At 54.0% G+C, this 72,089-nt stretch overlaps 1 protein-coding gene across 1 annotated transcript; it reads left to right on the forward strand.

Moving 5' to 3' along the window:
- The first annotated feature begins 1,784 nt into the window (after positions 1-1,784).
- LOC147091052 (uncharacterized) lies at positions 1,785-32,740 on the forward strand. The gene is made up of 9 exons (XM_085977503.1): positions 1,785-2,107; positions 2,361-2,409; positions 5,162-5,230; positions 6,315-6,386; positions 8,709-8,827; positions 12,355-12,427; positions 12,679-12,844; positions 30,904-31,101; positions 32,601-32,740. Exons 2-9 carry the CDS (start codon positions 2,392-2,394, stop codon positions 32,735-32,737), a joined length of 852 nt encoding a protein of 283 aa, XP_085833629.1. The 5' UTR covers positions 1,785-2,107; positions 2,361-2,391; the 3' UTR covers positions 32,738-32,740.
- Positions 32,741-72,089: the final 39,349 nt, after the last annotated feature.

Consider the following 72,089-nt stretch of genomic DNA (forward strand, 5'->3'; position numbering starts at 1 on the left):
GTTTTTCCAGCGTTTTCTGTTGTTATTTCGGATTTCCAGCATCCGCAGTAAGTATTTTGCTATCGTGGCAATAGATTCGCTCTCTCTACCCTATCCATTCCCTTAATAGCTGGAAAGCTTCGATCAGGGCACCCCCTTAACCCTCTAAGTTCTAGGGAATACAACCCTAGTTTGTGTAATCTCTGCTCGTAACTCAACCCTTGGAGTCCGGGTAATGTAGGAAATGTGGCAGCCAACTTGCGCACAGCAAGCTCCCACAAGCAGCAGTGCGATAATGACCGGATCATCTGTTTTTTTTTTAGTGATGTCGATTAAGGGATAAATATCCCTCGGAGGTCGAACTCCAAACCATCGTCAACACCTTCACCGAAGCGTACGAGAGCATGGGCCTTACTCTAATCATCCGTAAGACAAAGGTCCTCTACCAACCTGCCCCCGCCACACAGTACTGCCCCCCGATTATCAAAATCCACGACAAGGCCTTGGACAATGTGGACCACTTTCCATACCTCGGGAGCCTACTGTCAACAAGGGCAGACGTCGACGACGAAGTCCAACACCGCCTTCAGTGTGCCAGTGCAGCCTTCGGTCGCCTGAGGAAGAGAGTGTTTGAAGACCAGGACCTCAAGCCCGGCACTAAACACCATAGAGCACATATACCAGAAACGCTGTTTACGGAGGTCACGGACCTTCATCAAAGACCCTACCCACCCCAGCCACAGTCTGTTCACCCTCCTGCCATCTGGGAGATGTTACAGATGCATTCGCACCCGTACGACCAGATTTAGGAACAGCTTCTTTCCCAGGGCTGTCATCCTACTGAACTCCACAAATAAACCCTAAAGCCTGCACATCTGCCAATGCACTTTATTATGGTTATGTTTATGTTAATGTATTACAAGCCAAATGAATGTTGAATGTTTAAATGTCTTAATCTAAATGTACACTCTCGGGAGCCGCAAGCCTACATTTCATTGTACTGCACTTGTGCACTAACAATGACAATATGATTATGATTAAGCTCATGGTCTACAGAGCAGCAGCGATACCCGCCCTGCTGTATGCCTCAGAGACATGGACCATGTACAGCAGGCACCTCAAAGCACTGGAGAGGTACCACCAACGCTGCCTCCGCAAGACCCTGCCAATCCATTGGCAGGATAGGCGCACCAACGTCAGTGTTCTCGCTCAGGCCAACATCCCCAGCATCGAAGCTTTGACCGCGCTCAATCAGCTCCGATGGACGGGTCACATTGCCCGCATGCCCGATACGAGACTCCCAAAACAAGCGCTCTACTCGGAGCTCCGGCACGGCAAGAGAGCCCCAGGTGGGCAGAGGAAACGCTTCAAGGACACCCTCAAAGCCTCCTTGAAAAAACATCCCCACCGACACCTGGGAATCCCTGGCCCAAGACTGCACAAAGTGGAGGAGAAACATCCGGGAAGGCGCCGAACACCTCGAGTCTCTCCGCCGGGAGCAAGCGGAAGCAAGGAGCGTGCGTCAACCCAAGCACCCCACCCACCCGCCCCTTCAACCACCGTCTGCCCCACCTGTGACAGAGACTGCAGGTCCCGCATTGGACTCATCCGTCACCTGAGAACTCATTCTTAGTGTGGAAGCAAGTCATCCTCGGTTCCGAGGGACTGCCTAAGAGAAGAAATATCAGACTGAGGACAAGGCCAAGCTCAGTTTCCTTTTAAAAGCTTTTGTTAAAGTTACAGTTTTATTGGTTGTGCTTCCTTTTATTATTGGTGATGGAAAGAGGTGCAAAAAAAAAAGCAGCAATGTGGTCTTCCCAACACAGTGGGGCGCTGTGGCGCCCAGCAGCATCACATTTAGTTGAACCGGGCCCATCCTGCGGCACCTGCAGCTCTCGTCGGCGAGGCCCCACTCCAGCGGGCCTGGATCTGGTTGCTAGGGGAGACGGGGCCCAGTTGCCAGGGGAGACGGGGCGTAGTTGCTAGGAGAAACCCTCATCCTTTTCACTGGCATTTCCCACCCACTCTCCCCTCCTCCCTCATTCTTTTAATTCAGCAATTATTATTCTTTTGCAAAGCACAAATCCAGCAGAATTAATGTCCATTTGATGCATTCATTATATTAGAAGTAAGGTTTCATGATAATATTGCTGAGTGAGCAGAGACTAAATGACAATTGGAGCAAAACTAGTAATAGATCATTAATTATACATTTTTGGACAAATTGCAATAGAAATAAACAAAGCTAGCATCGAAAAAGGCACAGACAATTTAAAAACTGCAATTTGAAAATTGTTTTCAGTATATGATTCTCTTTCAAACTGAAATATATATATTTTTTTTCCTCCGACAGTTCTTAATTTTCCACCTTACCCCCACAGGCTGCATTGCAATTTGTCGGGAACGATTAACATGAGCTCAACAACAGAGGTATGTGATTTTTATGATCGCTGTGATGCTGTGTTTGTAGCTGATAATTTAACATCTTGTTTTCTCTCTCTGGTGTTCTCCCAAAGGTTCTGCATTTATACAGCACCGTTCACAACCTCAGGAGGTCCCAATTTACAGCTAACTAAGCACTTTTTGAAGCGTTGCTGTTGTAATGTCGGAAAGGCGGCAGCCAATTTGCACACAGCAAGCTCCCACAACGTGCAATGAGATAAATGACCAGATCATCTCATTTAGTGATGTTGGTTGAGGGATAAATATTGGCCAGCACACTGGGGAGAACTCCCCTGCTCTTCTTCGAAATAGTGCCATGGGACCGTGAGTTTGAAACAGTGCCAGTCGTGGCTCAGTGGATAGCACCCTCGCCTCGGAGCCAGAAGGTTGTAGGTTCAAGTCCCACTTTAGAGACTTGAGCACAAAAAGCTAGGCTGACACACGCAGTGCGGTACTGAGGGAGTGCCGCACTGTCGGAGGGGCAGTACTGAGGGAGCGCCGCACTGTCGGAGGGGCAGTACTGAGTGAGAGCCGCACTGTCGGAGGGGCAGTACTGAGTGAGAGCCGCACTGTCGGAGGGGCAGTACTGAGGGAGTACCGCACTGTCGGAGGGGCAGTACTGAGGGAGCGCCGCACTGTGCGAGGGGCAGTACTGAGGGAGCGCTGCACTGTCGGAGGGGCAGTACTGAGGGAGCGCCGCACTGTCGGAGGGGCAGTACTGAGGGAGTGCCGCACTGTCGGAGGGGCAGTACTGAGTGAGAGCCGCACTGTCGGAGGGGCAGTACTGAGGGAGCGCCGCACTGTCGGAGGGGCAGTACTGAGGGAGCGCCGCACTGTCGGAGGGGCAGTACTGAGGGAGTGCCGCACTGTCGGAGGGGCAGTACTGAGGGAGCGCCGCACTGTCGGAGGGGCAGTACTGAGTGAGAGCCGCACTGTCGGAGGGGCAGTACTGAGGGAGCGCGGCACTGTCGGAGGGGCAGTACTGAGGGAGCGCCGCACTGTCGGAGGGGCAGTACTGAGGGAGCGCCGCACTGTCGGAGGGGCAGTACTGAGGGAGCGCCGCACTGTCGGAGGGGCAGTACTGAGGGAGCGCCGCACTGTCGGAGGGGCAGTACTGAGGGAGCGCCGCACTGTCGGAGGGGCAGTACTGAGGGAGCGCCGCACTGTCGGAGGGGCAGTACTGAGGGGGCGCCGCACTGTCGGAGGGGCAGTACTGAGGGGGCGCCGCACTGTCGGAGGGGCAGTACTGAGGGAGCGCCGCACTGTCGGAGGGGCAGTATTGAGGGAGCGCCGCACTGTCGGAGGGGCCGTCTTTCGGATGAGACGTTAAACCGAGGCTGTCTGCCCCCTCAGGTGGACGTAGAAGATCCTATGGCACTATTTCGAGGAAGAGCAGGGAAGCTATCCCTGGTGCCCTAGCCAATATTTATCCCTCAACATCACTGAAAAAAACCAGATTATCAGGTCATTGTCACAGTGCTGATTGTAGGAGCTTGCTGTGCGCAAATTGGCTGCCGCGTTTCCCACATTACAACAGTGACTACATTTTAAATAAGTACTTCATTGGTTGTAAAGTGCTTTGGGACAACCTGTGGCAGTGAAAGGCGCTATAGAAATGCAAGTCTTGCTTTCCTTGTACGTCCACCTGAGAGGGCAGATGGGGCCTTGGTTTAACATCTCATCTGAAAGGCGGCACCTCCGACAGTGCAGCACCCGCCCCAGTACTGCTGAATGAAGCCTATTATAACACCCCTATTGCCACCCAGCTGAGACCAGCTAGCTTGGCACACAACAGGGCAAGGAAGCATTGTGCTCTGTATGGCTTGGGGATGGAGACTTTGGGCTGGATTTTGCCAGTGAGTCGCTTTTGGAGGCGGGACTCCCACTTGTCGGGTTTCAGTCCCGCCCCCATTGACTTCTGGCCAACCCGCGCTATTTTCCCTTGATTGACCTTGTTAAGCCCGCCCAGCGGGCTCAGCAGGCCAATTAAGGGGAAGCCGGTTGCAGAGAACGTCAGCGTACGACGTTTCATCTGTCAAAGATTCTCTGTAGTTTGATGAGTTCTTGAATTCAAGACCTCATCAAACCTCTCTCTTTTGCAGAAATTAGATGGTTGCTGCATTGGAGAATGCAGCGGCCATCTGTCACCTCTACCGCGGAGGTGCGAAACTCTCCGCATACCCACCGATTGAAGCCTGCAGGAAGAAACAAAGTTAAACTTTTTCTAACACTGTCCACTTACCTCACATACTCGCCTCTCCACACTTGCACCCATCACTTACCTTCACAGCGCACTTTTGCACCCCTCCGACCCCCGCAGACCCACTGCTCGCCTCGGTGACCCTGGCGGGGTTTCGCAGCCTTCGGGAAGCCCGCGCTTGTGTGGGCAAAATGGGGCTAATCCTCTTATCTGCCTGTTAACTACTTGTTAACAGGCAGTTAAGTGGCTGTCATCCCCTTCCCGCCTCCCAGGAGACGGGACCCGGCGCGGATCGGCGACCCGCCTCCTGGCAAGATGGCACGGAGGCGGGTTGGGAGCGGGATAGGCACCCGCCCCCCCAGATTCTGCCATTTTCCCGGCAGTCCCGCCTCCCCAGGACTGGCAAGATCGGGCCCCTGAGCTCCGTGGAGGATGTCCAGTTGGAATTCCAGGGTTGTCGCTGCTCAATTGCCTGCTGTTCCACTCCCAAAGTTAATAGGTTGTAATCCTATTAATTAGATTCCTATGCATTGTTTCTAGGACAAGACAAAGGAACTGAAGAAGCTTCAGGAGTTTCTCGGAGACTTGGTGGTCCTGGGATCGCTGCAGGTAAGGGGGGCGGTCGGGAGAAAGAAAGAATTTTCATTTCTCCAGCACTTTTCACAGCCTCGGATCGTCCTAAATCGCTTTACAGCCAATAAAGTGCTTTTTTTAAGTGTAGTCGCTGTTGTAATGTTGAATATAAGAACATGGGAAATAGGCCGTATGGTCCCTTGAACCTGCTCTGCCTTTCAATAAGCTCATGGCTGATCGTCCTAGGAAATATGGCAGCCAATTTGCGCACAGCAAGCTCCCACAAACAGCAATGTAATAATGACCAGATCATCTGTTTTAGCGATGTTGATTGAGGGATAAATATTGGCCCCAGGACACTGGGGAGAACACCCCAGCTTTTCTTTGAAAAAGTGCCATGGGATCTTTTACGTCCACCTGAGAGAGCAGACGGGGCCTCGGTTTAACGTCGCATCCGAAAGACGGCACCTCCGACAGTGCGGCGCTCCCTCAGTACTGCCCCTCCCACAGTGCGGCGCTCCCTCAGTACTGCCCCTCCGACAGTGCGGCACTCCCTCAGTACTGCCCCTCCGACAGTGCGGTAATCCCTCAGTACTGCCCCTCCGACAGTGCAGCGCTCCCTCAGTACTGCCCCTCCGACAGTGCGGCGCTCCCTCAGTACTGACCCTCTGACAATGCGGCGCTCCCTCAGTACTGCCCCTCCGACAGTGCGGTGCTCCCTCAGCACTGCCCCTCCGACAGTGCGGCACTCCCTCAGTACTGCCCCTCTGACAGTGCAGCACGCCCTCAGTACTGCCCCTCCGACAGTGCGGTGCTCCCTCAGTACTGCCCCTCCGACAGTGCAGCACTCACTCAGTACTGCCCCTCCGACAGTGCGGCACTCCCTCAGTACTGCCCCTCCGACAGTGCGGCGCTCCCTCAGCACTGCCCTGGGAGTGTCAGCCTCGATTTTGTGCTCAAGTCTCTGGAGTGGGGACCCACAAACCTTCTGACTCAGAGGCGAGGCTGCTGTCAGACCTTACAGTCCAGGTGCGACAGAGAGCTAATGTTGTGGAAAATCGCGGGCCTGCCCAGCCATTCCAGTGACGGCTGCCATGTTTTCTCCTGATCTCTCCCTCAGGGTTTCCGCTACTTCCAGCCATGGCTGCGGGGCCGCGAGGAGCTGCTGCTAACCGTGGTGAACGAGGATGTGGTAAGTGACATAAGAAAACTACTAGGCACTTGGTCTAAGCGGTAAACAAAGCTTCAATCAACTGTTTTACAACATGGAGGTCTAGTTGTGTCCTTCACTAGTTCCTGTTAAGAATGTCCTGCACAAGCTGGGCCCGTGCCCGAGTATTTATACTCTCCCTGGACAGCACCACCCGCAGGCTGCTCATGTCAGTAAGTAGCCCTGCAGCCTTGGCACGGCGTAGAAGTCCTATTCTTCTCACTGAGCTTCAGGAGCATTCCCTAGTGGGCAAAGGTGCCGGTGTAGAATGAGACCGTACAAAGCAGAAGGTCCCAAGTTTAATTGCTGGCCTGTGCTGTGCTCGCTGATCTCGGCCGCAGTAGCCGTTGGGATTCCACAATTAACGACAGTGTCCTTGGGCTAAGCTGGTGGGGGGAAACACAGCCAGGAAAATCCTCATCATTGTTTTCAAATCCCTCCATGGCCTCGCCCTTCCCTACCTCTGTAACCTCCTCCAGCCCTACAACCACCCCCCCCCCACCCGAGATCTCTGCGCTCCTCCGATTCTGCCCTTTTGCGAATTCCAGATTATAATCGCTCCACTATTGGTGGCTGTGCCTTCAGCTGCCTGGGCCCTAAGCTCTGGAATTCCCTCCCTAAACCTCTCCGCCTCTCTCTGCTCCTTTAAGACTCTCCTTAAATTCTACCTCTTTGACCAAGTTTTTGGTCACCTGCCCTAATATCACCTTATGTGGCTGGGTGTCACATTTTGTTTGATAATCGCTCCTGTGAAGCGTCTTGGGGGGATGTTTCACTATGCTATATAAATGCAAGGTGATGTTGTTCTTGTTGTAGGATATCTGCCCCTGATGACTACTCGGTGGCCCCCGGTCGATAAGTAATTGTGGGTGGACATTGGGTGAGAACGATTGAGCCCATTTGGAAGAACTAGATGTTCAGTGGGTTAGATTCTGGCCTTGGACCTGGGTTCAAGTCCAAAACCCAGACTGATGGGATGGAAGTGCAGCGTGCTTGGGAGGAACAGGTGACTTTGGACCTATGGTTACCAAAGCTCTCCACCGCTATCTAATTGATAGAGGTTGATCACCACGATGAGTCGACAACTCCATTATCGTTGTATCCCACGACTACCAGGATGGTAGAAGGTGAATCAGATGGACCTAGGTCTGTTTTTTCCTAATGAACTGTTGGGACTCTGTCTGCTAGCTGTAAGGGTTGGATGTGAAATGTATTTCAGCAGTTTCTCACTGACCTAAACAGTGTTTTATACCAATTAGAAGGTTATGCTGATAGGGTCAGCAACATAGAAACATAGAAGATAGGAGCAGGAGTAGGCCATTCGGCCCCTTGAGCCTGCTCCGCCATTTAATGAGATCATGGCTGATCATCCAAATTCAGTACCCTGTCCCTGCTTTCTCCCCATATCCCTTGAGACTCAAGAAATATATCCCTTCTTGAATATATTTAATGAATTGGCCTCAACTGCCCTGTGTGGCAGAAATTCCACAGGTTCACCACTCTCTGGGTGAAGAAATTCCACCTCATCTCAGTCCTAAATGGCTTACCCCTTAGACTGTGACCTCTGGTTCTGGACTCCTCCGCCATCGGGAACATCCTTCCAGCATCTAGTCTGTCTAGTCCTGTTAGAATTTTTATAAGTTTCAATGAGATCCCCTCTCATTCTTCTAAACTCTAGCGAATATAAGCCCAATCAACCCAATCTCTCCTCATATGTCATTCCTGCCATCCCAGGTATCAGTCTGGTGAATCTTCGCTGCACTCCCTCCACGGCAAGAACATCCTTCCTCAGATAAGGCGACCAAAACTGCACACAATACTCAAGATGTGGTCTCACCAAGGCCCTGTACAACTGCAGCAAGACATCCTTGCTCCTGTACTCGAACCCTCTCGCTATGAAGGCCAACATACCATTTGCCTTCTTAACCGCCTGCTGCACCTGCACGCTTACCTTCAGCGTCTGGTGCACAAGGACACCCAGGTCTCGTTGCACTTCCCCTTCTCCCAATCTATTGCCGTTCAGATAATAATCTGCCTTCCTGTTTTTGCCACCGACGTGGATAACCTCGCATTTATCCACATTATACTGCATCTGCCCAATCACCCAACCTGTCCAAATCGTTAGGTGAAGTCGGGTGGGAGGAGGCTGGTGTGGCATGGACCAACTGGGCCCAATGGCCTGTTTCTGTGCTGTACGTTCTACGTTATTTGAGGCCATGCACAATGGGCAGAAAGGCCTCCTGCTGTGCTGACATTTCTATCTCTCTCTGAACGCTATATCTCTTCCTATCTGTTTCTCTTCAGAGCTGGCAGTCGGCTAGTTTTCCCGGGAGCCTGATTAATTCTCCCAGCGAGGGTTTCGGAGTTGGCGAGCTACCCTACGATGACCGATCTCTCCTGACGTCGCTGCGATCACAGAAGAGGTAACGACGCCGTTTCCACCACCCCCACCCCGTAGGGCGTTGACCGGCAGACGGCAGGAAACCCGCCAGCGAGCTCGCGATCAGTGAGAACAATTACCGAAGACCCGCGACAGAGAAAACCAGCTCATGTGTCGGACGGGAGCTCTGGCATCAGAATCTACCTGAACCCTTAACCTTTCCTCTTTCCCGCTGTTGATTGGCACCCCATCCACCACCTTAAACATTCACTCCCTCCACCACCGGCGTACCGTGGCTGCAGTGTGTACCATCTACAAGATGCACTGCAGCAACTTGCCAAGGCTTCTTCGGCAGCACCTCCCAAACCTGCGACCTCTAGAAGGACCAGGGCAGCAGGCGCATGGGAACACCACCACCTCCCAAGTTCCCTTCCAAGTCACACACGCCATCCCGACTTGGAAATATATCGGCTGATCCTTCATCGTCGCTGGGTCAAAATCCTGGAACTCCCTCCCTAACAGTACTGTGGGAGCACCTTCACCACACGGGCTGCAGCGGTTCAAGAATGCGGCTCACCACCACCTTCTCAAGGGCAATTAGGGGATGGGCAATAAATGCTCGGCCTTGCCCACATCCAGGAACGAATAAAAAGGTGTTGCCGGCCCCTGCCCTGCGTTTCAGTTGGTGCAGTTGAGTTCGGGCTTGCCCCCCCCGAGCAGGTGGCCACAGTGCGGAGTCCCAGGATTTCCCTATCCCTAAATCCCACTCTCCCTCATTCACGTGGGGTTTTTCTCCTCTTTCTGGCTGACGTAAGAAAACTACTAGGCACTTTGTCTAAGCGTTAAAGCTTTAATCAACTGCTTTACAACATGGAGGTCTAGTTGTGTCCCTTCACTAGTTCCTGTTAAAGAATGTCCTGCGCAAGCTGGGCCCGCGCTCGAGTATTTATACTCTCCCTGGACAGCGCCACCCGGGAGGCCACTCAGTAATTATTTCATAAATCTTTCTTTCATGAATGACTGATTCATGTCACTGGCTAGTCCTGTTGGGTGGACCAGCTCATATCAAGGGAAAACTGACGCCATTGAACTTCCCCGCATGAGTTCAGGACCTCGTTCCTCAGCCAGCGTTCCCTACAAGCGTCACTCCTCACGGGAACACCCAAACACGGAGTGGGGCTCGTTTCTCCCAGGCAGTCGCCCAGCAGTACTAATGACTTATCTGGGGAACGCATAGCTGTGCTGGATCCGCCTTCTCTCTCCCCCCATCATCTCCTATTCCGCCTCTATCCATCTTTTGGATGGGATGGGGATGCTAAACTGAATCCCAGCCTGGCCATTCAGGTGGATAGAGAACATAAGAACATCAGAAATAGGAGCAGGAGTTGGCCATTCAGCCCCTCGAGCCTGCTCCGCCATTCAATAAGATCATGGCTGATCTTTGACCTCAACTCCACTTTTCCCGGCCCGATCCCCATGTCCCTCGATTCCCCTAGAGTCCAAAAATCTATCGATCCTCCAGCCTTGAATATACTCAAAGACTCAGCATTCACAGTCCCTCTGGGCAGAGAATTTTCAAAGATTCACCACCCTCTGAGTGAAGAAATTCCTCATCTCAGTCTTAAATGGCCGACCCCTTATCCTGAGACTGTGACCCCTAGTTCTAGACTCTCCAGCCAGGGGAAACAACCTCTCAGCATCTACCCTGTCAATCCCCCTCAGAATCTTGTATGTTTTCAATGAGATCACCTCTCATTTCTTCTAAACTCCAGAGAGTATCGGCCCAATCGACACAATCTCTCCTCATAGGACAGCCCTCTCATCTCAGGAATCAATCTAGTGAACCTTCGTTGCACCGCCTCCAAGGCAAGTATATCCTTCCTTAGAGAAGGAGACCAGAACTGTGCCCAGTACTCCAGGTGTGGTCTCACCAAGGCCCTGTACAATTGTAGCAAGACTTCCTCACTCTTATACTCCAACCCCCCTGTAATAAAGGCCAACATTCCATTGGCCTTCCTTATTGCTTGCGGTACCTGCAGGCTAACTTTCTGTGTTTCTTGCACGAGGACACCCAGATCTCATGGCAATATTGGAAGCGGAGCAGGGAGTTCTCCCAGTGTCCTGGGCCAACATTTGATCCTCAACCAACATCACGGGAAACACTTCAACTGGTCAACTGGTTATTGCTGGTTTGGGGATCTTGTTCTGTGGAAATTGGTTGCTGCGTTTGCCTCTATAACACCAGTGACTGTGCTTGTAATTAATTCTTTCCTTCTCTCCTTCCGCCTTCCCTTCTTCCTTCACACCTTCATTCCATCCTTCTTCCCTCCCTTCCTTCCTTCCCTCCTTCCTTCCTTCCTTCCCTCCTTCCTTCCCCTCTTCACTCCCACCTTCCTTCACGCCCTCCTTCCCTCCTTCCCTCCTTCCTTCCTTCACTCCTTCCTTCCTTCCTTCCCCTCTTCACTCCCACCTTCCTTCACGCCCTCCTTCCCTCCTTCCTTAACTCCTTCCTTCCTTCCCTCCTTCCTTCCCCGCTTCACTCCCACCTTCCTTCACACCCTCCTTCCCTCCTTCCTTCCCTCCTTCCTTCCCCTCTTCACTCCCACCTTCCTTCACGCCCTCCTTCCCTCCTTCCCTCCTTCCTTCCTTCCTTCCCTCCTTCCTTCCCCGCTTCACTCCCACCTTCCTTCATGCCCTCCTTCCCTCCTTCCTTCCCTCCTTCCTTCCCCTCTTCACTCCCACCTTCCTTCATGCCCTCCTTCCCTCCTTCCCTCCTTCCTTCCCTCCTTCCTTCCCCTCTTCACTCCCACCTTCCTTCATTCCCTCCTTCCTTCCTTCCTTCCCTCCTTCCTTCCCCTCTTCACTCCCACCTTCCTTCACGCCCTCCTTCCCTCCTTCCCTCCTTCCCTCCTTCCTTCCCTCCTTCCTTCCCCTCTTCACTCCCACCTTCCTTCATTCCCTCCTTCCTTCCTTCCTTCCCTCCTTCCTTCCCCTCTTCACTCCCACCTTCCTTCACGCCCTCCTTCCCTCCTTCCCTCCTTCCTTCCTTCCTTCCCTCCTTCCTTCCCCTCTTCACTCCCACCTTCCTTCACGCCCTCCTTCCCTCCTTCCTTCCCTCCTTCCCTCCTTCCTTCCCCTCTTCACTCCCACCTTCCTTCACGCCCTCCTTCCCTCCTTCCCTCCTTCCTTCCTTCCTTCCCTCCTTCCTTCCCCTCTTCACTCCCACCTTCCTTCACGCCCTCCTTCCCTCCTTCCTTCCTTCCTTCCCTCCTTCCTTCCCCTCTTCACTCCCACATTCCTTCACGCCCTCCTTCCCTCCTTCCTTCCCTCCTTCCTTCCCCTCTTCACTCCCACCTTCCTTCATTCCCTCCTTCCTTCCCTCCTCCCTTCCCCTCTTCACTCCCACCTTCCTTCATGCCCTCCTTCCCTCCTTCCTCCCTTCCTTCCTTCCTTCACTCCTTCCTTTCTTCCTTCACTCCCTCCTTCCTTCCTTCCTGCATTCTTATCCTCCTTCCTACGCTCTCCCTTTTTCCCTCTCCTTTTGATAATTTCTTTTCCTTTCTTTCTCAGGATGAGTGGTTGTGGACACATAGATGTGGGGCTGCCTCCAGCCTCTCCGTGTGATCGAGAAATAGCACTGCCAGTAAGTAACGGAGGGATTCTCCTTTGCTGCAGATACAGCAGGTTTCGGGAGAGTGGCGCTATATTGATCTAACACGGCTGCGCTCTCCTTTGCTGCAGATACAACAGGTTTCGGGAGAGTGGCGCTACATTGATCTAACATGGCTGCACTCTCCTTTTACTTGACCTCACTCACTGCGTTCTCATTAATGTTTGCGTCGGTGCTTCGCATCGTGCGCTGAGCCTGCCTAATGCAACGCCTGTTTCTAACAGGAACTGAACTGCACCCTCTTCCTCTTGGCCGGTTACGCCAAGTACCAGTGCCCGTACGTGTGGATCCGATCCAACCATGAGCGTCTCGTTAAAGCGACCAGCGGCGACTGGGCAGCCAAGGACAGCCCTTTGAAGCTGAACTCCACATTGCAGTGGCACCAGAACGGTACGTCTTCGGTCGGGCGGAATCGAGGGGGCCCTAACCCAAGACCGCAGGCGGGTCTGTTAAATCACATCACTGGGCTTTGGTTCCCAAGCAACAGCCCGGTATTTCACGGTCCCATCAAACACTCCCAGGGCAGGTACAGCACAGGTTAGATACAGAGTAAAGCTCCCTTACACTGTCCCATCAAACACTCCCAGGACAGGTACAGCACGGGTTAGATACAGAGTAAAGCTCCCTTACACTGTCCCATCAAACACTCCCAGGGCAGGTACAGCATGAGTTAGAGAGAGTAAAGCTCCCTCTGCACTGTCCCATCAAACACTCCCAGGGCAGGTACAGCACAGGTTAGATACAGAGTAAAGCTCCCTCTACACTGTCCCAATCAAACACTCCCAGGGCAGGTACAGCACGGGGTTAGATACAGAGTAAAGCTCCCTCTACACTGTCCCAATCAAACACTCCCAGGGCAGGTACAGCACGGGTTAGATACAGAGTAAAGCTCCCTCTACACTGTCCCATCAAACACTCCCAGGGCAGGTACAGCACGGGTTAGAGACAGAGTAAAGCTCCCTCTACACTGTCGCATCAAACACTCCCAGGGCAGGTACAGCACGGGCTAGATACAGAGTAAAGCTCCCTCTACACTGTCCCATCAAACACTCCCAGGGCAGGTACAGCACTGGTTAGATACAGAGTAAAGCTCCCTCCACACTGTCCCAGCAAACACTCCCAGGGCAGGTACAACACAGGTTAGATACAGAGTAAAGTTCCCTCTACACTGTCCCATCAAACACTCCCAGGGCTGGTACAGCATGGGTTAGATACAGAGTAAAGCTCCCTCTACACTGTCCCATCAAACACTCCCAGGGCAGGTACAGCACGGGTTAGATACGGAGTAAAGTTCCCTCTACACTGTCCCATCAACACTCCTGGGGCAGGTACAGCACGGGTTAGATACAGAGTAAAGTTCCCTCTACACTGTCCCATCAAACACTCCCAGGGCAGGTACAGCACGGGTTAGATACAGAGTAAAGCTCCCTCTACACTGTCCCATCAAACACTCCCAGGGCAGGTACAGCACGGGTTAGATACAGAGTAAAGCTCCCTCTACACTGTCCCGTCAAACACTCCCAGGGCAGGTACAGCACGGGTTAGATACAGAGTAAAGCTCCCTCTACACTATCCCATCAAACACTCCCAGGGCAGGTACAGCACAGGTTAGATACAGAGTAAAGCTCCCTCTACACTGTCCCATCAAACACTCCCAGGGCAGGCACAGCACGGGTTAGATACAGAGTAAAGCTTCCTCTACACTGTCCCATCAAACACTCCCAGGGCAGGTACAGCACGGGTTAGATACAGAGTAAAGCTCACTCTACACTGTCCCATCAAACACTCCCAGGGCAAGTACAGCACGGGTTAGATACAGAGTAAAGCTCCCTCTACACTGTCCCATCAAACACTCCCAGGGCAGGTACAGCACAGGTTAGATGCAGAGTAAAGCTCCCTCTACACTGTCCCATCAAACACTCCCAGGGCAGGTACAGCACGGGTTAGATACAGAGTAAAGCTCCCTCTACACTGTCCCATCAAACATTCCCAGGGCAGGTACAGCACGGGTTAGATACAGAGTAAAGCTCCCTCTACACTGTCCCATCAAACACTCCCAGGGCAGGTACAGCACAGGTTAGATACAGAGTAAAGCTCCCTCTACACTGTCCCATCAAACACTCCCAGGGCAGGTACAGCGCGGGTTAGATACAGAGTAAAGCTCCATGTACACTGTCCCATCAAACACTCCCAGGGCAGGTACAGCACGGGTTAGATACAGAGTAAAGCTCCCTCTACACTGTCCCATCAACACTCCTGGGGCAGGTACAGCACGGGTTAGATACAGAGTAAAGCTCCCTCTACACTGTCCCATCAACACTCCTGGGGCAGGTACAGCACGGGTTAGATACAGAGTAAAGCTCCCTCTACACTGTCCCATCAAACACTCCCGGGGCAGGTACAGCACGGGTTAGATACAGAGTAAAGCTGCCTCTGCACTGTCCCATCAAACACTCCCAGGGCAGGTACAGCACGGGTTAGATACAGAGTAAAGCTCCCTCTACACTGTCCCATCAAACACTCCCAGGACAGGTACAGCACGGGTTAGATACAGAGTAAAGCTCCCTCTACACTGTCCCATCAAACACTCCCAGGGCAGGTACAGCACGGGTTAGATACAGAGTAAAGCTCCCTCTACACTGTCCCATCAAACACTCCCAGGGCAGGTACAGCACGGGTTAGATACAGAGTAAAGCTCCCTCTACACTGTCCCATCAAACACTCCCAGGGCAGGTACAGCACGGGTTAGATACAGAGTAAAGCTCCCTCTACACTGTCCCATCAAACACTCCCGGGGCAGGTACAGCACGGGTTAGGTACAGAGTAAAGCTCCCTCTACACTGTCCCAACAACACTCCTGGGGCAGGTACAGCACGGGTTAGATACAGAGTAAAGCTCCCTCTACACTGTCCCATCAAACACTCCCAGGGCAGGTACAGCACGGGTTAGATACAGAGTAAAGCTCCCTCTACACTGCCCCATCAAACACTCCCAGGGCAGGTACAGCACGGGTTAGATACAGAGTAAAGCTCCCTCTACACTGTCCCATCAACACTCCTGGGGCAGGTACAGCACGGGTTAGATACAGAGTAAAGCTCCCTCTACACTGTCCCATCAACACTCCTGGGGCAGGTACAGCACGGGTTAGATACAGAGTAAAGCTCCCTCTACACTGTCCCATCAAACACTCCCAGGGCAGGTACAGCACGGGATAGATACAGGGTAAAGCTCTGTCTACACTGTCCCACCAAACACTCCCAGGGCAGGTACAACACAGGTTAGATACAGAGTAAAGTTCCTCTACACTGTCCCATCAAACACTCCCAGGGCAGGTACAGCACGGGTTAGATACAGAGTAAAGCTCCCTCTACACTGTCCCATCAAACACTCCCAGGGCAGGTACAGCACGGGTTAGATACAGAGTAAAGCTCCCTCTACACTGTCCCATCAAACACTCCCAGGGCAGGTACAGCACGGGTTAGATACAGAGTAAAGCCCCCTCTACACTGTCCAATCAAACACTCCCAGGGCAGGTACAGCACGGGTTAGATACAGAGTAAAGCTCCCTCTACACTGTCCCATCAAACACTCCCAGGGCAGGTACAGCACGGGTTAGATACAGAGTAAAGCCCCCTCTACACTGTCCCATCAAACACTCCCAGGGCAGGTACAGCACGGGTTAGATACAGAGTAAAGCTCCCTCTACACTGTCCCATCAAACACTCCCAGGGCAGGTACAGAACGGGTTAGATACAGAGTAAAGCTCCCTCGACACTGTCCCATCAAACACTCCCAGGGCAGGTACAGCACGGGTTAGATACAGAGGAATGCTCCCTCTACGCTGTCCCATCAAACACTGCCAGGGCAGGTACAGCACGGGTTAGATACAGAGTAAAGCTCCCTCTACGCTGTCCCATCAAACACTCCCAGGGCAGGTACAGCACAGGTTAGATACAGAGTGAAGCTCCCTCTACACTGCCCCATCAAACACTCCCAGGGCAGGCACAGCACGGGTTAGATACAGAGTAAAGCTTCCTCTACACTGTCCCATCAAACACTCCCAGGGCAGGTACAGCACGGGTTAGATACAGAGTAAAGCTCCCTCTACACTGTCCCATCAAACACTCCCAGGGCAGGGACAGCACGGGTTAGATACAGAGTAAAGCTCCCTCTACACTGTCCCATCAAACACTCCCAGGGCAGGTACAGCACAGGTTAGATGCAGAGTAAAGCTCCCTCTACACTGTCCCATCAAACACTCCCAGGTCAGGTACAGCACGGGTTAGATACAGAGTAAAGCTCCCTCTACACTGTCCCATCAAACACTCCCAGGGCAGGTACAGCACGGGTTAGATACAGAGTAAAGCTCCCTCTACACTGTCCCATCAAACACTCCCAGGGCAGGTACAGCACAGGTTAGATACAGAGTAAAGCTCCCTCTACACTGTCCCATCAAACACTCCCAGGGCAGGTACAGCGCGGGTTAGATACAGAGTAAAGCTCCATGTGCACTGTCCCATCAAACACTCCCAGGGCAGGTACAGCACGGGTTAGATACAGAGTAAAGCTCCCTCTACACTGTCCCATCAAACACTCCCAAGGCAGGGACAGCATGGGTTAGATACAGAGTAAAGCCCCCTCTACACTGTCCCATCAAACACTCCCAGGGCAGGTACAGCACAGGTTAGATACAGAGTAAAGCTCCCTCTACACTGTCCCATCAAACACTCCCAGGGCAGGTACAGCACGGGTTAGATACAGAGTAATGCTCCCTCTACACTGTCCCATCAAACACTCCCAGGGCAGGTACAGCACGGGTTAGATACAGAGTAAAGCTCCCTCTACACTGTCCCGTCAAACACTCCCAGGGCAGGTACAGCATAGGTTAGATACAGAGTAAAGCCCCCTCTACACTGTCCCATCAAACACTCCCAGGGCAGGTACAGCATGGGTTAGATACAGAGTAAAGCTCCCTCTACACTGTCCCATCAAACACTCCCAGGGCAGGTACAGCACGGGTTAGATACAGAGTAAAGCCCCCTCTACACTGTCCCATCAAACACTCCCAGGGCAGGTACAGCACGGGTTAGATACAGAGTAAAGCTCCCTCTGCACTGTCCCATCAAACACTCCCAGGACAGGTGCAGCACGGGTTAGATACAGAGTAAAGCTCCCTCTACACTGTCCCATCAAACACTCCCAGGGCAGGTACAGCACGGGTTAGATACAGAGTAAAGCTCCCTCTACACTGTCCCATCAAACACTCCCAGGGCAGGTACAGCACGGGTTAGATACAGAGTAAAGTTCCCTCTACACTGTCCCATCAAACACTCCCAGGGCAGGCACAGCACGGGTTAGATACAGAGTAATGCTTCCTCTACACTGTCCCATCAAACACTCCCAGGGCAGGTACAGCACGGGTTAGATACAGAGTAAAGCTCACTCAACACTGTCCCATCAAACACTCCCAGGGCACGTACAGCACGGGTTAGATACAGAGTAAAGCTCCCTCTACACTGTCCCATCAAACACTCCCAGGGCAGGTACAGCACAGGTTAGATGCAGAGTAAAGCTCCCTCGACACGGGTTAGATACAGAGTAAAGCTCCCGCTACACTGTCCCATCAAACATTCCCAGGGCAGGTACAGCACGGGTTAGATACAGAGTAAAGCTCCCTCTACACTGTCCCATCAAACACTCCCAGGGCAGGTACAGCACAGGTTAGATACAGAGTAAAGCTCCCTCTACACTGTCCCATCAAACACTCCCAGGGCAGGTACAGCGCGGGTTAGATACAGAGTAAAGCTCCATGTACACTGTCCCATCAAACACTCCCAGGGCAGGTACAGCACGGGTTAGATACAGAGTAAAGCTCCCTCTACACTGCCCCATCAAACACTCCCAGGGCAGGTACAGCACGGGTTAGATACAGAGTAAAGCTCCCTCTACACTGTCCCATCAACACTCCTGGGGCAGGTACAGCACGGGTTAGATACAGAGTAAAGCTCCCTCTACGCTGTCCCATCAAACACTCCCAGGGCAGGTACAGCACGGGTTAGATACAGCGTAAAGCTCCCTCTGCACTGTCCCATCAAACACTCCCAGGGCAGGTACAGCACGGGTTAGATACAGAGTAAAGCTCCCTCTACACTGTCCCATCAAACACTCCCAGGGCAGGTACAGCACGGGTTAGATACAGAGTAAAGCTCACTCTACACTGTCCCATCAAACACTCCCAGGGCAGGTACAGCACGGGTTAGATACAGAGTAAAGCTCCCTCTACACTGTCCCATCAAACACTCCCAGGGCAGGTACAGCACAGGTTAGATGCAGAGTAAAGCTCCCTCTACACTGTCCCATCAAACACTCCCAGGGCAGGTACAGCACGGGTTAGATACAGAGTAAAGCTCCCTCTACACTGTCCCATCAAACATTCCCAGGGCAGGTACAGCACGGGTTAGATACAGAGTAAAGCTCCCTCTACACTGTTCCATCAAACACTCCCAGGGCAGGTACAACACGGGTTAGATACAGAGTAAAGCTCCCTCTACACTGCCCCATCAAACACTCCCAGGGCAGGTACAGCACGGGTTAGATACAGAGTAAAGCTCCCTCTACACTGTCCCATCAACACTCCTGGGGCAGGTACAGCACGGGTTAGATACAGGGTAAAGCTCCCTCTACACTGTCCCATCAAACACTCCCTGGGCAGGTACAGCACGGGTTAGATACAGAGTAAAGCTCCCTCTGCACTGTCCCATCAAACACTCCCAGGGCAGGTACAGCACGGGTTAGATACAGAGTAAAGCTCCCTCTACACTGTCCCATCAAACACTCCCAGGGCAGGTACAGCACGGGATAGATACAGGGTAAAGCTCTGTCTACACTGTCCCACCAAACACTCCCAGGGCAGGTACAACACAGGTTAGATACAGAGTAAAGTTCCCTCTACACTGTCCCATCAAACACTCCCAGGGCAGGTACAGCACGGGTTAGATACAGAGTAAAGCTCCCTCTACACTGTCCCATCAAACACTCCCAGGGCAGGTACAGCATGGGTTAAATACAGAGTAAAGCCCCCTCTACACTGTCCCATCAAACACTCCCAGGGCAGGTACAGCACGGGTTAGATACAGAGTAAAGCTCCCTCTACACTGTCCCATCAAACACTCCCAGGGCAGGTACAGCACAGGTTAGATACAGAGTCAAGCTCCCTCTACACTGTCCCATCAAACACTCCCAGGGCAGGTACAGCGCGGGTTAGATACAGAGTAAAGCTCCATGTACACTGTACCATCAAACACTCCCAGGGCAGGTACAGCACGGGTTAGATACAGAGTAAAGCTCCCTCTACACTGTCCCATCAAACACTCCCAGGGCAGGTGCAGCATGGGTTAGATACAGAGTATAGCCCCCTCTACACTGTCCCATCATACACTCCCAGGGCAGGTACAGCACAGGTTAGATACAGAGTAAAGCTCCCTCTACACTGTCCCATCAAACACTCCCAGGGCAGGTACAGCACGGGTTAGATACAGAGTAAAGCTCCCTCTACACTGTCCCATCAAACACTCCCAGGGCAGGTACAGCACGGGTTAGATACAGAGTAAAGCTCCCTCTACACTGTCCCGTCAAACACTCCCAGGGCAGGTACAGCATGGGTTAGATACAGAGTAAACCCCCTCTACACTGTCCCATCAAACACTCCCAGGGCAGGTACAGCACGGGTTAGATACAGAGTAAAGCTCCCTCTACACTGTCCCATCAAACACTCCCAGGGCAGGTACAGCACGGGTTAGATGCAGAGTGAAGCCCTCTCTACACTGTCCCATCAAACACTCCCAGGGCAGGTACAGCACGGGTTAGATACAGAGTAAAGCTCCCTCTACACTGTCCCATCAAACACTCCCAGGACAGGTACAGCACGGGTTAGATACAGAGTAAAGCTCCCTCTACACTGTCCCATCAAACACTCCCAGGGCAGGTACAGCACGGGTTAGATACAGAGTAAAGCTCCCTCTACACTGTCCCATCAAACACTCCCAGGGCAGGTACAGCACGGGTTAGATACAGAGTAAAGCTCCCTCTACACTGTCCCATCAAACACTCCCAGGGCAGGCACAGCACGGGTTAGATACAGAGTAAAGCTTCCTCTACACTGTCCCATCAAACACTCCCAGGGCAGGTACAGCACGGGTTAGATACAGAGTAAAGCTCCCTCTACACTGTCCCATCAAACACTCCCAGGGCAGGCACAGCACGGGTTAGATACAGAGTAAAGCTTCCTCTACACTGTCCCATCAAACACTCCCAGGGCAGGTACAGCACGGGTTAGATACAGAGTAAAGCTCCCTCTACACTGTCCCATCAAACACTCCCAGGGCAGGTACAGCACAGGTTAGATCCAGAGTAAAGCTCCCTCTACACTGTCCCATCAAACACTCCCAGGGCAGGTACAGCACGGGTTAGATACAGAGTAAAGCTCCCTCTACACTGTCCCATCAAACACTCCCAGGGCAGGTACAGCACGGGTTAGATACAGAGTAAAGCCCCCTCTACACTGTCCCATCAAACACTCCCAGGGCAGGTACAGCACGGGTTAGATACAGAGTAAAGCTCCCTCTGCACTGTCCCATCAAACACTCCCAGGACAGGTACAGCACAGGTTAGATGCAGAGTAAAGCTCCCTCTACACGGGTTAGATACAGAGTAAAGCTCCCGCTACACTGTCCCATCAAACATTCCCAGGGCAGGTACAGCACGGGTTAGATACAGAGTAAAGCTCCCTCTACACTCTCCCATCAAACACTCCCAGGGCAGGTACAGCACAGGTTAGATACAGAGTAAAGCTCCCTCTACACTGTCCCATCAAACACTCCCAGGGCAGGTACAGCGCGGGTTAGATACAGAGTAAAGCTCCATGTACACTGACCCATCAAACACTCCCAGGGCAGGTACAGCACGGGTTAGATACAGAGTAAAGCTCCCTCTACACTGCCCCATCAAACACTCCCAGGGCAGGTACAGCACGGGTTAGATACAGAGTAAAGCTCCCTCTACACTGTCCCATCAACACTCCTGGGGCAGGTACAGCACGGGTTAGATACAGAGTAAAGCTCCCTCTACGCTGTCCCATCAAACACTCCCAGGGCAGGTACAGCACGGGTTAGATACAGCGTAAAGCTCCCTCTGCACTGTCCCATCAAACACTCCCAGGGCAGGTACAGCACGGGTTAGATACAGAGTAAAGCTCCCTCTACACTGTCCCATCAAACACTCCCAGGGCAGGTACAGCACGGGTTAGATACAGAGTAAAGCTCACTCTACACTGTCCCATCAAACACTCCCAGGGCAGGTACAGCACGGGTTAGATACAGAGTAAAGCTCCCTCTACACTGTCCCATCAAACACTCCCAGGGCAGGTACAGCACAGGTTAGATGCAGAGTTAAGCTCCCTCTACACTGTCCCATCAAACACTCCCAGGGCAGGTACAGCACGGGTTAGATACAGAGTAAAGCTCCCTCTACACTGTCCCATCAAACATTCCCAGGGCAGGTACAGCACGGGTTAGATACAGAGTAAAGCTCCCTCTACACTGTCCCATCAACACTCCTGGGGCAGGTACAGCACGGGTTAGATACAGGGTAAAGCTCCCTCTACACTGTCCCATCAAACACTCCCTGGGCAGGTACAGCACGGGTTAGATACAGAGTAAAGCTCCCTCTGCACTGTCCCATCAAACACTCCCAGGGCAGGTACAGCACGGGTTAGATACAGAGTAAAGCTCCCTCTACACTGTCCCATCAAACACTCCCAGGGCAGGTACAGCACGGGATAGATACAGGGTAAAGCTCTGTCTACACTGTCCCACCAAACACTCCCAGGGCAGGTACAACACAGGTTAGATACAGAGTAAAGTTCCCTCTACACTGTCCCATCAAACACTCCCAGGGCAGGTACAGCACGGGTTAGATACAGAGTAAAGCTCCCTCTACACTGTCCCATCAAACACTCCCAGGGCAGGTACAGCATGGGTTAAATACAGAGTAAAGCCCCCTCTACACTGTCCCATCAAACACTCCCAGGGCAGGTACAGCACGGGTTAGATACAGAGTAAAGCTCCCTCTACACTGTCCCATCAAACACTCCCAGGGCAGGTACAGCACAGGTTAGATACAGAGTCAAGCTCCCTCTACACTGTCCCATCAAACACTCCCAGGGCAGGTACAGCGTGGGTTAGATACAGAGTAAAGCTCCATGTACACTGTACCATCAAACACTCCCAGGGCAGGTACAGCACGGGTTAGATACAGAGTAAAGCTCCCTCTACACTGTCCCATCAAACACTCCCAGGGCAGGTGCAGCATGGGTTAGATACAGAGTATAGCCCCCTCTACACTGTCCCATCAAACACTCCCAGGGCAGGTACAGCACAGGTTAGATACAGAGTAAAGCTCCCTCTACACTGTCCCATCAAACACTCCCAGGGCAGGTACAGCACGGGTTAGATACAGAGTAAAGCTCCCTCTGCACTGCCCCATAAAACACTCCCGGGGCAGGTACAGCACGGGTTAGATACAGAGTAAAGCTCCCTCTACACTGTCCCGTCAAACACTCCCAGGGCAGGTACAGCACGGGTTAGATACAGAGTAAAGCTCCCTCTGCAGTGTCCCATCAAACACTCCCAGGGCAGGTACAGCACGGGTTAGATACAGAGTAAAGCTCCCTCTACACTGTCCCATCAAACACTCCCAGGGCAGGTACAGCACGGGTTAGATACAGAGTAAAGCTCCCTCTACACTGTCCCATCAAACACTCCCGGGGCAGGTACAGCACGGGTTAGATACAGAGTAAAGCTCCCTCTACACTCTCCCATCAAACACTCCCAGGGCAGGTACAGCACAGGTTAGATACAGAATAAAGCTCCCTCTGCACTGTCCCATCAAACACTCCCAGGGCAGGCACAGCACGGGTTAGATACAGAGTAAAGCTTCCTCTACACTGTCCCATCAAACACTCCCAGGGCAGGTACAGCACGGGTTAGATACAGAGTAAAGCTCCCTCTACACTGTCCCATCAAACACTCCCAGGGCAGGTACAGCACAGGTTAGATGCAGAGTAAAGCTCCCTCTACACTGTCCCATCAAACACTCCCAGGGAAGGTACAGCACGGGTTAGATACAGAGTAAAGCTCCCTCTACACTGTCCCATCAAACACTCCCAGGGCAGGTACAGCACGGGTTAGATACAGAGTAAAGCTTCCTCTACACTGTCCCATCAAACACTCCCAGGGCAGGTACAGCACGGGTTAGATACAGAGTAAAGCTCCCTCTACACTGTCCCATCAAACACTCCCGGGGCAGGTACAGCACGGGTTAGGTACAGAGTAAAGCTCCCTCAGCACTGTCGCATCAACACTCCTGGGGCAGGTACAGCACGGGTTAGATACAGAGTAAAGCTCCCTCTACACTGTCCCATCAAACACTCCCAGGGCAGGTACAGCACGGGATAGATACAGGGTAAAGCTCTGTCTACACTGTCCCACCAAACACTCCCAGGGCAGGTACAACACAGGTTAGATACAGAGTAAAGTTCCCTCTACACTGTCCCATCAAACACTCCCAGGGCAGGTACAGCACGGGTTAGATACAGAGTAAAGCTCCCTCTACACTGTCCCATCAAACACTCCCAGGGCAGGTACAGCACGGGTTAGGTACAGAGTAAAGCTCCCTCTACACTGTCCCATCAAACACTCCCAGGGCAGGTACAGCATGGGTTAGATACAGAGTAAAGCCCCCTCGACACTGTCCCATCAAACACTCCCAGGGCAGGTACAGCACGGGTCAGATACAGAGTAAAGCTCCCTCTACACTGTCCCATCAAACACTCCCAGGGCAGGTACAGCACGGGTTAGATACAGAGTAAAGCCCCCTCTACACTGTCCCATCAAACACTCCCAGGGCAGGTACAGCACGGGTTAGATACAGAGTAAAGCTCCCTCTACACTGTCCCATCAAACACTCCCAGGGCAGGTACAGCACGGGTTAGATACAGAGTAAAGCTCCCTCTACACTGTCCCATCAAACACTCCCAGGAGGGGTAAAGCACGGGTTAGATACAGAGTAAAGCTCCCTCTACACTGTCCCATCAAACACTCCCAGAGCAGGTACAGCACGCGTTAGATATAGAATAAAGCTCCCTCTACACTGTCCCATCAAACACTCACAGGGCAGGTACAGCACGGGTTCGATACAGAGTAAAGCTCCCTCTACACTGTCCCATCAAACACTCCTAGGGCAGGTACAGCATGGGTTAGATACAGAGTAAAGCTCCCTCTACACTCTCCCATCAAACACTCCCAGGGCAGGTACAGCACGGGTTAGATACAGAGTAAAGCTCCCTCTACACTGTCCCATCAAACACTCCCAGGGCAGGCACAGCACGGGTTAGATACAGAGTAAAGCTTCCTCTGCAGTGTCCCATCAAACACTCCCAGAGCAGGTACAGCACGGGTTAGATACAGAGTAAAGCTCCCTCTACACTGTCCCATCAAACACTCCCAGGGCAGGTACAGCACGGGGTTAGATACAGAGTAAAGCTCCCTCTACACTGTCCCATCAAACACTCCAAGGGCAGGTACAGCATGGGTTAGATACAGAGTAAAGCTCCCTCTACACTGTCCCATCAAACACTTCCAGGGCAGGTACAGCGCGGGTTAGATACAGAGTAAAGCTCCATGTACACTGTCCCATCAAACACTCCCAGGGCAGGTACAGCACGGGTTAGATACAGAGTAAAGCTCCCTCTACACTGTCCCATCAAACACTCCCAGGGCAGGTACAGCACGGGTTAGATACAGAGTAAAGCTCCCTCTACACTGTCCCATCAAACACTCCCAGGGCAGGTACAGCATGGGTTAGATACAGAGTAAAGCTCCCTCTGCACTGCCCCATAAAACACTCCCGGGGCAGGTACAGCACGGGTTAGATACAGAGTAAAGCTCCCTCTACACTGTCCCGTCAAACACTCCCAGGGCAGGTACAGCACGGGTTAGATACAGAGTAAAGCTCCCTCTGCAGTGTCCCATCAAACACTCCCAGGGCAGGTACAGCATGGGTTAGATACAGAGTAAAGCTCCCTCTACACTGTCCCATCAAACACTCCCAGGGCAGTTACAGCACGGGTTAGATACAGAGTAAAGCTCCCTCTACACTGTCCCATCAAACACTCCCGGGGCAGGTACAGCACGGGTTAGATACAGAGTAAAGCTCCCTCTACACTCTCCCATCAAACACTCCCAGGGCAGGTACAGCACAGGTTAGATACAGAATAAAGCTCCCTCTGCACTGTCCCATCAAACACTCCCAGGGCAGGCACAGCACGGGTTAGATACAGAGTAAAGCTTCCTCTACACTGTCCCATCAAACACTCCCAGGGCAGGTACAGCACGGGTTAGATACAGAGTAAAGCTCCCTCTACACTGTCCCATCAAACACTCCCAGGGCAGGTACAGCACAGGTTAGATGCAGAGTAAAGCTCCCTCTACACTGTCCCATCAAACACTCCCAGGGAAGGTACAGCACGGGTTAGATACAGAGTAAAGCTCCCTCTACACTGTCCCATCAAACACTCCCAGGGCAGGTACAGCACGGGTTAGATACAGAGTAAAGCTTCCTCTACACTGTCCCATCAAACACTCCCAGGGCAGGTACAGCACGGGTTAGATACAGAGTAAAGCTCCCTCTACACTGTCCCATCAAACACTCCCGGGGCAGGTACAGCACGGGTTAGGTACAGAGTAAAGCTCCCTCAGCACTGTCGCATCAACACTCCTGGGGCAGGTACAGCACGGGTTAGATACAGAGTAAAGCTCCCTCTACACTGTCCCATCAAACACTCCCAGGGCAGGTACAGCACGGGATAGATACAGGGTAAAGCTCTGTCTACACTGTCCCACCAAACACTCCCAGGGCAGGTACAACACAGGTTAGATACAGAGTAAAGTTCCCTCTACACTGTCCCATCAAACACTCCCAGGGCAGGTACAGCACGGGTTAGATACAGAGTAAAGCTCCCTCTACACTGTCCCATCAAACACTCCCAGGGCAGGTACAGCACGGGTTAGGTACAGAGTAAAGCTCCCTCTACACTGTCCCATCAAACACTCCCAGGGCAGGTACAGCATGGGTTAGATACAGAGTAAAGCCCCCTCTACACTGTCCCATCAAACACTCCCAGGGCAGGTACAGCACGGGTCAGATACAGAGTAAAGCTCCCTCTACACTGTCCCATCAAACACTCCCAGGGCAGGTACAGCACGGGTTAGATACAGAGTAAAGCCCCCTCTACACTGTCCCATCAAACACTCCCAGGGCAGGTACAGCACGGGTTAGATACAGAGTAAAGCTCCCTCTACACTGTCCCATCAAACACTCCCAGGGCAGGTACAGCACGGGTTAGATACAGAGTAAAGCTCCCTCTACACTGTCCCATCAAACACTCCCAGGAGGGGTAAAGCACGGGTTAGATACAGAGTAAAGCTCCCTCTACACTGTCCCATCAAACACTCCCACGGCAGGTACAGCACAGGTTAGATACAGAGTAAAGCTCCCTCTACACTGTCCCATCAAACACTCCCAGGGCAGGTACAGCATGGGTTAGATACAGAGTAAAGCTCCCTCTACACTCTCCCATCAAACACTCCCAGGGCAGGTACAGCACAGGTTAGATACGGAGTAAAGCTCCCTCTACACTGTCCCATCAAACACTCCCAGGGCAGGCACAGCACGGGTTAGATACAGAGTAAAGCTTCCTCTGCAGTGTCCCATCAAACACTCCCAGAGCAGGTACAGCACTGGTTAGATATAGAATAAAGCTCCCTCTACACTGTCCCATCAAACACTCACAGGGCAGGTACAGCACGGGTTCGATACAGAGTAAAGCTCCCTCTACACTGTCCCATCAAACACTCCTAGGGCAGGTACAGCATGGGTTAGATACAGAGTAAAGCTCCCTCTACACTCTCCCATCAAACACTCCCAGGGCAGGTACAGCACGGGTTAGATACAGAGTAAAGCTCCCTCTACACTGTCCCATCAAACACTCCCAGGGCAGGCACAGCACGGGTTAGATACAGAGTAAAGCTTCCTCTGCAGTGTCCCATCAAACACTCCCAGAGCAGGTACAGCACGGGTTAGATACAGAGTAAAGCTCCCTCTACACTGTCCCATCAAACACTCCCAGGGCAGGTACAGCACGGGGTTAGATACAGAGTAAAGCTCCCTCTACACTGTCCCATCAAACACTCCAAGGGCAGGTACAGCATGGGTTAGATACAGAGTAAAGCTCCCTCTACACTGTCCCATCAAACACTTCCAGGGCAGGTACAGCACAGGTTAGATGCAGAGTAAAGCTCCCTCTACACTGTCCCATCAAACACTCCCAGGGCAGGTACAGCACGTGTTAGATACAGAGTAAAGTTCCCTCTACACTGTCCCATCAAACACTCCAAGGGCAGGTACAGCACAGGTTAGATGCAGAGTAAAGCTTCCTCTACACTGTCCCATCAAACACTCCCAGGGCAGGTACAGCACAGGTTAGATACAGAGTAAAGCTCCCTCTACACTGTCCCATCAAACACTCCCAGGACAGGTACAGCACGGGTTAGATACAGAGTAAAGCTCCCTCTACACTGTCCCATCAAACACTCCCAGGGCAGGTACAGCACGGGTTAGATACAGAGTAAAGCTCCCTCTACACTGTCCCATCAAACACTCCCAGGGCAGGTACAGCACGGGTTAGATACAGAGTAAAGCTCCCTCTACACTGTCCCATCAAACACTCCCAGGGCAGGTACAGCACGGGTTAGATACAGAGTAAAGCTCCCTCTACACTGTCCAATCAAACACTCCCAGGGCAGGTACAGCACGGGTTAGATACAGAGTAAAGCTCCCTCTACACTGTCCCATCAAACACTCCCAGGGCAGGTACAGCACGGGTTAGATACAGAGTAAAGCTCCCTCTACACTGTCCCATCAAACACTCCCAGGGCAGGTACAGCACGGGTTAGATACAGAGTAAAGCTCCCTCTACACTGTCCCATCAACACTCCCAGGGCAGGTACAGCACGGGTTAGATACAATGTAAAGCCCCCTCTACACTGTCCCATCAAACACTCCCAGGGCAGGTACAGCACTGGTTAGATACAGAGTAAAGCTCCCTCTACACTGTCCCATCAACACTCCCAGGGCAGGTACAGCACGGGTTAGATACAATGTAAAGCCCCCTCTACACTGTCCCATCAAACACTCCCAGGGCAGGTACAGCACTGGTTAGATACAGAGTAAAGCCCCCTCTACACTGTCCCATCAAACACTCCCAGGGCAGGTACAGCACGGGTTAGATACAGAGTAAAGCCCCCTCTACACTGTCCCATCAAACACTCCCAGGGCAGGTACAGCACGGGTTAGATACAGAGTAAAGCTACCTCTACACTGTCCCATCAAACACTCCGAGGGCAGGTACAGCACAGGTTAGATACAGAGTAAAGCTCCCTCTATACTGTCCCATCACACACTCCCAGGGCAGGTACAGCATGGGTTAGATACAGAGTAAAGCTCCCTCTACACTGTCCCCATCAAACACTCCCAGGGCAGGTACAGCACGAGTTAGATACAGAGTAAAGCTCCCTCTACACTGTCCCATCAAACACTCCCAGGGCAGGTACAGCACGGGTTAGATACAGAGTAAAGCTCCCTCTACACTGCCCCATCAACACTCCCAGGGCAGGTACAGCACGGGTTCGATACAGAGTAAAGCTCCCTCTACACTGTCCCATCAAACACTCCCAGGGCAGGTACAGCACGGGTTAGATACAGAGTAAAGCTCCCTCTACACTGCCCCATCAACACTCCCAGGGCAGGTACAGCATGGGTTCGATACAGAGTAAAGCTCCCTCTACACTGTCCCATCAAACACTCCCAGGGCAGGTACAGCACGGGTTAGATACAGAGTAAAGCTCCCTCTACACTGCCCCATCAACACTCCCAGGGCAGGTACAGCACGGGTTCGATACAGAGTAAAGCTCCCTCTACACTGTCCAATCAAACACTCCCAGGGCAGGTACAGCACGGGTTCGATACAGAGTAAAGCCCCCGACACTGCTGCAATAACGTGCCTCAGCCCCGTCCTTCGATGAGTGCCCCCTGATGTGACATTTCTTACCTCAGCACCCATCCTACGGCCTCCTGAAATTGCCAGTCAGTGTCAATTTAGTGCTGTAGCCCCATGGCCACCAGGTGGATTGGAAGCGCCCAAACTCGGGTGTCAGCCGTGGCTCAGTGGGTAGCACACTCTCGCCTCGGGGTAAGAAGGTTGTGGGTTCGAGTCCCACTCCAGAAACCTGGGCACAAAATCGAGGCTGACACTCCCAGTGCGGTACTGAGGGAGCGCCGCCCTGTCGGAAGTGCCGTCTTTCGGATGAGACGTTAAACCGAGGCCCCGTCTGCTCTCCCCGGTGTCCTGGGGCCAATATTTATCCCTCAACCAACAACACGAAAACATCAGATGATCATTACTAGAACTAGGGGGCATAATCTTAGAATAAGGGGCTGGAAATTGGACATGAGTCTAGGTTCGGAATGGTCATGGCCCTGTGGGTGGCGGAGCGGGCCCAGGGGCCGTGTAGCCTGGTTCTGCTCCTACTTCTTGTGTTCTAATTCTGTGTTAGATTTCAGGAGATGGTTTTATTCCTGTTCCTGGCTGGGGTGGAGATCACCTTTTACAGAAGGTAAGTACTGTAGAAAATATAGGGACAGAGTGATCTTCTGGACGAGTTTCGATCGCCTAGATGGGTCAGAGAGGAATTTCCCAGATTTTTTCTCCCAAATTGGCCATTGGGTTTTTTATCTGGTTTTTCGCCTCTCCCGGGAGATCACATGGGTTCGGGTGGGATGGAGAGTGAAAGTAGATTTGAGGTTAGGATCAGATCAGCCATGATCTTATTGAATGGCGGAGCAGGCTCGAGGGGCTGATTGGCCTACTCCTGCTCCTATTTGTTATGTTCTTATCACATTGCTGTTTGTGGGATCTTGCTGTGTGCAAATTGGCTGCCGCGTTTCCTACATTACAACAGTGACCGTACTTCATTAAGTGCATCGTTGGCTGGAAAGCGCGTTGAGACGTCCTGAGGCGGTGAAAGACGCTGGAGAAATGCGAGTTCCTTCTCTCTTTTCTCCTACACCCAGCAGACAGCCTTGGCTGGATTCAAAGCCCTTAAGCCCCCCCAGTCATCGCACTGCTATTCCCAATGTCCCCGTTCCCTTGCCGCGGTTCCTGTTCCCGATCACTACCCAGCGACCTCCCCCTCCGCCCGCCCGCTCCCCCATCCGCTTGCCTTTGAACTGCTTCCCTCACTCTCGCCCGCGTCTCGCGTTCTGTCTCTCTGCAGACGTACTGATTTGGGAGATTGTTGCCGAGCTGGTAAAACTCTGCACGTGGCCAGCACCGCCGAACCCGTTCACCCTGGACATGAGGTACTTTGAGTCGCTCCCTCTGATCGAGAGGTTTCTGGCCTCGGGCGCCATGGCCAGCTTCCTGCAGAGAATTGTGATCTACGGAAACCGTGAGAAGCCCTATTACATCAAAGGTAAGGCGCCATGCGCTGGCGTCACAGATTGAGAAGCCATTCATCACCTCCCTCAATTCTTACTTTCGGTTTTTCTGTTACCTTTCTGCTTCTAACCTGGGGAAAGGGACCATCAATATAAGACGGTCACTAATAAATCCAGTTGGGAATTCAGGAGAAACTTCTCTACCCAGAGAGTGGTGAGAATGTGGGACTCGCTATCACAGGGGGTGGTTGAGGCAAATAGCAGAGATGCATTGAAAGGGAAGCTGGATAAACACACGAGGGAGAAAGGAGTAGAAGGTTATGCCGATAGGGTGAGATGAAGAGGAGTGGGAGGAGGCTCGTTGTACAGGGCTTTGGTGAGACCACACCTGGAGTGCTGTGCGCAATTTTGGTCTCCTTACCTAAGAAAGAATATACAGGCCATAGAGGGAGTGCAGCGAAAGTCCACCAGACTGATTCCTGGGATGGCAGGACTGTCGTATGAGGAGAGATTGGGTCGACTAGGCCTGTATTCACTAGAGTTTAGAAGAATGAGAGGGGATCTCAGTACTGCCCCTCCGACAGTGCGGCGCTCCCTCAGTACTGCCCCTCCGACAGTGCGGCACTCCCTCAGTACTGCCCCTCCGACAGTGCGGCGCTCCCTCAGTACTGCCCCTCCGACAGTGCAGCACTCCCTCAGTACTGCCCCTTCGACAGTGCAACGCTCCCTCAGTACCGCCCCTCCGACAGTGCGGCGCTCCCTCAGTACTGCCCCTTCGACAGTGCGGCGCTCCCTCAGTACTGCCCCTCCGACAGTGCAGCGCTCCCTCATTACTGCCCCTCCGACAGTGCGGCACTCCCTCAGTACCGCCCCTCCGACAGTGCGGCGCTCCCTCAGTACTGCCCCTCTGACAGTGCGGCGCTCCCTCAGTACTGCCCCTCCGACAGTGCGGCGCTCCCTCAGTACTGCCCCTCCGACAGTGCGGCGCTCCCTCATTACTGCCCCTCCGACAGTGCGGCGCTCCCTCAGTACTGCCCCTCCGACAGTGCGGCGCTCCCTCAGTACTGCCACTCCGACAGTGTGGCGCTCCCTCAGTACTGCCCCTCCGACTATGCGGCGCTCCCTCAGTACTGCCCCTCCGACAGTGCGACGCTCCCTCAGTACCGCCTCTCCGACAGTGCCTCAGTATTGCCCCTCCGACAGTGCGGCACTCCCTCAGTACTGCCCCTCCGACAGTGCGGTGCTCCCTCAGTACTGCACTGGAGCGTCAGCCTGGATTTTTGTGCTCAAGTCCCTGGAGTGGGACTTGACCCACAACCTTCTGTCTCCGAGGTGAGAGTGCGACCCACTGAACTACGAGCTGCCACTGGCCAGTAGATGGTGCTGTGCCATGAGTTTCTGAAGTCTCCCATCTCGTATACATAAAAAAGCTTCTAATTGCCAAATGACCCTCAGCTGATTTGCTATTGTGGGGGGTTGCATGCCTTCCTGTTAATTCCCGGGAGCTGAGAAAAGGAATTGTTTTGTCTTTCAGTTTTGCAGGAGCTGGAAACTCTCAACAGATTTCACGTTAAGGCTCTCCACGAGATACAGAAACAGAGGCTGAGGGAGATGGAGGAGGAAGCAGAAGATGAATACGGGATTGACAGCAGTTTATCCAATGGCGAGTAACTGGGCTGGTTTCCTTCTGGTTTTTATACAAAACGTTAGGACAAATCCGGGGAAGAGTAGTGTAGGCATGTAGAATATATGGATAGAGGGAGGGGCAAGGGACACAGAGTCAGGGAGCAGGAGTCGGTTGTATATAATGCCCAGGGGACCGGGGACGCAGTGAATACTTCGATTTAGCTGAATTTACGAAGTGTTGGTATTGGTGCATATTGTAAGGGAGGGGAGGAGGTAGCTTCCAGCGACAGCTTTTTATTCCATGCCCTGATAGGCTTTACAACCCGTTCGAAATGGTGGGGGATCAACACAGATCATTCAATATCAGCTTATTGTGTGCACACTGAAAGATCGGAGAAGGGGAGAGGCATTGGAGGATGGGAGATGGGTGGAGAAACACACCGAGGGATGGATGGAGGGAGAGAGACTGAGGGATTGGAGATGGAGGGAGAGAGAGACTGAGGGATTGGAGATGGAGGGAGAGAGACTGAGGGATTGGAGATGGAGGGAGAGGGACTGAGGGATTGGAGATGGAGGGTGAGAGACTGAGGGATTGGAGATGGAGGAAGAGAGACACAGGGATTGGAGATGGAGGGAGAGAGACTGAGGGATTGGAGATGGAGGGAGAGAGACTGAGGGATTGGAGATGGAGGGAGAGAGACACTGAGGGATTGGAGATAGAGGGAGGGAGAGACTGAGGGATTGGAGATGGAGGGAGAGAGACACTGAGGGATTGGAGATGGAGGGAGGGAGAGACTGAGGGATTGGAGATGGAGGGAGAGAGACACTGAGGGATTGGAGGTGGAGGGAGAGAGACTGAGGGATTGGAGATGGTGGGAGAGACACTGAGGGATTGGAGATGGAGGGAGAGAGACACTGAGGGATTGGAGGTGGAGGGAGAGAGAGACTGAGGGATTGGAGATGGAGGGAGAGAGAGACTGAGGGATTGGAGATGGAGGGAGAGACACTGAGGGATTGGAGATGGAGGGAGGGAGAGACTGAGGGATTGGAGATGGAGGGAGAGAGACAGTGAGGGATTGGAGGTGGAGGGAGAGACACTGAGGGATTGGAGATGGAGGGAGGGAGAGACTGAGTGATTGGAGATGGAGGGAGAGACATTGAGGGATTGGAGGTGGAGGGAGAGAGAGACTGAGGGATTGGAGATGGAGGAAGAGAGACTGAGGGATTGGAGATGGAGGGAGAGAGACTGAGGGATTGGAGATGGAGGGAGAGAGAGACTGAGGGATTGGAGATGGAGGGAGAGACACTGAGGGATTGGAGATGGAGGGAGAGAGACTGAGGGATTGGAGATGGAGGGAGAGAGAGACTGAGGGATTGGAGATGGAGGGAGACACTGAGGGATTGGAGATGGAGGGAGAGAGACTGAGGGATTGGAGATGGAGGGAGAGAGACTGAGGGATTGGAGATGGAGGGAGAGACACTGAGGGATTGGAGATGGAGGGAGAGAGACTGAGGGATTGGAGATGGAGGGAGAGAGACTGAGGGATTGGAGATGGAGGGAGAGAGACACTGAGGGATTGGAGATGGGGGGAGAGAGACTGCGGGATTGGAGGTGGAGGGAGAGACACTGAGGAATTGGAGATGGAGGGAGAGAGACTGAGGGATTGGAGATGGAGGGAGAGAGAGACTGAGGGATTGGAGATGGAGGGAGAGAGACTGAGGGATTGGAGATGGAGGGAGAGAGTCTGAGGGATTGGAGATAGAGGGAGAGAGACTGAGGGATTGGAGATGGAGGGAGAGACACTGAGGGATTGGAGATGGAGGGAGAGAGACTGAGGGATTGGAGATGGAGGGAGTGAGACTGAGGGATTGGAGATGGAGGGAGAGACTGAGGGATTGGAGATGGAGGGAGAGAGACTGAGGGATTGGAGATGGAGGGAAAGAGAGACTGAGGGAATGGAGATGGAGGGAGAGAGAGACTGCGGGATTGGAGATGGAGGGAGAGACATTGAGGGATTGAAGATGGAGGGAGAGAGACTGAGGGATTGGAGATGGAGGGAGAGAGACTGAGGGATTGGACATGGAGGGAGAGAGAATGAGGGATTGGAGATGGAGGGAGAGACACTGAGGGATTGGAGATGGAGAGAGACTGAGGGTTTGGAGATGGAGGGAGAGAGACTGAGGGATTGGAGATGGAGGGAGAGACACTGAGGGATTGGAGATGGAGGGAGAGAGACTGAGGGATTGGAGATGGAGGGAGAGAGACTGAGGGATTGGAGATGGAGGGAGAGAGACACTGAGGGATTGGAGATGGAGGGAGAGACACTGAGGGATTGGAGATGGAGGGAGAGAGAGATTGAGGGATTGGAGATGGAGGGAGAGACACTGAGGGATTGGAGATGGAGGGAGAGAGACTGAGGGATTGGAGATGGAGGGAGGGAGACTGAGGGATTGGAGATGGAGGGAGAGAGAGACTGGGGTACTGGAGATGCAGGGAGAGAGACTGAGGGATTGGAGATAGAGGGAGAGAGAGACTGAGGGATTGGAGATGAGGGGGAGAGACTGAGGGATTGGAGATGGAGGGAGAGACACTAAGGGATTGGCGATGGAGGGAGAGAGACTGAGGGATAGGAGATGGAGGGAGAGAGAGATTGAGGGATTGGAGATGGAGGGAGAGAGAGATTGAGGGATTGGAGATGGAGGGAGAGAGACTGAGGGATTGGAGACGGAGGGAGAGAGACTGATGGATTGGAGATGGAGGGAGAGGGACTGAGGGATTGGAGATGGAGGGAGAGAGACTGAGGGATTGGAGATGGAGGGAGAGAGACTGAGGGATTGGAGATGGAGGGAGAGAGACTGAGGGATTGGAGATGGAGGGAGACACTGAGGGATTGGAGATGGAGGGAGAGAGACTGAGGGATTGGAGATGGAGGGAGAGAGAGACTGAGGGGCTGGAGATGGAGGGAGAGAGAGACTGAGGGATTGGAGATAGAGGGTGGGAGAGATTGAGGGATTGGAGATGGAGGGAGAGAGACTGAGGGATTGGAGATGGAGAGAGAGAGACTGAGGGATTGGAGATGGAGGGAGAGAGACTGAGGGATTGGAGGTGGAGGGAGAGAGAGACAGGGATTGGAGATGGAGGGAGAGAGGGACTGAGGGATTGGAGATAGAGGGAGAGAGACTGGGGGATTGGAGATGGAGGGAGAGACTGAGGGATTGGAGATGGAGGGAGAGAGACTGAGGGATTGGAGATGGAGGGAGAGAGACTGAGGGATTGGAGATGGAGGGAGAGAGACTGAGGGATTGGAGATGGAGGGAGAGACACTGAGGGATTGGAGATGGATGGAGAGACACTGAGGGATTGGAGATGGAGGGAGAGACACTGAGGGATTGGAGATGGAGGGAGAGAGACTGAGGGATTGGAGATGGAGGGAGAGAGACTGAGGGATTGGAGATGGAGGGAGAGACACTGAGGGATTGGAGATGGAGGTAGAGAGACTGAGGGATTGGAGATGGAGGGAGAGAGACTGAGGGATTGGAGATGGAGGGAGAGAGAGATTGAGGGATTGGAGATGGAGGGAGAGAGACTGAGGGATTGGAGATGGAGGGAGAGAGAGACTGAGGGATTGGAGATGGAGCGAGAGACACTGAGGGATTGGAGATTGAGGGAGAGAGACTGAGGGATTAGAGATGGAGGGAGGGAGACTGAGGGATTGGAGATGGAGGGAGAGAGACTGAGGGATTGGAGATGGAGGGAGAGACACTGAGGGATTGGAGACGGAGGGCGAGAGACTGAGGGATTGGAGATGGAGGGAGAGAGACTGAGGGATTGGAGATGGAGGGAGAGAGAGACTGAGGGACTGGAGATGGAGGGAGAGAGACTGAGGGATTGGAGATGGAGGGAGTGAGAGACTGATGGATTGGAGATGGAGGGAGAGAGAGACTGAGGGATTGGAGATGGAGGGAGAGAGACTGAGGGATTGCAGATGGAGGGTGAGAGACTGAGGGATTTGAGATGGAGGGAGAGAGACTGAGGGATTGGAGATAGAGGGAGAGAGAGACTGAGGGACTGGAGATGGAGGGAGAGAGACTGAGGGATTGGAGATAGAGGGAGAGAGACAGGGATTGGAGATGGAGGGAGAGAGACTGAGGGATTGGAGATGGAGGGAGAGACACTGAGGGGTTGGAGATGGAGGGAGAGACACTGAGGGATTGGAGATGGAGGGAGAGACACTGAGGGATTGGAGATGGAGGGAGAGACTGAGGGATTGGAGATGGAGGGAGAGAGAGACTGAGTGATTGGAGATGGAGGAGAGACACTGAGGGATTGGAGATGGAGGGAGAGAGAGACTGAGGGATTGGAGATGGAGGGAGAGAGAGACTGAGGGATTGGAGATGGAGTAGAGACACTGAGGGATTGGAGATGGAGGAGGGACACTGAGGGATTGGAGATGGAGGGAGAGACACTGAGGGATTGGAGATGGAGGGAGAGAGACTGAGGGATTGGAGATGGAGGGAGAGAGACTGAGGGATTGGAGATGGAGGGAGAGAGACTGAGGGATTGGAGATGGAGGGAGAGACACTGAGGGATTGGAGATGGAGGGAGAGAGACTGAGGGATTGGAGATGGAGGGAGAGAGACTGAGGGATTGGAGATGGAGGGAGAGATACTGAGGGATTGGAGATGGAGGGAGAGACACTGAGGGATTGGAGATGGAGGGAGAGACACTGAGGGATTGGAGATGGAGGGAGAGATACTGAGGGATTGGAGATGGAGGGAGAGACACTGAGGGATTGGAGATGGAGGGAGAGACACTGAGGGATTGGAGATGGAGGGAGAGAGACTGAGGGATTGGAGATGGAGGGAGAGAGAGACTGAGGGATTGGAGATGGAGGGAGACACTGAGGGATTGGAGATGGAGGGAGAGAGACTGAGGGATTGGAGATGGAGGGAGAGACACTGAGGGATTGGAGATGGAGGGAGAGATACTGAGGGATTGGAGATGGAGGGAGAGACACTGAGGGATTGGAGATGGAGGGAGAGACACTGAGGGATTGGAGATGGAGGGAGAGAGACTGAGGGATTGGAGATGGAGGGAGAGAGAGACTGAGGGATTGGAGATGGAGGGAGACACTGAGGGATTGGAGATGGAGGGAGAGAGACTGAGGGATTGGAGATGGAGGGAGAGAGACTGAGGGATTGGAGATGGAGGGAGAGACACTGAGGGATTGGAGATGGAGGGAGAGAGACTGAGGGATTGGAGATGGAGGGAGAGAGACTGAGGGATTGGAGATGGAGGGAGAGAGACACTGAGGGATTGGAGATGGGGGGAGAGAGACTGCGGGATTGGAGGTGGAGGGAGAGACACTGAGGGATTGGAGATGGAGGGAGAGAGAGTGAGGGATTGGAGATGGAGGGAGAGAGACTGAGGGATTGGAGATGGAGGGAGTGAGACTGAGGGATTGGAGATGGAGGGAGAGACTGAGGGATTGGAGATGGAGGGAGAGAGACTGAGGGATTGGAGATGGAGGGAAAGAGAGACTGAGGGAATGGAGATGGAGGGAGAGAGAGACTGCGGGATTGGAGATGGAGGGAGAGAGACTGAGGGATTGGAGATGGAGGGAGAGACACTGAGGGATTGGAGATGGAGGGAGAGAGACTGAGGGATTGGAGATGGAGGGAGAGAGACTGAGGGATTGGAGATGGAGGGAGAGAGACACTGAGGGATTGGAGATGGAGGGAGAGACACTGAGGGATTGGAGATGGAGGGAGAGAGAGATTGAGGGATTGGAGATGGAGGGAGAGACACTGAGGGATTGGAGATGGAGGGAGAGAGACTGAGGGATTGGAGATGGAGGGAGGGAGACTGAGGGATTGGAGATGGAGGGAGAGAGAGACTGAGGTATTGGAGATGGAGGGAGAGAGAGACTGAGGTACTGGAGATGCAGGGAGAGAGACTGAGGGATTGGAGATAGAGGGAGAGAGAGACTGACGGATTGGAGATGAGGGGGAGAGACTGAGGGATTGGAGATGGAGGGAGAGACACTAAGGGATTGGCGATGGAGGGAGAGAGACTGAGGGATAGGAGATGGAGGGAGAGAGAGATTGAGGGATTGGAGATGGAGGGAGAGAGAGATTGAGGGATTGGAGATGGAGGGAGAGAGACTGAGGGATTGGAGACGGAGGGAGAGAGACTGATGGATTGGAGATGGAGGGAGAGGGACTGAGGGATTGGAGATGGAGGGAGAGAGACTGAGGGATTGGAGATGGAGGGAGAGAGACTGAGGGATTGGAGATGGAGGGAGAGAGACTGAGGGATTGGAGATGGAGGGAGACACTGAGGGATTGGAGATGGAGGGAGAGAGACTGAGGGATTGGAGATGGAGGGAGAGAGAGACTGAGGGGCTGGAGATGGAGGGAGAGAGAGACTGAGGGATTGGAGATAGAGGGAGAGAGAGATTGAGGGATTGGAGATGGAGGGAGAGAGACTGAGGGATTGGAGATGGAGAGAGAGAGACTGAGGGATTGGAGATGGAGGGAGAGAGACTGAGGGATTGGAGATGGAGGGAGAGAGACTGAGGGATTGGAGATGGAGGGAGAGAGACTGAGGGATTGGAGATGGAGGGAGAGACACTGAGGGATTGGAGATGGAGGGAGAGACACTGAGGGATTGGAGATGGAGGGAGAGACACTGAGGGATTGGAGATGGAGGGAGAGACACTGAGGGATTGGAGATGGAGGGAGAGAGACTGAGGGATTGGAGATGGAGGGAGAGAGAGACTGAGGGATTGGAGATGGAGGGAGACACTGAGGGATTGGAGATGGAGGGAGAGAGACTGAGGGATTGGAGATGGAGGGAGAGAGACTGAGGGATTGGAGATGGAGGGAGAGACACTGAGGGATTGGAGATGGAGGGAGACAGACTGAGGGATTGGAGATGGAGGGAGAGAGACTGAGGGATTGGAGATGGAGGGAGAGAGACACTGAGGGATTGGAGATGGGGGGAGAGAGACTGCGGGATTGGAGGTGGAGGGAGAGACACTGAGGGATTGGAGATGGAGGGAGAGAGACTGAGGGATTGGAGATGGAGGGAGAGAGAGACTGAGGGATTGGAGATGGAGGGAGAGAGACTGAGGGATTGGAGATGGAGGGAGAGACACTGAGGGATTGGAGATGGAGGGAGAGAGACTGAGGGATTGGAGATGGAGGGAGTGAGACTGAGGGATTGGAGATGGAGGGAGAGACTGAGGGATTGGAGATGGAGGGAGATAGACTGAGGGATTGGAGATGGAGGGAAAGAGAGACTGAGGGAATGGAGATGGAGGGAGAGAGAGACTGCGGGATTGGAGATGGAGGGAGAGACACTGAGGGATTGAAGATGGAGGGAGAGAGACTGAGGGATTGGAGATGGAGGGAGAGAGACTGAGGGATTGGAGATGGAGGGAGAGAGACTGAGGGATTGGAGATGGAGGGAGAGACACTGAGGGATTGGAGATGGAGGGAGAGAGACTGAGGGATTGGAGATGGAGGTAGAGAGACTGAGGGATTGGAGATGGAGGGAGAGACACTGAGGGATTGGAGATGGAGGGAGAGAGACTGAGGGATTGGAGATGGAGGGAGAGAGACTGAGGGATTGGAGATGGAGGGAGAGAGACACTGAGGGATTGGAGATGGAGGGAGAGACACTGAGGGATTGGAGATGGAGGGAGAGAGAGATTGAGGGATTGGAGATGGAGGGAGAGACACTGAGGGATTGGAGATGGAGGGAGAGAGACTGAGGGATTGGAGATGGAGGGAGGGAGACTGAGGGATTGGAGATGGAGGGAGAGAGAGACTGAGGTATTGGAGATGGAGGGAGAGAGAGACTGAGGTACTGGAGATGCAGGGAGAGAGACTGAGGGATTGGAGATAGAGGGAGAGAGAGACTGAGGGATTGGAGATGAGGGGGAGAGACTGAGGGATTGGAGATGGAGGGAGAGACACTAAGGGATTGGCGATGGAGGGAGAGAGACTGAGGGATAGGAGATGGAGGGAGAGAGAGATTGAGGGATTGGAGATGGAGGGAGAGAGAGATTGAGGGATTGGAGATGGAGGGAGAGAGACTGAGGGATTGGAGACGGAGGGAGAGAGACTGATGGATTGGAGATGGAGGGAGAGGGACTGAGGGATTGGAGATGGAGGGAGAGAGACTGAGGGATTGGAGATGGAGGGAGAGAGACTGAGGGATTGGAGATGGAGGGAGAGAGACTGAGGGTTTGGAGATGGAGGGAGACACTGAGGGATTGGAGATGGAGGGAGAGAGACTGAGGGATTGGAGATGGAGGGAGAGAGAGACTGAGGGGCTGGAGATGGAGGGAGAGAGAGACTGAGGGATTGGAGATAGAGGGAGAGAGAGATTGAGGGATTGGAGATGGAGGGAGAGAGACTGAGTGATTGGAGATGGAGAGAGAGAGACTGAGGGATTGGAGATGGAGGGAGAGAGACTGAGGGATTGGAGGTGGAGGGAGAGAGAGACAGGGATTGGAGATGGAGGGAGAGAGGGACTGAGGGATTGGAGATAGAGGGAGAGAGACTGGGGGATTGGAGATGGAGGGAGAGACTGAGGGATTGGAGATGGAGGGAGAGAGACTGAGGGATTGGAGATGGAGGGAGAGAGACTGAGGGATTGGAGATGGAGGGAGAGAGACTGAGGGATTGGAGATGGAGGGAGAGACACTGAGGGATTGGAGATGGATGGAGAGACACTGAGGGATTGGAGATGGAGGGAGAGAGACTGAGGGATTGGAGATGGAGGGAGAGACACTGAGGGATTGGAGATGGAGGTAGAGAGACTGAGGGATTGGAGATGGAGGGAGAGAGACTGAGGGATTGGAGATGGAGGGAGAGAGACTGAGGGATTAGAGATGGAGGGAGGGAGACTGAGGGATTGGAGATGGAGGGAGAGAGACTGAGGGATTGGAGATGGAGGGAGAGACACTGAGGGATTGGAGACGGAGGGAGAGAGACTGAGGGATTGGAGATGGAGGGAGAGAGACTGAGGGATTGGAGATGGAGGGAGAGAGAGACTGAGGGACTGGAGATGGAGGGAGAGAGACTGAGGGATTGGAGATGGAGGGAGTGAGAGACTGAGGGATTGGAGATGGAGGGAGAGAGAGACTGAGGGATTGGAGATGGAGGGAGAGAGACTGAGGGATTGCAGATGGAGGGAGAGAGACGGAGGGATTGGAGATGGAGGGAGAGAGACTGAGGGATTGGAGATAGAGGGAGAGAGAGACTGAGGGACTGGAGATGGAGGGAGAGACACTGAGGGGTTGGAGATGGAGGGAGAGACACTGAGGGATTGGAGATGGAGGGAGAGACACTGAGGGATTGGAGATGGAGGGAGAGACTGAGGGATTGGAGATGGAGGGAGAGAGAGACTGAGTGATTGGAGATGGAGGAGAGACACTGAGGGATTGGAGATGGAGGGAGAGAGAGACTGAGGGATTGGAGATGGAGGGAGAGAGAGACTGAGGGATTGGAGATGGAGTAGAGACACTGAGGGATTGGAGATGGAGGAGGGACACTGAGGGATTGGAGATGGAGGGAGAGACACTGAGGGATTGGAGATGGAGGGAGAGAGACTGAGGGATTGGAGATGGAGGGAGAGAGACTGAGGGATTGGAGATGGAGGGAGAGAGACTGAGGGATTGGAGATGGAGGGAGAGACACTGAGGGATTGGAGATGGAGGGAGAGAGACTGAGGGATTGGAGATGGAGGGAGAGAGACTGAGGGATTGGAGATGGAGGGAGAGAGACTAAGGGATTGGAGATGGAGGGAGAGACACTGAGGGATTGGAGATGGAGGGAGAGACACTGAGGGATTGGAGATGGAGGGAGAGACACTGAGGGATTGGAGATGGAGGGAGAGACTGAGGGATTGGAGATGGAGGGAGAGAGAGACTGAGGGATTGGAGATTGAGGGAGAGAGAGACTGAGGGATTGGAGATGGAGGGAGAGAGACTGAGGGATTGGAGATAGAGGGAGAGAGAGACTGAGGGATTGGAGATGGAGGGAGAGACACTGAGGGATTGGAGACGGAGGGAGAGAGACTGAGGGATTGGAGATGGAGGGAGAGAGACTGAGGGATTGGAGATGGAGGGAGAGAGACAGAGGGATTGGAGATGGAGGGAGAGAGAGACTGAGGGACTGGAGATGGAGGGAGAGAGACTGAGGGATTGGAGATGGAGGGAGTGAGAGACTGAGGGATTGGAGATGGAGGGAGAGAGACTGAGGGATTGGAGATGGAGGGAGAGAGACTGAGGGATTGGAGATAGAGGGAGAGAGACTGAAGGATTGGAGATGGAGGGAGAGAGAGACTGAGGGATTGGAGATGGAGGGAGAGACACTGAGGGATTGGAGATGGAGGGAGAGACACTGAGGGATTGGAGATGGAGGGAGAGAGACTGAGGGATTGGAGATGGAGGGAGAGAGAGACTGAGGGATTGGAGATGGAGGGAGAGAGACTGAGGGATTGGAGATGGAGTGAGAGAGACTGAGGGATTGGAGATGGAGGAGAAACACTGAGGGATTGGAGATGGAGGAGAGAGACTGAGGGATGGGAGATGGAGGGAGAGAGAGATTGAGGGATTGGAGATGGAGGGAGAGACACTGAGGGATTGGAGATGGAGGGAGAGACACTGAGGGATTGGAGATGGAGGGAGAGAGACTGAGGGATTTGAGATGGAGGGAGAGAGACTGAGGGATTGGAGATGGAGGGAGAGAGACTGAGGGATTGGAGATGGAGGGAGAGACACTGAGGGATTGGAGATGGAGGGAGAGAGAGACTGAGGGATTGGAGATGGAGGGAGAGAGACTGAGGGATTGGAGATGGAGGGACAGAGAGACTGAAGGATTGGCGATGGAGGGGGAGACACTGAGGGATTGGAGATGGAGGGAGAGACACAGGGGTTGGAGATGGAGGGAGAGACACTGAGGGATTGGAGATGGAGGGAGAGAGACTGAGGGATTGGAGATGGAGGGAGAGAGACTGAGGGATTTGAGATGGAGGGACAGAGACACAGGGATTGGAGATGGAGGGAGAGACACTGAGGGATTGGAGATGGAGGGAGAGACACTGAGGGATTGGAGATGGAGGGAGCGACACTGAGGGATTGGAGATAGAGGGAGAGAGACTGAGGGATTGGAGATGGAGGGAGAGAGACTGAGGGATTGGAGATGGAGGGAGAGTGACTGAGGGATTGGAGATGGAGGGAGAGAGACTGAGGGATTGGAGATGGAGGGAGAGAGACTGAGGGACTGGAGATGGAGGGAGAGACACTGAGGGATTGGAGATGGAGGGAGAGAGACTGAGGGATTGGAGATGGAGTGAGAGACACTGAGGGATTGGAGATGGAGGGAGAGACTGAGGGATTGGAGATGGAGGGAGAGACACTGAGGGATTGGAGATGGAGGGAGAGAGACTGAGGGATTGGAGATGGAGGGAGAGACACTGAGGGATTGGAGATGGAGGGAGAGAGAGAGACTGAGGGATTGGAGTTGGAGGGAGAGACTGAGGGATTGGAGATGGAGGGAGAGACACTGAGGGATTGGAGATGGAGGGAGAGAGAGACTGAGGGATTGGAGATGGCGGGAGAGACACTGAGGGATTGGAGGTGGAGGGAGAGAGAGACTGAGGGATTGGAGATGGAGGGACAGAGACTGAGGGATTGGAGATGGAGGGAGAGAGACTGAGGGATTGGAGATGGAGGGAGAGACACTGAGGGATTGGAGATGGAGGGAGAGAGACTGAGGGATTGGAGATGGAGGGAGAGAGACTGAGGGATTGGAGATGGAGGGAGAGACACTGAGGGATTGGAGGTGGAGGGAGAGAGAGACTGAGGGATTGGAGATGGAGGGACAGAGACTGAGGGATTGGAGATGGAGGGAGAGAGACTGAGGGATTGGAGATGGAGGGAGAGACACTGAGGGATTGGAGATGGAGGGAGAGAGACTGAGGGATTGGAGATGGAGGGAGAGAGACTGAGGGATTGGAGATGGAGGGAGAGAAACTGAGGGATTGGAGATGGAGGGAGAGAGAATGAGGGATTGGAGATGGAGGGAGAGAGACTGAGGGATTGGAGATGGAGGGAGAAACACTGCGGGGTTGGAGATGGAGGGAGACTGAGGGATTGGAGATGGAGGGAGAGAGACTGAGGGATTGGAGATGGAGGGAGAGAGACTGAGGGATTGGAGATGGAGGGAGAGACTGAGGGATTGGAGATGGAAGGAGAGAGACTGAGGGATTGGAGATAGAGGGAGAGAGACACAGGGATTGGAGATGGAGGGAGAGACACTGAGGGATTGGAGATGGAGGGAGAGAGAGACTGAGGGATTGGAGATGGAGGGAGTGAGACAGGGATTGGAGATGGAGGGAGAGAGAGACTGAGGGATTGGAGATGGAGGGAGTGAGACTGAGGGATTGGAGATGGAGGGAGAGAGACTGAGGGATTGGAGATGGAGGGAGAGACACTGAGGGATTGGAGATGGAGGGAGAGAGACTGAGTGATTGGAGATGGAGGGAGAGACACTGAGGGATTGGAGATGGAGGGCGGGAGACTGAGGGATTGGAGATGGAGGGAGAGAGACTGAGGGATTGGAGATGGAGGGAGAGAGACTCAGGGATTGGAGATGGAGGGACTGAGGGACTGGAGATGGAGGGAGAGAGACTGAGGGATTGGAGAAGGAGGGAGAGAGAGACTGAGGGATTGGAGATGGAGGGAGAGAGACTGAGGGATTGGAGATGGAGGGAGAGAGAGACTGAGGGACTGGAGATGGAGGGAGAGAGACTAAGGGATTGGAGATGGAGGGAGAGACACTGAGGGATTGGAGATGGAGGGAGAGAGACTGAGGGATTGGAGATGGAGGGAGAGACACGAAGGGATTCGAGATGGAGGGAGAGAGACTGAGGGATTGGAGATGGAGGGAGAGGCACTGAGGGATTGGAGATGGAGGGAGAGAGACTGAGGGATTGGAGATGGAGGGAGAGACACTGAGGGATTGGAGATGGAGGGAGAGAGACTGAGGAATTGGAGATAGAGGGAGAGACACTGAGGGATTGGAGATGGAGGGAGAGTCCCTGAGGGATTGGAGATGGAGGGAGAGAGACTTAGGGATTGGAGATGGAGGGAGAGAGAGACTGAGGGATTGGAGATGGAGGGAGAGACACTGAGGGATTGGAGATGGAGGGAGAGACACTGAGGGATTGGAGATGGAGGGAGAGACACTGAGGGATTGGAGATGGAGGGAGAGAGACTGAGGGATTGGAGATGGAGGGAGAGAGACTGAGGCACTGGAGATGGAGGGAGTGATGGACTGAGGGATTGGAGATGGAGGGAGACAGAGACTGAGGGATTGGAGATGGAGGGAGAGAGACTGAGGGATTGGAGATGGAGGGAGGGAGACTGAGGGATTGGAGATGGAGGGAGAGAGAGACTGAGGGATTGGAGATGGAGGGAGAGACACTGAGGGATTGGAGATGGAGGGAGAGACACAGGGATTGGAGATGGAGGGAGAGACACAGGGATTGGAGAAGGAGGGAGAGAGAGACTGAGGGATTGGAGATGGAGGGAGAAAGACTGAGGGATTGGAGATGGAGGGAGAGAGAGACTGAGGGACTGGAGATGGAGGGAGAGAGACTGAGGGATTGGAGATGGAGGGAGAGACACTGAGGGATTGGAGATGGAGGGAGAGAGACTGAGGGATTGGAGATGGAGGGAGAGACACTAAGGGATTGGAGATGGAGGGAGAGAGACTGAGGGATTGGAGATGGAGGGAGAGGCACTGAGGGATTGGAGATGGAGGGAGAGAGACTGAGGGATTGGAGATGGAGGGAGAGACACTGAGGGATTGGAGATGGAGGGAGAGAGACTGAGGGATTGGAGATGGAGGGAGAGAGACTGAGGGACTGGAGATGGAGGGAGTGATGGACTGAGGGATTGGAGATGGAGGGAGAGAGAGACTGAGGGATTGGAGATGGAGGGAGAGAGACTGAGGGATTGGAGATGGAGGGAGAGAGACTGAGGGATTGGAGATGGAGGGAGAGAGACTGAGGGATTGGAGATGGAGGGAGAGAGACTGAGGGATTGGAGATGGAGGGAGAGCGAGACTGAGGGATTGGAGATGGAGGGAGAGAGACTGAGGGATTGGAGATTGAGGGAGAGAGACTGAGGGATTGGAGATGGAGGGAGAGACACTGAGGGATTGGAGATGGAGGGAGAGAGACTGAGGGATTGGAGATGGAGGGAGAGAGACTGAGGGATTGGAGATGGAGGGAGAGACACTGAGGGATTGGAGATGGAGGGAGAGACACTGAGGGATTGGAGATGGAGGGAGACACTGAGGGATTGGAGATGGAGGGAGAGAGACTGAGGGATTGGAGATGGAGGGAGAGAGAGACTGAGGGATTGGAGATGGAGGGAGAGAGAGATTGAGGGATTGGAGATGGAGGGAGAGAGACTGAGGGATTGGAGATGGAGGGAGAGAGACTGAAGGATTGGAGATTGAGGGAGAGAGAGACTGAGGGATTGGAGATGGAGGGAGAGACACTGAGTGATTGGAGATGGAGGGAGAGAGACTGAGGGATTGGAGATGGAGGGAGAGAGACTGAGGGATTGGAGATAGAGGGAGAGAGAGACTGAGGGACTGGAGATGGAGGGAGAGAGACTGAGGGATTGGAGATAGAGGGAGAGAGAGACTGAGGGATTGGAGATGGAGGGAGAGAGTCACTGAGGGATTGGAGATAGAGGGAGAGAGACTGAGGGATTGGAGATGGAGGGAGAGAGACTGAGGGATTGGAGATGGAGGGAGAGACACTGAGGGGTTGGAGATGGAGGGAGAGACACTGAGGGATTGGAGATGGAGGGAGAGACACTGAGGGATTGGAGATGGAGGGAGAGACTGAGGGATTGGAGATGGAGGGAGAGAGAGACTGAGTGATTAGAGATGGAGGAGAGACACTTAGGGATTGGAGATGGAGGGAGAGAGAGACTGAGGGATTGGAGATGGAGGGAGAGAGAGACTGAGGGATTGGAGATGGAGTAGAGACACTGAGGGATTGGAGATGGAGGAGGGACACTGAGGGATTGGAGATGGAGGGAGAGACACTGAGGGATTGGAGATGGAGGGAGAGAGACTGAGGGATTGGAGATGGAGGGAGAGAGACTGAGGGATTGGAGATGGAGGGAGAGAGACTGAGGGATTGGAGATGGAGGGAGAGACACTGAGGGATTGGAGATGGAGGGAGAGAGACTGAGGGATTGGAGATGGAGGGAGAGAGACTGAGGGATTGGAGATGGAGGGAGAGAGACTGAGGGATTGGAGATGGAGGGAGAGACACTGAGGGATTGGAGATGGAGGGAGAGACACTGAGGGATTGGAGATGGAGGGAGAGACTGAGGGATTGGAGATGGAGGGAGAGAGAGACTGAGGGATTGGAGATTGAGGGAGAGAGAGACTGAGGGATTGGAGATGGAGGGAGAGAGACTGAGGGATTGGAGATAGAGGGAGAGAGAGACTGAGGGATTGGAGATGGAGGGAGAGACACTGAGGGATTGGAGACGGAGGGAGAGAGACTGAGGGATTGGAGATGGAGGGAGAGAGACTGAGGGATTGGAGATGGAGGGAGAGAGACAGAGGGATTGGAGATGGAGGGAGAGAGAGACTGAGGGACTGGAGATGGAGGGAGAGAGACTGAGGGATTGGAGATGGAGGGAGTGAGAGACTGAGGGATTGGAGATGGAGGGAGAGAGACTGAGGGATTGGAGATGGAGGGAGAGAGACTGAGGGATTGGAGATAGAGGGAGAGAGACTGAAGGATTGGAGATGGAGGGAGAGAGAGACTGAGGGACTGGAGATGGAGGGAGAGAGACTGAGGGATTGGAGATGGAGGGAGAGACACTGAGGGATTGGAGATGGAGGGAGAGACACTGAGGGATTGGAGATGGAGGGAGAGAGACTGAGGGATTGGAGATGGAGGGAGAGAGAGACTGAGGGATTGGAGATGGAGGGAGAGAGACTGAGGGATTGGAGATGGAGTGAGAGAGACTGAGGGATTGGAGATGGAGGAGAAACACTGAGGGATTGGAGATGGAGGAGAGAGACTGAGGGATGGGAGATGGAGGGAGAGAGAGATTGAGGGATTGGAGATGGAGGGAGAGACACTGAGGGATTGGAGATGGAGGGAGAGACACTGAGGGATTGGAGATGGAGGGAGAGAGACTGAGGGATTTGAGATGGAGGGAGAGAGACTGAGGGATTGGAGATGGAGGGAGAGAGACTGAGGGATTGGAGATGGAGGGAGAGACACTGAGGGATTGGAGATGGAGGGAGAGAGAGACTGAGGGATTGGAGATGGAGGGAGAGAGACTGAGGGATTGGAGATGGAGGGACAGAGAGACTGAAGGATTGGCGATGGAGGGGGAGACACTGAGGGATTGGAGATGGAGGGAGAGACACAGGGGTTGGAGATGGAGGGAGAGACACTGAGGGATTGGAGATGGAGGGAGAGAGACTGAGGGATTGGAGATGGAGGGAGAGAGACTGAGGGATTTGAGATGGAGGGACAGAGACACAGGGATTGGAGATGGAGGGAGAGACACTGAGGGATTGGAGATGGAGGGAGAGACACTGAGGGATTGGAGATGGAGGGAGCGACACTGAGGGATTGGAGATAGAGGGAGAGAGACTGAGGGATTGGAGATGGAGGGAGAGAGACTGAGGGATTGGAGATGGAGGGAGAGTGACTGAGGGATTGGAGATGGAGGGAGAGAGACTGAGGGATTGGAGATGGAGGGAGAGAGACTGAGGGACTGGAGATGGAGGGAGAGACACTGAGGGATTGGAGATGGAGGGAGAGAGACTGAGGGATTGGAGATGGAGTGAGAGACACTGAGGGATTGGAGATGGAGGGAGAGACTGAGGGATTGGAGATGGAGGGAGAGACACTGAGGGATTGGAGATGGAGGGAGAGAGACTGAGGGATTGGAGATGGAGGGAGAGACACTGAGGGATTGGAGATGGAGGGAGAGAGAGAGACTGAGGGATTGGAGTTGGAGGGAGAGACTGAGGGATTGGAGATGGAGGGAGAGACACTGAGGGATTGGAGATGGAGGGAGAGAGAGACTGAGGGATTGGAGATGGCGGGAGAGACACTGAGGGATTGGAGATGGAGGGAGAGAGACTGAGGGATTGGAGATGGAGGGAGAGACACTGAGGGATTGGAGGTGGAGGGAGAGAGAGACTGAGGGATTGGAGATGGAGGGACAGAGACTGAGGGATTGGAGATGGAGGGAGAGAGACTGAGGGATTGGAGATGGAGGGAGAGACACTGAGGGATTGGAGATGGAGGGAGAGAGACTGAGGGATTGGAGATGGAGGGAGAGAGACTGAGGGATTGGAGATGGAGGGAGAGAAACTGAGGGATTGGAGGTGGAGGGAGAGAGAGACTGAGGGATTGGAGATGGAGGGAGAGAGACTGAGGAATTGGAGATGGAGGGAGAGAGAATGAGGGATTGGAGATGGAGGGAGAGAGACTGAGGGATTGGAGATGGAGGGAGAAACACTGCGGGGTTGGAGATGGAGGGAGACTGAGGGATTGGAGATGGAGGGAGAGAGACTGAGGGATTGGAGATGGAGGGAGAGAGACTGAGGGATTGGAGATGGAGGGAGAGACTGAGGGATTGGAGATGGAAGGAGAGAGACTGAGGGATTGGAGATAGAGGGAGAGAGACACAGGGATTGGAGATGGAGGGAGAGACACTGAGGGATTGGAGATGGAGGGAGAGAGAGACTGAGGGATTGGAGATGGAGGGAGTGAGACAGGGATTGGAGATGGAGGGAGAGAGAGACTGAGGGATTGGAGATGGAGGGAGTGAGACTGAGGGATTGGAGATGGAGGGAGAGAGACTGAGGGATTGGAGATGGAGGGAGAGACACTGAGGGATTGGAGATGGAGGGAGAGAGACTGAGTGATTGGAGATAGAGGGAGAGACACTGAGGGATTGGAGATGGAGGGCGGGAGACTGAGGGATTGGAGATGGAGGGAGAGAGACTGAGGGATTGGAGATGGAGGGAGAGAGACTCAGGGATTGGAGATGGAGGGACTGAGGGACTGGAGATGGAGGGAGAGAGACTGAGGGATTGGAGAAGGAGGGAGAGAGAGACTGAGGGATTGGAGATGGAGGGAGAGAGACTGAGGGATTGGAGATGGAGGGAGAGAGAGACTGAGGGGCTGGAGATGGAGGGAGAGAGACTAAGGGATTGGAGATGGAGGGAGAGACACTGAGGGATTGGAGATGGAGGGAGAGAGACTGAGGGATTGGAGATGGAGGGAGAGACACGAAGGGATTCGAGATGGAGGGAGAGAGACTGAGGGATTGGAGATGGAGGGAGAGACACTGAGGGATTGGAGATGGAGGGAGAGAGACTGAGGAATTGGAGATAGAGGGAGAGACACTGAGGGATTGGAGATGGAGGGAGAGTCCCTGAGGGATTGGAGATGGAGGGAGAGAGACTTAGGGATTGGAGATGGAGGGAGAGAGAGACTGAGGGATTGGAGATGGAGGGAGAGACACTGAGGGATTGGAGATGGAGGGAGAGACATTGAGGGATTGGAGATGGAGGGAGAGACACTGAGGGATTGGAGATGGAGGGAGAGAGACTGAGGGATTGGAGATGGAGGGAGAGAGACTGAGGCACTGGAGATGGAGGGAGTGATGGACTGAGGGATTGGAGATGGAGGGAGACAGAGACTGAGGGATTGGAGATGGAGGGAGAGAGACTGAGGGATTGGAGATGGAGGGAGGGAGACTGAGGGATTGGAGATGGAGGGAGAGAGAGACTGAGGGATTGGAGATGGAGGGAGAGACACTGAGGGATTGGAGATGGAGGGAGAGACACAGGGATTGGAGATGGAGGGAGAGACACTGAGGGATTGGAGATGGAGGGAGAGACACTGAGGGATTGGAGATGGAGGGAGGGAGACTGAGGGATTGGAGATGGAGGGAGAGACACTGAGGGATTGGAGATGGAGGGAGAGAGACTGAGGGATTGGAGATGGAGGGAGAGAGACCGAGGGATTGGAGATGGAGGGAGAGAGACTGAGGGATTGGAGATGGAGGGACAGAGAGACTGAGGGACTGGAGATGGAGGGAGAGAGACTGAGGGATTGGAGAAGGAGGGAGAGAGAGACTGAGGGATTGGAGATGGAGGGAGAAAGACTGAGGGATTGGAGATGGAGGGAGAGAGAGACTGAGGGACTGGAGATGGAGGGAGAGAGACTGAGGGATTGGAGATGGAGGGAGAGACACTGAGGGATTGGAGATGGAGGGAGAGAGACTGAGGGATTGGAGATGGAGGGAGAGACACTAAGGGATTGGAGATGGAGGGAGAGAGACTGAGGGATTGGAGATGGAGGGAGAGGCACTGAGGGATTGGAGATGGAGGGAGAGAGACTGAGGGATTGGAGATGGAGGGAGAGACACTGAGGGATTGGAGATGGAGGGAGAGAGACTGAGGGATTGGAGATGGAGGGAGAGAGACTGAGGGACTGGAGATGGAGGGAGTGATGGACTGAGGGATTGGAGATGGAGGGAGAGAGAGACTGAGGGATTGGAGATGGAGGGAGAGAGACTGAGGGATTGGAGATGGAGGGAGAGAGACTGAGGGATTGGAGATGGAGGGAGAGAGACTGAGGGATTGGAGATGGAGGGAGAGAGACTGAGGGATTGGAGATGGAGGGAGAGCGAGACTGAGGGATTGGAGATGGAGGGAGAGAGACTGAGGGATTGGAGATTGAGGGAGAGAGACTGAGGGATTGGAGATGGAGGGAGAGACACTGAGGGATTGGAGATGGAGGGAGAGAGACTGAGGGATTGGAGATGGAGGGAGAGAGACTGAGGGATTGGAGATGGAGGGAGAGACACTGAGGGATTGGAGATGGAGGGAGAGACACTGAGGGATTGGAGATGGAGGGAGACACTGAGGGATTGGAGATGGAGGGAGAGAGACTGAGGGATTGGAGATGGAGGGAGAGAGAGACTGAGGGATTGGAGATGGAGGGAGAGAGAGATTGAGGGATTGGAGATGGAGGGAGAGAGACTGAGGGATTGGAGATGGAGGGAGAGAGACTGAAGGATTGGAGATTGAGGGAGAGAGAGACTGAGGGATTGGAGATGGAGGGAGAGACACTGAGTGATTGGAGATGGAGGGAGAGAGACTGAGGGATTGGAGATGGAGGGAGAGAGACTGAGGGATTGGAGATAGAGAGAGAGAGAGACTGAGGGACTGGAGATGGAGGGAGAGAGACTGAGGGATTGGAGATAGAGGGAGAGAGAGACTGAGGGATTGGAGATGGAGGGAGAGAGTCACTGAGGGATTGGAGATAGAGGGAGAGAGACTGAGGGATTGGAGATGGAGGGAGAGAGACTGAGGGATTGGAGATGGAGGGAGAGACACTGAGGGGTTGGAGATGGAGGGAGAGACACTGAGGGATTGGAGATGGAGGGAGAGACACTGAGGGATTGGAGATGGAGGGAGAGACTGAGGGATTGGAGATGGAGGGAGAGAGAGACTGAGTGATTAGAGATGGAGGAGAGACACTTAGGGATTGGAGATGGAGGGAGAGAGAGACTGAGGGATTGGAGATGGAGGGAGAGAGAGACTGAGGGATTGGAGATGGAGTAGAGACACTGAGGGATTGGAGATGGAGGAGGGACACTGAGGGATTGGAGATGGAGGGAGAGACACTGAGGGATTGGAGATGGAGGGAGAGAGACTGAGGGATTGGAGATGGAGGGAGAGAGACTGAGGGATTGGAGATGGAGGGAGAGAGACTGAGGGATTGGAGATGGAGGGAGAGACACTGAGGGATTGGAGATGGAGGGAGAGAGACTGAGGGATTGGAGATGGAGGGAGAGAGACTGAGGGATTGGAGATGGAGGGAGAGAGACTGAGGGATTGGAGATGGAGGGAGAGACACTGAGGGATTGGAGATGGAGGGAGAGACACTGAGGGATTGGAGATGGAGGGAGAGACTGAGGGATTGGAGATGGAGGGAGAGAGAGACTGAGGGATTGGAGATTGAGGGAGAGAGAGACTGAGGGATTGGAGATGGAGGGAGAGAGACTGAGGGATTGGAGATAGAGGGAGAGAGAGACTGAGGGATTGGAGATGGAGGGAGAGACACTGAGGGATTGGAGACGGAGGGAGAGAGACTGAGGGATTGGAGATGGAGGGAGAGAGACTGAGGGATTGGAGATGGAGGGAGAGAGACAGAGGGATTGGAGATGGAGGGAGAGAGAGACTGAGGGACTGGAGATGGAGGGAGAGAGACTGAGGGATTGGAGATGGAGGGAGTGAGAGACTGAGGGATTGGAGATGGAGGGAGAGAGACTGAGGGATTGGAGATGGAGGGAGAGAGACTGAGGGATTGGAGATAGAGGGAGAGAGACTGAAGGATTGGAGATGGAGGGAGAGAGAGACTGAGGGACTGGAGATGGAGGGAGAGAGACTGAGGGATTGGAGATGGAGGGAGAGACACTGAGGGATTGGAGATGGAGGGAGAGAGACTGAGGGATTGGAGATGGAGGGAGAGACAGACTGAGTGATTGGAGATGGAGGGAGAGACACTGAGGGATTGGAGATGGAGGGAGAGAGACTGAGGGATTGGAGATGGAGGGAGAGAGAGACTGAGGGATTGGAGATGGAGGGAGAGAGACTGAGGGATTGGAGATGGAGGGAGAGAGACTGAGGGATTGGAGATGGAGGGACAGAGAGACTGAAGGATTGGCGATGGAGGGGGAGACACTGAGGGATTGGAGATGGAGGGAGAGACACTGAGGGATTGGAGATGGAGGGAGAGACACTGAGGGATTGGAGATGGAGGGAGAGAGACTGAGGGATTGGAGATGGAGGGAGAGAGACTGAGGGATTGGAGATGGAGGGACAGAGACACAGGGATTGGAGATGGAGGGAGAGACACTGAGGGATTGGAGATGGAGGGAGAGACACTGAGGGATTGGAGATGGAGGGAGCGACACTGAGGGATTGGAGATAGAGGGAGAGAGACTGAGGGATTGGAGATGGAGGGAGAGAGACTGAGGGATTAGAGATGGAGGGAGAGTGACTGAGGGATTGGAGATGGAGGGAGAGAGACTGAGGGATTGGAGATGGAGGGAGAGAGACTGAGGGACTGGAGATGGAGGGAGAGACACTGAGGGATTGGAGATGGAGGGAGAGAGACTGAGGGATTGGAGATGGAGTGAGAGACACTGAGGGATTGGAGATGGAGGGAGAGACTGAGGGATTGGAGATGGAGGGAGAGACACTGAGGGATTGGAGATGGAGGGAGAGAGACTGAGGGTTTGGAGATGGAGGGAGAGACACTGAGGGATTGGAGATGGAGGGAGAGAGAGAGACTGAGGGATTGGAGTTGGAGGGAGAGACTGAGGGATTGGAGATGGAGGGAGAGACACTGAGGGATTGGAGATGGAGGGAGAGAGAGACTGAGGGATTGGAGATGGAGGGAGAGACACTGAGGGATTGGAGATGGAGGGAGAGAGACTGAGGGATTGGAGATGGAGGGAGAGACACTGAGGGATTGGAGGTGGAGGGAGAGAGAGACTGAGGGATTGGAGATGGAGGGACAGAGACTGAGGGATTGGAGATGGAGGGAGAGAGACTGAGGGATTGGAGATGGAGGGAGAGACACTGAGGGATTGGAGATGGAGGGAGAGAGACTGAGGGATTGGAGATGGAGGGAGAGAGACTGAGGGATTGGAGATGGAGGGAGAGAGTGACTGAGGGATTGGAGATGGAGGGAGAGAGAGACAGGGATTGGAGATGGAGGGAAAGACACTGATGGATTGGAGATGGAGGGAGAGAGACTGAGGGATTGGAGATGGAGGGAGAGAGACTGAGGGATTGGAGATGGAGGGAGAGAGACTGAGGGATTGGAGGTGGAGGGAGAGACACTGAGGGAGTGGAGGTGGAGGGAGAGACACTGAGGGAGTGGAGATGGAGGGAGTGAGACTGAGGGATTGGAGATGGAGGGAGAGAGAGACTGAGGGATTGGAGATGGAGGGAGAGACACTGAGGGATTGGAGATGGGGGGAGAGAGAGACAGGGATTCGAGATGGAGGGAAAGACACTGATGGATTGGAGATGGAGGGAGAGAGACTGAGGGATTGGAGATGGAGGGAGAGAGACTGAGGGATTGGAGATGGAGGGAGAGAGACTGAGGAATTGGAGATGGAGGGAGAGAGAATGAGGGATTGGAGATGGAGGGAGAAACACTGCGGGGTTGGAGATGGAGGGAGACTGAGGGATTGGAGATGGAGGGAGAGAGACTGAGGGATTGGAGATGGAGGGAGAGAGACTGAGGGATTGGAGATGGAGGGAGAGACTGAGGGATTGGAGATGGAAGGAGAGAGACTGAGGGATTGGAGATAGAGGGAGAGAGACACAGGGATTGGAGATGGAGGGAGAGACACTGAGGGATTGGAGATGGAGGGAGAGAGAGACTGAGGGATTGGAGATGGAGGGAGTGAGACTGAGGGATTGGAGATGGAGGGAGAGAGAGACTGAGGGATTGGAGATGGAGGGAGTGAGACTGAGGGATTGGAGATGGAGGGAGAGAGACTGAGGGATTGGAGATGGAGGGAGAGACACTGAGGGATTGGAGATGGAGGGAGAGAGACTGAGGGATTGGAGATGGAGGGAGAGACACTGAGCGATTGGAGATGGAGGGCGGGAGACTGAGGGATTGGAGATGGAGGGAGAGAGACTGAGGGATTGGAGATGGAGGGAGAGAGACTCAGGGATTGGAGATGGAGGGACTGAGGGACTGGAGATGGAGGGAGAGAGACTGAGGGATTGGAGAAGGAGGGAGAGAGAGACTGAGGGATTGGAGATGGAGGGAGAGAGACTGAGGGATTGGAGATGGAGGGAGAGAGAGACTGAGGGACTGGAGATGGAGGGAGAGAGACTAAGGGATTGGAGATGGAGGGAGAGACACTGAGGGATTGGAGATGGAGGGAGAGACACTGAGGGATTGGAGATGGAGGGAGAGACTGAGGGATTGGAGATGGAGGGAGAGAGAGACTGAGGGATTGGAGATTGAGGGAGAGAGAGACTGAGGGATTGGAGATGGAGGGAGAGAGACTGAGGGATTGGAGATAGAGGGAGAGAGAGACTGAGGGATTGGAGATGGAGGGAGAGACACTGAGGGATTGGAGACGGAGGGAGAGAGACTGAGGGATTGGAGATGGAGGGAGAGAGACTGAGGGATTGGAGATGGAGGGAGAGAGACAGAGGGATTGGAGATGGAGGGAGAGAGAGACTGAGGGACTGGAGATGGAGGGAGAGAGACTGAGGGATTGGAGATGGAGGGAGTGAGAGACTGAGGGATTGGAGATGGAGGGAGAGAGACTGAGGGATTGGAGATGGAGGGAGAGAGACTGAGGGATTGGAGATAGAGGGAGAGAGACTGAAGGATTGGAGATGGAGGGAGAGAGAGACTGAGGGACTGGAGATGGAGGGAGAGAGACTGAGGGATTGGAGATGGAGGGAGAGACACTGAGGGATTGGAGATGGAGGGAGAGAGACTGAGGGATTGGAGATGGAGGGAGAGAGAGACTGAGTGATTGGAGATGGAGGGAGAGACACTGAGGGATTGGAGATGGAGGGAGAGAGACTGAGGGATTGGAGATGGAGGGAGAGAGAGACTGAGGGATTGGAGATGGAGGGAGAGAGACTGAGGGATTGGAGATGGAGGGAGAGAGACTGGGGGATTGGAGATGGAGGGACAGAGAGACTGAAGGATTGGCGATGGAGGGGGAGACACTGAGGGATTGGAGATGGAGGGAGAGACACTGAGGGATTGGAGATGGAGGGAGAGACACTGAGGGATTGGAGATGGAGGGAGAGAGACTGAGGGATTGGAGATGGAGGGAGAGAGACTGAGGGATTGGAGATGGAGGGACAGAGACACAGGGATTGGAGATGGAGGGAGAGACACTGAGGGATTGGAGATGGAGGGAGAGACACTGAGGGATTGGAGATGGAGGGAGCGACACTGAGGGATTGGAGATAGAGGGAGAGAGACTGAGGGATTGGAGATGGAGGGAGAGAGACTGAGGGATTAGAGATGGAGGGAGAGTGACTGAGGGATTGGAGATGGAGGGAGAGAGACTGAGGGATTGGAGATGGAGGGAGAGAGACTGAGGGACTGGAGATGGAGGGAGAGACACTGAGGGATTGGAGATGGAGGGAGAGAGACTGAGGGATTGGAGATGGAGTGAGAGACACTGAGGGATTGGAGATGGAGGGAGAGACTGAGGGATTGGAGATGGAGGGAGAGACACTGAGGGATTGGAGATGGAGGGAGAGAGACTGAGGGTTTGGAGATGGAGGGAGAGACACTGAGGGATTGGAGATGGAGGGAGAGAGAGAGACTGAGGGATTGGAGTTGGAGGGAGAGACTGAGGGATTGGAGATGGAGGGAGAGACACTGAGGGATTGGAGATGGAGGGAGAGAGAGACTGAGGGATTGGAGATGGAGGGAGAGACACTGAGGGATTGGAGATGGAGGGAGAGAGACTGAGGGATTGGAGATGGAGGGAGAGACACTGAGGGATTGGAGGTGGAGGGAGAGAGAGACTGAGGGATTGGAGATGGAGGGACAGAGACTGAGGGATTGGAGATGGAGGGAGAGAGACTGAGGGATTGGAGATGGAGGGAGAGACACTGAGGGATTGGAGATGGAGGGAGAGAGACTGAGGGATTGGAGATGGAGGGAGAGAGACTGAGGGATTGGAGATGGAGGGAGAGAGTGACTGAGGGATTGGAGATGGAGGGAGAGAGAGACAGGGATTGGAGATGGAGGGAAAGACACTGATGGATTGGAGATGGAGGGAGAGAGACTGAGGGATTGGAGATGGAGGGAGAGAGACTGAGGGATTGGAGATGGAGGGAGAGAGACTGAGGGATTGGAGGTGGAGGGAGAGACACTGAGGGAGTGGAGGTGGAGGGAGAGACACTGAGGGAGTGGAGATGGAGGGAGAGAGACTGAGGGATTGGAGATGGAGGGAGAGAGAGACTGAGGGATTGGAGATGGAGAGAGAGACACTGAGGGATTGGAGATGGGGGGAGAGAGAGACAGGGATTGGAGATGGAGGGAAAGACACTGATGGATTGGAGATGGAGGGAGAGAGACTGAGGGATTGGAGATGGAGGGAGAGAGACTGAGGGATTGGAGATGGAGGGAGAGAGACTGAGGAATTGGAGATGGAGGGAGAGAGAATGAGGGATTGGAGATGGAGGGAGAGAGACTGAGGGATTGGAGATGGAGGGAGAAACACTGCGGGGTTAGAGATGGAGGGAGACTGAGGGATTGGAGATGGAGGGAGAGAGACTGAGGGATTGGAGATGGAGGGAGAGAGACTGAGGGATTGGAGATGGAGGGAGAGACTGAGGGATTGGAGATGGAAGGAGAGAGACTGAGGGATTGGAGATAGAGGGAGAGAGACACAGGGATTGGAGATGGAGGGAGAGACACTGAGGGATTGGAGATGGAGGGAGAGAGAGACTGAGGGATTGGAGATGGAGGGAGTGAGACTGAGGGATTGGAGATGGAGGGAGAGAGAGACTGAGGGATTGGAGATGGAGGGAGTGAGACTGAGGGATTGGAGATGGAGGGAGAGAGACTGAGGGATTGGAGATGGAGGGAGAGACACTGAGGGATTGGAGATGGAGGGAGAGAGACTGAGGGATTGGAGATGGAGGGAGAGACACTGAGGGATTGGAGATGGAGGGCGGGAGACTGAGGGATTGGAGATGGAGGGAGAGAGACTGAGGGATTGGAGATGGAGGGAGAGAGACTCAGGGATTGGAGATGGAGGGACTGAGGGACTGGAGATGGAGGGAGAGAGACTGAGGGATTGGAGAAGGAGGGAGAGAGAGAGTGAGGGATTGGAGATGGAGGGAGAGAGACTGAGGGATTGGAGATGGAGGGAGAGAGAGACTGAGGGACTGGAGATGGAGGGAGAGAGACTAAGGGATTGGAGATGGAGGGAGAGACACTGAGGGATTGGAGATGGAGGGAGAGAGACTGAGGGATTGGAGATGGAGGGAGAGACACGAAGGGATTCGAGATGGAGGGAGAGAGACTGAGGGATTGGAGATGGAGGGAGAGGCACTGAGGGATTGGAGATGGAGGGAGAGAGACTGAGGGATTGGAGATGGAGGGAGAGACACTGAGGGATTGGAGATGGAGGGAGAGAGACTGAGGAATTGGAGATAGAGGGAGAGACACTGAGGGATTGGAGATGGAGGGAGAGCCCCTGAGGGATTGGAGATGGAGGGAGAGAGACTGAGGGATTGGAGATGGAGGGAGAGAGAGACTGAGGGATTGGAGATGGAGGGAGAGACACTGAGGGATTGGAGATGGAGGGAGAGACACTGAAGGATTGGAGATGGAGGGAGAGACACTGAGGGATTGGAGATGGAGGGAGAGAGACTGAGGGATTGGAGATGGAGGGAGAGAGACTGGGGCACTGGAGATGGAGGGAGTGATGGACTGAGGGATTGGAGATGGAGGGAGAGAGAGACTGAGGGATTGGAGATGGAGGGAGAGAGACTGAGGGATTGGAGATGGAGGGAGGGAGACTGAGGGATTGGAGATGGAGGGAGAGAGAGACTGAGGGATTGGAGATGGAGGGAGAGACACTGAGGGATTGGAGATGGAGGGAGAGACACTGAGGGATTGGAGATGGAGGGAGAGACACTGAGGGATTGGAGATGGAGGGAGAGACATTGAGGGATTGGAGATGGAGGGAGGGAGACTGAGGGATTGGAGATGGAGGGAGAGACACTGAGGGATTGGAGATGGAGGGAGAGAGACTGAGGGATTGGAGATGGAGGGAGAGAGACCGAGGGATTGGAGATGGAGGGAGAGAGACTGAGGGATTGGAGATGAAGGGACAGAGAGACTGAGGGACTGGAGATGGAGGGAGAGAGACTGAGGGATTGGAGAAGGAGGGAGAGAGAGACTGAGGGATTGGAGATGGAGGGAGAGAGACTGAGGGATTGGAGATGGAGGGAGAGAGAGACTGAGGGACTGGAGATGGAGGGAGAGAGACTGAGGGATTGGAGATGGAGGGAGAGACACTGAGGGATTGGAGATGGAGGGAGAGAGACTGAGGGATTGGAGATGGAGGGAGAGACACTAAGGGATTGGAGATGGAGGGAGAGAGACTGAGGGATTGGAGATGGAGGGAGAGGCACTGAGGGATTGGAGATGGAGGGAGAGAGACTGAGGGATTGGAGATGGAGGGAGAGACACTGAGGGATTGGAGATGGAGGGAGAGAGACTGAGGGATTGGAGATGGAGGGAGAGAGACTGAGGGACTGGAGATGGAGGGAGTGATGGACTGAGGGATTGGAGATGGAGGGAGAGAGAGACTGAGGGATTGGAGATGGAGGGAGAGAGACTGAGGGTTTGGAGATGGAGGGAGAGAGACTGAGGGATTGGAGATGGAGGGAGAGAGACTGAGGGATTGGAGATGGAGGGAGAGACACTGAGGGATTGGAGATGGAGGGAGAGAGACTGAGCGATTGGAGATGGAGGGAGAGAGACTGAGGGATTGGAGATGGAGGGAGAGACACTGAGGGATTGCAGATGGAGGGAGAGACACTGAGGGATTGGAGATGGAGGGAGACACTGAGGGATTGGAGATGGAGGGAGAGAGACTGAGGGATTGGAGATGGAGGGAGAGAGAGACTGAGGCATTGGAGATGGAGGGAGAGAGAGATTGAGGGATTGGAGATGGAGGGAGAGAGACTGAGGGATTGGAGATGGAGGGAGAGAGACTGAGGGATTGGAGATTGAGGGAGAGAGAGACTGAGGGATTGGAGATGGAGGGAGAGACACTGAGGGATTGGAGATGGAGGGAGAGAGACTGAGGGATTGGAGATGGAGGGAGAGAGACTGAGGGATTGGAGATGGAGGGAGAGAGACTGAGGGATTGGAGATGGAGGGAGAGAGACTGAGGGATTGGAGATTGAGGGAGAGAGAGACTGAGGGATTGGAGATGGAGGGAGAGACACTGAGGGATTGGAGATGGAGGGAGAGAGACTGAGGGATTGGAGATGGAGGGAGAGAGACTGAGGGATTGGAGATGGATGGAGAGAGACTGAGGGATTGGAGATGGAGGGAGAGACACTGAGGGATTGGAGATGGAGGGAGAGAGACACTGAGGGATTGGAGATGGAGGGAGAGAGACTGAGGGATTGGAGATGGAGGGAGAGACACTGAGGGATTGGAGATGGAGGGAGAGAGAGAGACTGAGGGATTGGAGTTGGAGGGAGAGACTGAGGGATTGGAGATGGAGGGAGAGACACTGAGGGATTGGAGATGGAGGGAGAGAGAGACTGAGGGATTGGAGATGGAGGGAGAGACACTGAGGGATTGGAGATGGAGGGAGAGAGACAGGGATTGGAGATGGAGGGAGAGACACTGAGGGATTGGAGGTGGAGGGAGAGAGAGACTGAGGGACTGGAGATGGAAGGAGAGAGAGACTGAGGGACTGGAGATGGAGGGAGAGAGACTGAGGGATTGGAGATGGAGGGAGAGAGACTGAGGGATTGGAGATGGAGGGAGAGACACTGAGGGATTGGAGATGGAGGGAGAGACATTGAGGGATTGGAGATGGAGGGAGGGAGACTGAGGGATTGGAGATGGAGGGAGAGACACTGAGGGATTGGAGATGGAGGGAGAGAGACTGAGGGTTTGGAGATGGAGGGAGAGAGACCGAGGGATTGGAGATGGAGGGAGAGAGACTGAGGGATTGGAGATGAAGGGACAGAGAGACTGAGGGACTGGAGATGGAGGGAGAGAGACTGAGGGATTGGAGAAGGAGGGAGAGAGAGACTGAGGGATTGGAGATGGAGGGAGAGAGACTGAGGGATTGGAGATGGAGGGAGAGAGAGACTGAGGGACTGGAGATGGAGGGAGAGAGACTGAGGGATTGGAGATGGAGGGAGAGACACTGAGGGATTGGAGATGGAGGGAGAGAGACTGAGGGATTGGAGATGGAGGGAGAGACACTAAGGGATTGGAGATGGAGGGAGAGAGACTGAGGGATTGGAGATGGAGGGAGAGGCACTGAGGGATTGGAGATGGAGGGAGAGAGACTGAGGGATTGGAGATGGAGGGAGAGACACTGAGGGATTGGAGATGGAGGGAGAGAGACTGAGGGATTGGAGATGGAGGGAGAGAGACTGAGGGACTGGAGATGGAGGGAGTGATGGACTGAGGGATTGGAGATGGAGGGAGAGAGAGACTGAGGGATTGGAGATGGAGGGAGAGAGACTGAGGGTTTGGAGATGGAGGGAGAGAGACTGAGGGATTGGAGATGGAGGGAGAGAGACTGAGGGATTGGAGATGGAGGGAGAGACACTGAGCGATTGGAGATGGAGGGAGAGAGACTGAGGGATTGGAGATGGAGGGAGAGACACTGAGGGATTGCAGATGGAGGGAGAGACACTGAGGGATTGGAGATGGAGGGAGACACTGAGGGATTGGAGATGGAGGGAGAGAGACTCAGGGATTGGAGATGGAGGGAGAGAGAGACTGAGGGATTGGAGATGGAGGGAGAGAGAGATTGAGGGATTGGAGATGGAGGGAGAGAGACTGAGGGATTGGAGATGGAGGGAGAGAGACTGAGGGATTGGAGATTGAGGGAGAGAGAGACTGAGGGATTGGAGATGGAGGGAGAGACACTGAGGGATTGGAGATGGAGGGAGAGAGACTGAGGGATTGGAGATGGAGGGAGAGAGACTGAGGGATTGGAGATGGAGGGAGAGAGACTGAGGGATTGGAGATGGAGGGAGAGAGACTGAGGGATTGGAGATTGAGGGAGAGAGAGACTGAGGGATTGGAGATGGAGGGAGAGACACTGAGGGATTGGAGATGGAGGGAGAGAGACTGAGGGATTGGAGATGGAGGGAGAGAGACTGAGGGATTGGAGATGGATGGAGAGAGACTGAGGGATTGGAGATGGAGGGAGAGACACTGAGGGATTGGAGATGGAGGGAGAGAGACACTGAGGGATTGGAGATGGAGGGAGAGAGACTGAGGGATTGGAGATGGAGGGAGAGACACTGAGGGATTGGAGATGGAGGGAGAGAGAGAGACTGAGGGATTGGAGTTGGAGGGAGAGACTGAGGGATTGGAGATGGAGGGAGAGACACTGAGGGATTGGAGATGGAGGGAGAGAGAGACTGAGGGATTGGAGATGGAGGGAGAGACACTGAGGGATTGGAGATGGAGGGAGAGAGACTGAGGGATTGGAGATGGAGGGAGAGACACTGAGGGATTGGAGGTGGAGGGAGAGAGAGACTGAGGGACTGGAGATGGAAGGAGAGAGAGACTGAGGGACTGGAGATGGAGGGAGAGAGACTGAGGGATTGGAGATGGAGGGAGAGAGACTGAGGGATTGGAGATGGAGGGAGAGACACTGAGGGATTGGAGATGGAGGGAGAGACACTGAGGGATCACAGATGGAGGGAGAGACACTGAGGGATTGGAGATGGAGGGAGAGAGAGACTGAGGGATTGGAGATGGAGGGACAGAGACTGAGGGATTGGAGATGGAGGGAGAGAGACTGAGGGATTGGAGATGGAGGGAGAGACACTGAGGGATTGGAGATGGAGGGAGAGAGACTGAGGGATTGGAGATGGAGGGAGAGAGACTGAGGGATTGGAGATGGAGGGAGAGAGTGACTGAGGGATTGGAGATGGAGGGAGAGAGAGACTGAGGGATTGGAGATGGAGGGAAAGACACTGAGGGATTGGAGATGGAGGGAGAGAGACTGAGGGATTGGAGATGGAGGGAGAGAGACTGAGGGATTGGAGATGGAGGGAGAGAGACTGAGGGATTGGAGATGGAGGGAGAGACACTGAGGGAGTGGAGGTGGAGGGAGAGACACTGAGGGAGTGGAGATGCAGGGAGAGAGACTGAGGGATTGGAGATGGAGGGAGAGAGAGACTGAGGGATTGGAGATGGAGGGAGAGACACTGAGGGATTGGAAATGGGGGGAGAGAGAGACTGAGGGATTGGAGATGGAGGGAGAGAGACTGAGGGATTGGAGATGGAGGGAGAGAGACTGAGGGATTGGAGATGGAGGGAGAGAGACTGAGGGATTGGAGATGGAGGGAGAAACACTGCGGGGTTGGAGATGAAGGGAGACTGAGGGATTGGAGATGGAGGGAGAGGGACTGAGGGATTGGAGATGGAGGGAGAGAGACTGAGGGATTGGAGATGGAGGGAGAGACTGAGGGATTGGAGATGGAGGGAGAGACTGAGGGATTGGAGATGGAAGGAGAGAGACTGAGGGATTGGAGATAGAAGGAGAGACACACAGGGATTGGAGATGGAGGGAGAGACACTGAGGGATTGGAGATGGAGGGAGAGAGAGACTGAGGGATTGGAGATTGAGGGAGTGAGACTGAGGGATTGGAGATGGAGAGAGAGAGAGACTGAGGGATTGGAGATGGAGGGAGTGAGACTGAGGGATTGGAGATGGAGGGAGAGAGACTGAGGGATTGGAGATGGAGGGAGAGACACTGAGGGATTGGAGATGGAGGGAGTGAGACTGAGGGATTGGAGATGGAGGGAGAGAGACTGAGGGATTGGAGATGGAGGGAGAGACACTGAGGGATTGGAGATGGAGGGAGGGAGACTGAGGGATTGGAGATGGAGGGACAGAGAGACTGAGGGACTGGAGATGGAGGGAGAGAGACTGAGGGATTGGAGAAGGAGGGAGAGAGAGACTGAGGGATTGGAGATGGAGGGAGAGAGACTGAGGGATTGGAGATGGAGGGAGAGAGAGACTGAGGGACTGGAGATGGAGGGAGAGAGACTGAGGGATTGGAGACGGAGGGAGAGACACTGAGGGATTGGAGATGGAGGGAGAGAGACTGAGGGATTGGAGATGGAGGGAGAGACACTAAGGGATTGCAGATGGAGGGAGAGAGACTGAGGGATTGGAGATGGAGGGAGAGGCACTGAGGGATTGGAGATGGAGGGAGAGAGACTGAGGGATTGGAGATGGAGGGAGAGACACTGGGGGATTGGAGATGGAGGGAGAGAGACTGAGGGATTGGAGATAGAGGGAGAGACACTGAGGGATTGGAGATGGAGGGAGAGTCCCTGAGGGATTGGAGATGGAGGGAGAGAGACTGAGGGATTGGAGATGGAGGGAGAGACACTGAGGGATTGGAGATGGAGGGAGAGACACTGAGGGATTGGAGATGGAGGGAGAGACACTGAGGGATTGGAGATGGAGGGAGAGACACTGAGGGATTGGAGATGGAGGGAGAGAGACTGAGGGATTGGAGATGGAGGGAGAGAGACTGAGGGACTGGAGATGGAGGGAGTGATGGACTGAGGGATTGGAAATGGAGGGAGAGAGAGACTGAGGGATTGGAGATGGAGGGAGAGAGACTGAGGGATTGGAGATGGAGGGAGAGAGACTGAGGGATTGGAGATGGAGGGAGAGAGAGACTGAGGGATTGGAGATGGAGGGAGAGACACTGAGGGATTGGAGATGGAGGGAGAGACACTGAGGGATTGGAGATGGAGGGAGAGACACTGAGGGATTGGAGATGGAGGGAGGGAGACTGAGGGATTGGAGATGGAGGGAGAGACACTGAGGGATTGGAGATGGAGGGAGAGAGACTGAGGGATTGGAGATGGAGGGAGAGAGACTGAGGGATTGGAGATGGAGGGAGACAGACTGAGGGATTGGAGATGGAGGGACAGAGAGACTGAGGGACTGGAGATGGAGGGAGAGAGACTGAGGGATTGGAGAAGGAGGGAGAGAGAGACTGAGGAATTGGAGATGGAGGGAGAGAGACTGAGGGATTTGAGATGGAGGGAGAGAGAGACTGAGGGACTGCAGATGGAGGGAGAGAGACTGAGGGATTGGAGATGGAGGGAGAGACACTGAGGGATTGGAGATGGAGGGAGAGAGACTGATGGATTGGAGATGGAGGGAGAGACACTAAGGGATTGGAGATGGAGGGAGAGAGACTGAGGGATTGGAGATGGAGGGAGAGGCACTGAGGGATTGGAGATGGAGGAAGAGAGACTGAGGGATTGGAGATGGAGGGAGAGACACTGAGGGATTGGTGATGGAGGGAGAGAGACTGAGGGATTTGAGATAGAGAGAGAGACACTGAGGGATTGGAGATGGAGGGAGAGTCCCTGAGGGATTGGAGATGGAGGGAGAGAGACTGAGGGATTGGAGATGGAGGGAGAGACACTGAGGGATTGGAGATGGAGGGAGAGACACTGAGGGATTGGAGATGGAGGGAGAGACACTGAGGGATTGGAGATGGAGGGAGAGAGACTGAGGGATTGGAGATGGAGGGAGAGAGACTGAGGGACTGGAGATGGAGGGAGTGATGGACTGAGCGATTGGAGATGGAGGGAGAGAGAGACTGAGGGATTGCAGATGGAGGGAGAGAGACTGAGGGATTGGAGATGGAGGGAGAGAGACTGAGGGATTGGAGATGGAGGGAGAGAGACTGAGGGATTGGAGATGGAGGGAGAGAGACTGAGGGATTGGAGATGGAGGGAGAGCGAGACTGAGGGATTGGAGATGGAGGGAGAGAGACTGAGGGATTGGAGATTGAGGGAGAGAGACTGAGGGATTGGAGATGGAGGGAGAGACACTGAGGGATTGGAGATGGAGGGAGAGAGACTGAGGGATTGGAGATGGAGGGAGAGACACTGAGGGATTGGAGATGGAGGGAGACACAGGGATTGGAGATGGAGGGAGAGAGACTGAGGGATTGGAGATGGAGGGAGAGAGAGACTGAGGGATTGGAGATGGAGGGAGAGAGAGATTGAGGGATTGGAGATGGAGGGAGAGAGACTGAGGGATTGGAGATGGAGGGAGAGAGACTGAGGGATTGGAGATTGAGGGAGAGAGATACTGAGGGATTGGAGATGGAGGGAGAGACACTGAGGGATTGGAGATGGAGGGAGAGAGACTGAGGGATTGGAGATGGTGGGAGAGAGACTGAGGGATTGGAGATGGAGGGAGAGTCCCTGAGGGATTGGAGATGGAGGGAGAGAGACTGAGGGATTGGACATGGAGGGAGAGAGAGACTGAGGGACTGGAGATGGAGGGAGTGATGGACTGAGCGATTGGAGATGGAGGGAGAGAGAGACTGAGGGATTGCAGATGGAGGGAGAGAGACTGAGGGATTGGAGATGGAGGGAGAGAGACTGAGGGATTGGAGATGGAGGGAGAGAGACTGAGGGATTGGAGATGGAGGGAGAGAGACTGAGGGATTGGAGATGGAGGGAGAGCGAGACTGAGGGATTGGAGATGGAGGGAGAGAGACTGAGGGATTGGAGATTGAGGGAGAGAGACTGAGGGATTGGAGATGGAGGGAGAGACACTGAGGGATTGGAGATGGAGGGAGAGAGACTGAGGGATTGGAGATGGAGGGAGAGACACTGAGGGATTGGAGATGGAGGGAGAGAGACTGAGGGATTGGAGATGGAGGGAGAGACACTGAGGGATTGGAGATGGAGGGAGACACAGGGATTGGAGATGGAGGGAGAGAGACTGAGGGATTGGAGATGGAGGGAGAGAGAGACTGAGGGATTGGAGATGGAGGGAGAGAGAGATTGAGGGATTGGAGATGGAGGGAGAGAGACTGAGGGATTGGAGATGGAGGGAGAGAGACTGAGGGATTGGAGATTGAGGGAGAGAGATACTGAGGGATTGGAGATGGAGGGAGAGACACTGAGGGATTGGAGATGGAGGGAGAGAGACTGAGGGATTGGAGATGGAGGGAGAGAGACTGAGGGATTGGAGATGGAGGGAGAGTCCCTGAGGGATTGGAGATGGAGGGAGAGAGACTGAGGGATTGGACATGGAGGGAGAGAGAGACTGAGGGATTGGAGATGGAGGGAGAGAGAGACTGAGGGATTGGAGATGGAGGGAGAGAGAGATTGAGGGATTGCAGATGGAGGGAGAGAGACTGAGGGATTGGAGATGGAGGGAGAGAGACTGAGGGATTGGAGATTGAGGGGGAGAGATACTGAGGGATTGGAGATGGAGGGAGAGACACTGAGGGATTGGAGATGGAGGGAGAGAGACTGAGGGATTGGAGATGGAGGGAGAGAGACTGAGGGATTGGAGATGGAGGGAGAGTCCCTGAGGGATTGGAGATGGAGGGAGAGAGACTGAGGGATTGGACATGGAGGGAGAGAGAGACTGAGGGATTGGAGATGGAGGGAGAGACACTGAGGGATTGGAGATGGAGGGAGAGACACTGAGGGATTGGAGATGGAGGGAGAGACACTGAGGGATTGGAGATGGTGGGAGAGAGACTGAGGGATTGGAGATGGAGGGAGAGAGACTGAGGGACTGGAGATGGAGGGAGTGATGGACTGAGGGATTGGAGATGGAGGGAGAGAGAGACTGAGGGATTGGAGATGGAGGGAGAGAGACTGAGGGATTGGAGATGGAGGGAGAGAGACTGAGGGATTGGAGATGGAGGGAGAGAGACTGAGGGATTGGAGATGGAGGGAGAGAGACTGAGGGATTGGAGATGGAGGGAGAGCGAGACTGAGGGATTGGAGATGGAGGGAGAGAGACTGAGGGATTGGAGATTGAGGGAGAGAGACTGAGGGATTGGAGATGGAGGGAGAGACACTGAGGGATTGGAGATGGAGGGAGAGAGACTGAGGGATTGGCGATTGAGGGAGAGAGACTGAGGGATTGGAGATGGAGGGAGAGACACTGAGGGATTGGAGATGGAGGGAGACACTGAGGGATTGGAGATGGAGGGAGAGAGACTGAGGGATTGGAGATGGAGGGAGAGAGAGACTGAGGGATTGGAGATGGAGGGAGAGAGAGATTGAGGGATTGGAGATGGAGGGAGAGAGACTGAGGGATTGGAGATGGAGGGAGTGAGACTGAGGGATTGGAGATTGAGGGAGAGAGAGACTGAGGGATTGGAGATGGAGGGAGAGACACTGAGGGATTGGAGATGGAGGGAGAGAGACTGAGGGATTGGAGATGGAGTGAGAGAGACTGAGGGATTGGAGATGGAGGGAGAGAGACTGAGGGATTCGAGATGGAGGGAGAGAGACTGAGGGATTGGAGATGGAGGGAGAGAGACTGAGGGATTGGAGATGGAGGGAGAGACACTGAGGGATTGGAGATAGAGGGAGAGAGACACTGAGGGATTGGAGATAGAGGGAGAGAGAGACTGAGGGATTGGAGATGGAGGGAGAGAGACTGAGGGATTGGAGATGGAGGGAGAGACACTGAGGGATTGGAGATGGAGGGAGAGAGAGACTGAGGGATTGGAGATGGAGGGAGAGAGACTGAGGGATTGGAGATGGAGGGACAGAGAGACTGAGGGATTGGCGATGGAGGGGGAGACACTGAGGGATTGGAGATGGAGGGAGAGACACTGAGGGATTGGAGATGGAGGGAGAGACACTGAGGGATTGGAGATGGAGGGAGAGAGACTGAGGGATTGGAGATGGAGGGAGAGAGATTGAGGGATTGGAGATGGAGGGACAGAGACACTGAGGGATTGGAGATGGAGGGAGAGACACTGAGGGATTGGAGATGGAGGGAGAGACACTGAGGGATTGGAGATGGAGGGAGCGACACTGAGGGATTGGAGATAGAGGGAGAGAGACTGAGGGATTGGAGATGGAGGGAGAGAGACTGAGGGATTGGAGATGGAGGGAGAGTGACTGAGGGATTGGAGATGGAGGGAGAGAGACTGAGGGATTGGAGATGGAGGGAGAGAGACTGAGGGATTGGAGATGGAGGGAGAGACACTGAGGGATTGGAGATGGAGGGAGAGAGAGACTGAGGGATTGGAGATGGAGGGAGAGAGACTGAGGGATTGGAGATGGAGGGAGAGACACTGAGGGATTGGAGGTGGAGGGAGAGAGAGACTGAGGGACTGGAGATGGAAGGAGAGAGAGACTGAGGGACTGGAGATGGAGGGAGAGAGACTGAGGGATTGGAGATGGAGGGAGAGAGACTGAGGGATTGGAGATGGAGGGAGAGACACTGAGGGATTGGAGATGGAGGGAGAGACACTGAGGGATCAGAGATGGAGGGAGAGACACTGAGGGATTGGAGATGGAGGGAGAGAGAGACTGACGGATTGGAGATGGAGGGACAGAGACTGAGGGATTGGAGATGGAGGGAGAGAGACTGAGGGATTGGAGATGGAGGGAGAGACACTGAGGGATTGGAGATGGAGGGAGAGAGACTGAGGGATGGGAGATGGAGGGAGAGAGACTGAGGGATTGGAGATGGAGGGAGAGAGACTGAGGGATTGGAGATGGAGGGAGAGACACTGAGGGAGTGGAGGTGGAGGGAGAGACACTCAGGGAGTGGAGATGGAGGGAGAGAGACTGAGGGATTGCAGATGGAGGGAGAGAGAGACTGAGGGATTGGAGATGGAGGGAGAGAGACTGAGGGATTGGAGATGGAGGGAGAGAGACTGAGGGATTGGAGATGGAGGGAGAGAGACTGAGGGATTGGAGATGGAGGGAGAAACACTGCGGGGTTGGAGATGGAGGGAGACTGAGGGATTGGAGATGGAGGGAGAGAGACTGAGGGATTGGAGATTGAGGGAGAGAGACTGAGGGATTGGAGATGGAGGGAGAGACTGAGGGATTGGAGATGGAAGGAGAGAGACTGAGGGATTGGAGATAGAGGGAGAGAGACACAGGGATTGGAGATGGAGGGAGAGACACTGAGGGATTGGAGATGGAGGGAGAGAGAGACTGAGGGATTGGAGATGGATGGAGTGAGACTGAGGGATTGGAGATGGAGGGAGAGAGACTGAGGGATTGGAGATGGAGGGAGTGAGACTGAGGGATTGGAGTTGGAGGGAGAGACACTGAGGGATTGGAGATTGAGGGAGGGAGACTGAGGGATTGGAGATGGAGGGAGAGAGACTGAGGGATTGGAGATGGAGGGAGAGACACTGAGGGATTGGAGATGGAGGGAGAGAGACTGAGGGATTGGAGATGGAGCGAGAGGCACTGAGGGATTGGAGATGGAGGGAGAGAGACTGAGGGATTGGAGATGGAGGGAGAGACACTGAGGGATTGGAGATGGAGGGAGAGAGACTGAGGGATTGGAGATAGAGGGAGAGACACTGAGGGATTGGAGATGGAGGGAGAGTCCCTGAGGGATTGGAGATGGAGGGAAAGAGACTGAGGGATTGGAGATGGAGGGAGAGAGAGACTGAGGGATTGGAGATGGAGGGAGAGACACTGAGGGATTGGAGATGGAGG

The sequence above is a fragment of the Somniosus microcephalus genome, unplaced genomic scaffold, assembly GCF_052327205.1.
Source record: "Somniosus microcephalus isolate GS21.2 unplaced genomic scaffold, FLI_Smic_1.0 unresolved_chr4, whole genome shotgun sequence".
Classification (NCBI taxonomy): domain Eukaryota; kingdom Metazoa; phylum Chordata; class Chondrichthyes; order Squaliformes; family Somniosidae; genus Somniosus; species Somniosus microcephalus.

Bases quoted from the DNA above. Each gene is read 5' to 3' on its own strand.
- LOC147091052 (XM_085977503.1), top strand. The intron at 12,428-12,678 runs GTAAGTAACGGA...TGTTTCTAACAG, and splicing joins ATCGAGAAATAGCACTGCCA to GAACTGAACTGCACCCTCTT. The intron at 31,102-32,600 runs GTAAGGCGCCAT...TTTGTCTTTCAG, and splicing joins GAAGCCCTATTACATCAAAG to TTTTGCAGGAGCTGGAAACT.